The 72,089-nt window shown below is 42.4% G+C and overlaps 2 protein-coding genes and 1 long non-coding RNA gene across 4 annotated transcripts; 1 reads left to right on the plus strand and 2 right to left on the minus strand.

Moving 5' to 3' along the window:
• Positions 1-989: 989 nt before the first annotated feature.
• On the minus strand, positions 990-2,549 carry LOC124001238 (antimicrobial peptide NK-lysin-like). Its single transcript, XM_046307883.1, has 5 exons — positions 2,462-2,549; positions 2,202-2,281; positions 1,966-2,049; positions 1,687-1,844; positions 990-1,494 (listed from the first exon to the last, which is right to left on the minus strand). Exons 1-5 carry the CDS (start codon positions 2,508-2,510, stop codon positions 1,464-1,466), a joined length of 402 nt encoding a protein of 133 aa, XP_046163839.1. The 5' UTR covers positions 2,511-2,549; the 3' UTR covers positions 990-1,463.
• Positions 2,550-6,780: 4,231 nt separating this feature from the next.
• LOC124001241 lies at positions 6,781-14,363 on the minus strand. The gene is made up of 4 exons (XR_006832759.1): positions 14,249-14,363; positions 13,857-14,010; positions 12,892-13,010; positions 6,781-7,122 (listed from the first exon to the last, which is right to left on the minus strand). It is a non-coding gene; the product is annotated as an uncharacterized LOC124001241 (long non-coding RNA).
• A 10,679-nt stretch (positions 14,364-25,042) lies between these two features.
• LOC124001940 (gamma-aminobutyric acid receptor subunit rho-1-like) lies at positions 25,043-55,221 on the plus strand. 2 transcript variants are annotated; one of them, XM_046309109.1, is made up of 11 exons: positions 25,043-25,358; positions 29,931-29,987; positions 30,354-30,460; positions 39,107-39,174; positions 40,031-40,254; positions 49,138-49,220; positions 49,360-49,500; positions 49,715-49,867; positions 50,093-50,289; positions 51,079-51,273; positions 55,118-55,221. In XM_046309109.1, exons 1-11 carry the CDS (start codon positions 25,243-25,245, stop codon positions 55,121-55,123), a joined length of 1,347 nt encoding a protein of 448 aa, XP_046165065.1. In that variant the 5' UTR covers positions 25,043-25,242; the 3' UTR covers positions 55,124-55,221. The 2 variants fall into 2 exon arrangements, with proteins under 2 accessions (XP_046165065.1, XP_046165064.1); XM_046309108.1 differs by lacking the exon at positions 55,118-55,221 and having other exon boundaries at positions 51,079-52,070.
• Positions 55,222-72,089: the final 16,868 nt, after the last annotated feature.

Raw genomic sequence — 72,089 nt, forward strand, 5'->3', positions numbered from 1 at the left:
CCTTCAAAGAAAAGCTGCTTTTTAATATACTTAATTGCCATTTATTGGAAGGAAAATTATTTAACTCATATTGTAATTTAGTATAAGTAATATTTCACAGAAATCTTGAAACACTGGACAGTTACTTTAAGCCACCGACCAAATAATGAACATTATTTACCCAAAACTGAGATTCTGAATAAAAAAGGTAGCTAAAATGCCAACATGAGTGCCATCCTAAAAAATATAAAAAAATACAATTATATGTTAGTCAGTAAAAATATTAATTGGATACATTTTCAGAGTTATGTTAGAGGTGTTAAAGAAGGAGTTGTACTCTATCGATTGAGGTTTAAATTTTGCCTGTCCAAAAAGTTCACACAAACATACATTAAACATTTTGAAGAGTTCCTCTGTCCAGTGTCTGTGTTATTTTGCTCATCTTTATCTTTTCTTTTTATTGGCCAGTCTGAGATATGGATTTTTCTTTGCAACTCTGCCTAGAAGGCCAGCATCCTGGAGTCACCTCTTCACTGTTGACGTTGAGACTGGACAATGTAATTAAATGCTTTATCATAAAATAATATTACGATATGTTCATACGTAAAAATTCTAATTAAATACATTTCTAGAGTTTTGTTAGACGTGTCAAAGAAGAGTTGGAGTTGTATTCTCTGTCAATTGAGGTTTATTTTTTGCCCAAACAAAAAAGATCACACAAACATTTTCAAACTTTTGGACTAAAATGGCACATTTTTTACATTTGTACGTGATACAAAAAAAAGAGTGCAATTTAAAATTGACACATACATTATTATAATCATTTGATCCAGAAAGCTGTGGTATATTTAAGCAATAAGGCTCGAGGGGGTGTGGTATATGGCAAATATACCACGGCTATTTAAGCAATAAGGCTCGAGGGGGTGTGGTATATGGCAAATATACCACGGCTAAGGGCTGTTCTTAAGCACGACGCAACACAGAGTGCCTGGATACAGCCCTAGCCATGGTATATTGTCTATATATCACAAACCCCAGAGGTGCCTCATTGCTATTATAAACTGGTTACCAACGTAATTAGAGCAGCATTCCACGGCTGTCAGCCAATCAGCATTCATGGCTCGAACCACCCAGTTCATAAGAGACAGTATACCACGTGTATGACGCAAAACAACTTATTTACTTTTCTAATTACAATGGTAACCTGTTTATAATATCAACAAGGCAACTTGGGGGTTTGTGTAAAAGGGCCGTTACACCACAGCTAAGGGCTGTGTCCAGGCACTCTGCAGGCACTCTGGCCTTATTGCTTAATTATAAGACATTATTTCAGAACATAATCATTTCAATAACTTCATCATCCATTTATATGTTTGTGTTGTGAGTAGTTTGAAAAAGAAAGAGCAAGATCCTGGCAGCATAGCATTGTCTTGACACCTGAACATCCATCTTCTCACTTTGGAATCTGGATACTGGCTGCTTGGTCAGTAGCTCAGGTCCAAAACTTCCTTTGGTCTAAAAATAAACAGAAATACTAAATGAGTGGAAGATTGGAAGACATAACCGAAGATTGGAAGACATAAAATTTTCATATGAATTAATAGATTTGACTCTATACTGTTTCAATTAACAAGCACGGGTGATCATCGCAATACTCGTTAGTTGTCTGAACACTAAAGAGTATGTTGAACGGTTTCTTGTACTCACTTGCAGGCCTTAATGTTAACACAGATGGTCCTCACGTCATCGCTTGTGCTAAGCTCCTCAATCAGCACCCACAAGTGTCTTTTCACCAGGCCTTTACACCCAGATTTTAGGAAGCCAATATTATCGCAAACGGACAATAGCGTCTGCTTTAGCTCCTCCTGTTGACAAGAAATCATCATCAACAACAGTTGACATTTTCAGAGAAAAATCACAGTAAATAGTTAGTAGTGCAATTTCATGAAAGGACACTCTTATCAATTGTAATGCTATGGTAGCTACCGGGCTAGAGGAAGTGGAGATGGATTTCTTCACTTTGTTCAGTGCCCACTTACACACCCAGCAGGTCCCCTTTAGCTGTTGCTCCTTTAGAAATCACAAACAGACAAGGAGGACAAAACACACTTTAAAAAAATATAACCACCCCCCAAATTATTATTATGAATGAAATTATGGTGTGATGTATTCAGTGTTATGGTTTAAGTACATTTGAATATGTAATGTGAGAGTGAGATTACCATGCACTTTTCCGGCTTTGTTTCCAGTACTTCCTGGTCATCAAGGTCAACCTCTTGGCATTGCCCATGGATTTCCCAAACTGCAAAGACAAAATGACACAACAGTCACTCAAGTGATGGGTACTTCACTTATATTGTACTGAAACCAAAGGTGAACTTGGAGTTGATTTAGGCCCCCCACCCACAGTTCCCCCTGCACCCTGACCCAATGTATGTGCTGCATATACAGTAGTTACTATTTGAGTTAAATAAAATCTCACCTGAACAAGCCAGCAGACTGAAGGCAAGGAGGACCAGAGATGTCTTCATGATTTGTGGTGGTGGAGATGTGAAGAGTGAAGTCGTGTTGGAGTTTGGTAATGTGACTTAGGAATCAGACAAGCCCCTTTATATATAGAGGCCCCTCTATCCACAGCCCCCTGTACAAACCCCACCTACGTTCAATCTATTGATAGTACATCTCACATTAACCACAAGACACAAACCTTACAAATCAACAGGATGTTACTGTTTAGACCTACAGTACATATTGATGCGGAGCAATTTTCATAATCACCTTTTTCCATCTCTCCACTCTCTGATCTTCATTTTAATTAATCAATTACAGATTAAGCCATGTACTGTATGTCATGGAAAGAGCAGGTATTCTTAATGTTTTGTACACTCAGTGTATGTTTCCAGCAGAATACACCACACTGACATATTGATTAAAATGTGTTCAGCTAGCTTACAAGTGATACATTTAGGGTTACTAAGCTAAGATATGGGGTTAAGATAGTAATACAATTGACCATTTAGCTATTTTAATTTGTATTTTAGGAAACCTGCAGGTATATCATTTTTTTGTTTGTTTACAAATTACTTGATTAAGCATTACATTTGACCTTATTGCTATAGAAACCCATTGTTTAACAGAAAATTCATAGCAAAATAAATCAACATGAGGTATGTTTTGAAGTATCTTAAAAAAAATTTTTATTTTACCTTTATTTAACTAGGCAAGTCAGTTAAGAACAAATTCTTATTTTCAATGACGGCCTAGGAACAGTGGGTTAACTGCCTGTTCAGTGGCAGAAAGACAGATTTGTACCTTGTCAGCTCGGGGGTTTGAACTTGCAACCTTCAACCTGCATCTGAGAGTTATAGGAAAGCTCAAGGTAAATCAAATTATATATGAAAACAAATGTTATGTTAGTGTTTGTGCTTAACTCTATTTCAGAGTCCAATGGCGGCGAGCTTTACACCACTCCAGCCGACGCTTGGCATAGTGCATTTGGATTTTATGCTTGTGTGTGGCCTTAATGACATAACAGTTACAAAACATTACCCTGTACCACTCATCTCCTCAGTTTTCAAGCCTCTCCAGGGGGCGACAATCTTCTCAATGTTGGACCGCTGGAACGCCTACCATCTGGTTCGGATACGGGAAGGAGATGAATAGAAGACAGCTTTTAACACGGCTAGCGGGCACTATGTGTACCTTGTTATGCCATTTGGACTGACCAATGCTCCCGCAGTGCTCCAGGCCCTGGTCAACAATGTGCTTCATGACATGTTGAACTGGTTTGTGTTTGTCTCCCTTTACGACATCCTCGTTTTTTCCCGGTCAGCTCAAGAACATGTCCTTCACGTCCAACATGTCCTTCAGCATCTCCTGGAGAACCAGCTTTTTGTTAACTCAATGATACATTGTACATTGTATGCAAACTGATATGTGACACGTATTAATGCTCTGCCCCACCAGCCCTGAATGACGGGTCACCACTGCTCCTGAGACATGTGTTTGGAGTTTAAAAAATATTGTTATTTATCTTTTATTGTAGGTTTTATTTTACATTACAGTCAATTGGTACAGTAGGTGAAAAACATAGTCGCAGCAGGAAGATAAAAATGGCAAGGTCACACCCCCACACGTCATAGCATTGAAAATCCCAGAAAGTCCTCTCAAAGGTACAGTGGCTTGTATGGCCTCGGAGATACGGACCAAGAACTGATGTCTTTTAGAGAGGACAAAAATGAAATACTAGGAGGATATCAGCACATGCTTCTTAGCTTGACTACCAAAGGCAAAGTAGTGCAGCAGATAAGTGGATGACATACTCAACTTTCCTTTCAACCTGTGAATTGTTTTCACAGCTTCCAAGGCACCTGCCTCAGACCCGTGGTTTAGGTTTACTGGTTTAGCAAACCACAGATCACAATGACTTTACAGAGAAGCCAGAGTCATCACCAGAAACAGAACCAGTTGTTTTAAAAATGAAAAATGACATTGTATAAAGTTAATCTAAGTAAATAAAATGACCTATAATAAATAACCGGGAAAGAAAGTTGAGGATGCCCTTCCAAGGTATCGCTGCCGTCTTAAAAATGTCTTTTCATTTACAGATGTACTTATTATAATTGCAGTCTTCATTGTATACCTTCCTGGACACATTTCCTCTACTAAGTATCTACCTAGAAACTGATAGCCAAACAACCCACGTGAAAAAGACTACAGCTTACTATAGAATACTACCGTACTTTCCACAGAAAAGCATCACTTCTGAGTAATGCAACGGCACAGACAACACCTTAGCAAAATAAAAATATATATTACTGTCAAACCCTGATCAGTTTCACCTGTCCTTGTTATTGTCTCCACCCCCTTCAAGTGTCGCTTGTTTTCCCCAGTGTATTTATCCCTGTGTTTTGACCCTTGCCTGTTCTGGACTCTGTACCCACCTGCCTGACCATTCTGCCTGCCTTGACCACGAGCCTGTCTGCCACTCTGTACCTCCTGGACTCTGATATGGTTTTGACCTTTTGCCTGTCCACGACCATTCTCTTGCCTACTCCTTTTGGATTAATAAACATTGTAGACTCCAATCATCTGCCTCCTGTGTCTGCATCTGGGTCTTGCCTTGTGTCATGAAAATTACAATTGTAACATCAAAACTGATTCTAGGCCCATTAATGGGAAACAATAAAGAGTCAGATAAAGAACAATCAAAGTTTATTAAAACTTAGAGGATTACAGTAGGTTAGCTTGTTTGAAAGATAAATAACACACATTAACAAGAGTACACCAAAATGACTTCAATCTGTTACTTCCTCGAGATAGTTTTAAAAAATAAAACAGCAAAGCTTATCGAAACAAACCAACTGAACAAGGACATCATTGCAGTGATTTTACATAATGAACATCTTGAATATTGTCAAATGAATAAACTCATTGGATGGGTCAAACTCAACATGTAGCATTGAGAACAAAATGACCACACCCCATACATTTCTTCCAGAAAGCATGGTCAGATGAGGTTTATGCTGATGCCCATCTACTGTGGGACTTTAGTTTAAAGATCAGTCAGAGACAGAGATGCAGTTCAGTTTAAGAGACTTTCAGTGGTGGAAAAAGAACCCGATTTTTGTACTTGAGTAAAAGTATAGATACTGTAATAGAAGTGAAAGTCACCCAGTAAAATACTACTTAAGTAAAAGTCTAAAAGTATTTGGTTTTAAATATACTTAAGTATCAAAAGTTAAAGTATAATAATTTCAATGTGTTATATTAAGCAAACCAGATGGCATATATTAAGCACATCAGTGTAAAACCGCTGGATCGGTTAATGATTGTCTGACAAATAAAGTAAAAAAATCTCTGCCTTTAAAATGTATTCAACTTGTCTGAAAATAAATTACTTGAGTTGAACTTTTGATGGATAAGAACGTTACTGCCACATATTATTCAGAATTGACATGGATTTCAGTCAATATTTCTCAAATTACACAGACCACTAGAAGACAGCCTCACACACCAATCAGACCTATTTCCAACCACAAACACCTAGCCTGGCCTGTCGCACACCTACTGCTCCCTGCAGAAAGAGGGGGTGGTGTTGTGACCATCACTGAACAGAGGATACAAGGCCATATAGGGCCATAGCACAGCCAGAGTCTTACAAGTCAATTTCATATGTCAGTGTTTCCCACGGTGTTTGTCTTGGTGGGGTGCAGGTGCTTCTGAAACAACAATATGCATATTTCTGGTTATAAACCAGACCATTCTTGAAACGGTGCACACGTGAACGCGCGTAATAACTCCACCTGTAAAAAGCTCATCATTCACCTTTTATGGTGAAAATAATGCCCCTATTTTGCTGTATACTTTGGAAGTATTGGAATTAGGACAAGGAAGTTTCTAAAGATTATATTTGGTGAGCTTGATCAAATTTCTCTGGAGGTGTTGGCAGAATGTTTTTAACTTTTCCAGTGACATTTGCTGTAGGGCCTGTCTCTAGTGGGTCAGTTTCTTAAAGAAAGAAATCAATAGCAAATTGTTGAAAACCTGTAAACAGATCACTTGAATTCAATAATATTTAGCGTTTACTTTTTCCCAAACCTAAATATAATGAATGCACTCTGTCTGTCTACTCCACCCCAAAAATGTACATTTATAGTAGGCCCACTTACAGCGGTAGCCGGCACACTTTAATGCCAAATATCAACTGTCTGTTCATCTGTTCAACTCTACTGTATATTAAATCTGTGCTGCCTTTCAGATACATAGAGCAAAATACTTAATAGCAGCCTGATTAAATGAGAGATGCACATGGTAATTTGTTGTAGGCTAAAGCTACTTTGGGAATATGAACCCATCATGGCCAAAAAAAAAAATAAATGACACTAACTTTATACAAATTTAACTAAGTAAATACAAATGACCCATAATAAATAACCGGGAAAGAAAGTTGAGGATGCCCTTCCAAGGCATTCACTGTCGTCTTAAGACACTCCCACATTATGTGATTGGAGGACACTTTCAGGAGGTGGAGTCTGGGCATTGTAGGGGCATCCAGCTCTGGGAAGAGGTCGTCGTGGAGATGATTGCCAGACAGCTGGGTTAGTCTAGCCTGCAGTTTGAGGGCGAGGAGGAGAAGAGAGACTGCAGAACGAGAGAAAAAAACAGATTTTGGTCCATTTTTATCTTACGTAAATATTACTTACGCAGAAAACCACGTACAAGTAGTTATTTATAAAACCTTACTTTAAAGTGGAAATGATCTTATCTCTAAGTAAAGTCTAGACTTGACGTAAGTGATTGTCCTACTGGTTATATAGGGGTATTGCAGTTTGGAACGCATATACTTCCAAGTCTGTGGTGAACTTTGCACTAACTTAATGAACAATTTGTTAGGAATGATCATTTAAAGGTGTGAGGAATTATTTGCCAGACGCAAGGTGTCTGAATTAGAAACAGTATGCAATGTTCTATAAATAGTGTGTCAAATTAGAAAAAAGTAACCATGGCAGTTCTTGCGTTATTGGAAGACATTGTAAACTGTGCTATTAGAAGAGAGAGTTTTCAGAGACCGGAATTACTTTTTTGCGCATGATGATCCATGGCTTATACATCGCTATCGTTTCCCAAGAAATGTTCCGTTAGATTTGTGTGCAGATTTAGCCCCTAATCTGGAAAGGAAGACACGCTGTAATCATGCCATACCCATGTCCAAGTACTGTCCACTCTGGGATTCCTCACTACTGGGATATTCCAGAGGGAAATAAGTGACAGGTCAGGTATATCACAGCCATCATTCAGCCGCATCCTGTCACAAGTGATCGCGTCTTCCAAAAAGTTTGCTTTTCCCTTTTGGTCCATGGTTATTCCTGACTAAACACTAATTTGTGCTAGCATCCTATAATGGGAAATCACTGATTTTAAGGCACGTTCATGTGCCGTTAATTTTAAGTTAATGTGAGATTTATAGATCACAAGTCCGTAAGTTATAAATGGGCTTGTGGTGGTAAATAGAGAACTACAAAAAAATATAGATGAAAACTCTCTTGGTAAATTGCTTACTGCTTTTCATGAGATACTCTACCCCAGGTGAGCAAAACCTTGAGACTTCCTTAATATTAGATTTTGTGCACCAGCTGTTGTCCACAAATATAAACAGACCACCACCCATTTGTCTTACCAGAGGCAGCTGTTCTATCTTGCCGATGCAGCGTAAAACCCGCCAGCTGTATGTTATCCATGTTGTCGTTCAGCCACGACTCGGTGAAACATAAGATATTACAGTTTTTATTGTCCCGTTGGTAGGATATTCATGATCGTGGCTCATCTATTTTGTTATCCAATGGTTGTACGTTGGCTAATAGGACTAATAGTAGAGGCAGATTACCCACTCGCCACATTTACTAGGTATAAACATCAGTGAAACTAAATTTGACACATTAAAGATACAGCAGGGTTGGGATCAATTATATTTTAATTCCAGTCAATTGAGGAAGTATATTGAAACCTTTGGTCTGCTTTTACTATATGAACCAAATGGAAGGAAACAGATGAAATGGAATGAAACGGGAAGGGACCTAACTGTATCTGTCCAATAGAACCTGATGTTTTCGTTGCAAAACGTTATCCATTTGGAGTACATGGTTTCCATTGCAAAACGTTTTTCATCAGAATCCGAGAAATTAATACTCCCCTAGCAGACCAATTCTGGCAGCTAGTCCAACTCATTCATTAAAGGAGTGATAACAGGGGTGGGATTAGGTGTTGAGGGGGATCAGATTAAATGGAAGATTCCTGGTGTCTATGACACCAGCTGTTTGGTGTGATGCAGCGTGGTGAAACAGAGAAGACATTGCCTGTCCTGTTGAGTTTTGATGCAGAGTCTTTGAGAACAGAAGTTAGGATTGTCAGGATTTGGCCAGGGTTGTTCCGGTTTTGGTCACTAGATGCCCCCATTGTGCTTTTTGACCCTTTTGTCTTCCCTTGTTCCCAGTTATTATTTGCACCTGTGCCTCGTTTCCCTTTATTGTATTTAAACCCTTAGTTTTCCTCAGTTTGCTCTGTGTTTGTATGTTAGCACCCAGCCCCAGCCATGCTGTGAACTTGAGGTACTCTGGTTTTGTTCTTGTTTAGTTTTGATTATTCTTTTGAGGTTTGTTTTTTTCCCTGCTGTTCTTACCACTTTGTGGATTTTCCTTGTCTTTTGGAGGATATACATTTTTTCTCTTGGAATTACTTTTGAGGTTGTGGATTTATATTTTTGCCTGAAGATCTTTTCCTTTTTTCTTTATTAAATCACCGTATCTAGTACTGCTGTGTCTACCTTGTCTTCTGGGATCTGCCTACTATTAGTGGCTCAGTTTACTAAGGGACTGTTCATAACCGGGTCCTGACAGAAACACAGAGCCAACAAAATGAATCCAGAGGCAGCCAGTACCCAGGACATTTTTCCATGCTGTCCCACCACGAGGGGACTGTCCAACGCCACGAAGCTGCTCTGGTTCAGCAAGAGGCCTTAATGGCTAGACATTCTCGACTTCTGTCGGAGATGCTGACTTCCATAAAGCAGATATCTGATTGACTTTCCCCGGCAACCGCTCCTGCCCCAGTACATCAGATTCAAGTGCCCGTGGCAGTTAACCCCCTGGCTGAACCTTGTCTGCCGCCTTCCCAACGGTTCTCAGGTGATCCGAGTGCTTGTAAGGTTTTTTTTACCCAATGTTCTCTCTCCTTCGAGCGGAAACCCTCGTCGTTTCCCACCGACCGGTCCAAGATCGCATATATCATCACCCTGCTGTCGGAAAAAGCCCTAGCCTGGGCTACTGCTGTGTGGGATGCCCAAAGTCCCTGCTGTGCCAGCTACTCTACCCTTGCTGAAGAATTCAAGCGAGTATTTCAAGGTCCTACCAGCGGCCCTGACTCAGCCAAACAGCTCCTGACTCAAGGTCGGCGCAGCGTGAAGGACTATGCCATCCAGTTCCGCACGGTGGCAGCAGCGAGTAGCTGGAACGATGAGGAGCTCACAGTGTGCTTTTTGAAGGGTCTTTCTGACACCATCCAAAATGAACTGGCCACTCGGGAACCACCGGACAACCTCGAGTCCCTGATCAAGTTGGCCTTGCGCATAGACCAGCGTCTGAGAGAGAGAGAACTCAACCGTAGACCTCTCATCCTAGCTCCTATCGGTCCCAGCTCCGAGTCTCCACCTTTATCCTCGCTGGCTCCACTGGAACCCATGCAGATTGGACGCATCTCCCAGGCTGAGAGAGACCGCCGGATGAGGGAGCGATGCTGTCTATATTGCGGCAAACCGGGCCATTTCCACTCCACGTGTCTCGGGCTCCAGGGAAACGCACTGTCCCGTGCAGGCCTGGGAGGACTGTAACGGGAAACATAACCTCCTCCCATCCATCCAACACCCACCTGCTCATTCCAATCACCCTTTCCTGGGACAACCACGAGCTTCCCATTCAAGCCTTGGTAGACTCTGGAGCCGCAGGCAACTTCATGGATGGTGTCTGGGCGAAGGAGAATGGCGTTCCCTCTGAACCTCTAAGTGACCCCATGAGGGTTACTACATTGGATGGAAGCCCTTTGGTATCTGGACTTGTCACTCGTGTCACTACCTCCTTGCGACTTTCAGTTTCCCAACACCAGGAAGTGATGAACTTTCATCTGATCTCCTGTTCCGAGTTCCCTCTCGTCCTTGGATACCCCTGGCTTTACAGTCATAACCCTCACATCGACTGGTCTCTGGGCACTATCAAGCAGTGGGGTCCTACGTGCCAAGCCACTTGTATTCTTCCTGAGTTCCCCGAGTTCTCCTCCCGAGTCTCTAGAATCCATCGACCTGTCCTGATTTCCTGAGTGTTACCATGACCTCAAACCGGTATTTAGCAAACAGAGGGCCACCATGCTACCACCCCATAGACCTTACGATTGCCCCATTGACCTGTTTCCGGGCACCTGCCCCTAACCAGGGGTCGGATCTTTTCCCTTCTCATCCCGAACGAGCTGCTATGGATACCTACATCAAGGACGCTCTGGCAGCAGGCCTCATGCGTCAATCCACCTCGCCGGCGGGAGCAGGGTTTTTCTTTGTGGCCAAAAAAGACGGTGGATTACGCCCTTGCATCGACTACTGGGGACTCAATGCCATAACCGTCCGTAACCGCTACCCGCTACCCCTTATGACCACAGCCTTTGAGCTGCTCCAGGAAGCAGTTGTCTTCACTAAGCTTGACCTGCGGAACACATACCATCTTGTGCGGATCAGACCCGGTGACGAGTGGAAGACCGCTTTCAACACGCCTACTGGTCACTACGAATACTTGGTGATGCCCGTCGGCCTGACCAACGCCCCGGCTGTGTTCCAAGCGCTCATAAACGATGTGCTTAGGGATATGCTTAACATATTTGTGTTCGTTTACTTGGATGACATCCTCATCTTTTCGAGCTCCCTTCAAGAACACACAAAGCATGTCAGACAAGTACTCAAACGCCTCCTAGACAGCCATTTGTACGTTAAGCCGGAAAAATGTCTAAATACTGTAGTATTACTATATTTATATTCTCTTGTATTCACTGTAGTGTTTTTGCGAACATGACATTAGTATTCTGTTGTATTTACTGTTTTTTTACTTATTTTGTACATAATGTTGCCACTACTGTCTCTGACCGAAAATAACTTCTAGACATCAGGACTGCAATTACTTACCACAGACTAGCACAACCCTTTTTTCAGTTCACAACTCTGACGAGTCCGACGTGAAGGACATACTGCTTCCTTGGGAACAGGCCCCGATCCCTGTGATCTGCAGTAAAGAGGAGGCGGAGAAAGAGGGGCCGAAGGGCGGACTGCCTTCTGAGAATTTGTAGGCGATTGAATAAACCACCACTTCCCTTCATTCTCCTAGTGTAGCGTGGTTCGTTCTGCATTGTGTACTTTTAATTAGGACAATGCCACAACCTGAGGTCTGCTGGTTGAATTTTTTTTTTATTTGCTCTGCACACAAAGAGACAACACACAATATGTTAGCCCTTGGCGCAGTCATAGCTCTCAGGCACGTCAAAAGGAAATAACAGGTGCTGCGTGCACACATTCAGTGCACAACAGCACACTATACAATACAAGTAAGATGATACAGAACATAATTCGGACAAAATAAAAGACATACCTGCACACGAAGAAACAACACACAATATGCTAGCCCTTGGCGCAGTCATAGCTCTCAGGCACCTGTGCAAGCACATGGACACCTGTGCCAGCTCACCCAAACACTGTCCTAAGGTGTCATGCCCTGACCTAAGAGAGCCTTTTTATGTCTCTATTTGGTTTTGTCAGGGTGTGATTTGGGTGGGCATTCTATGTTCTGTTTTCTATGTTTTTGTATTTTTATGTTTTGGCCAGGTATGGTTCTCAATCAGGGACAGCTGTCATCATTGTCTTAGGCAGCCTTTTTCCCCTTTGTCATTGTGGGAAGTTGTCTTTGTTAGGGGCACTATAGCCCTTGTAAGCTTCTCGGTCGTTTTTGTTATTTCTTGTTTTGTTGGCGACATTTTACTAAATAAAGGAATATGTACGCTCACGACGCTGCACCTTGGTCTTCCTTGAACGACGCTCATGACAGAACTTCCCACCACAAACGGACCAAGCAGCGTGGTAAGGAGGAGCAGGACATGGGAGGAGATATTGGAGGGCAAGGGACCCTGGGCACAGGCTAGTGAATATTGTCGTCCTAAGGAGGAACTGGAAGCAGCTAAAACAGAGTGGCGAAGCTACGAGGAGTTAGCACAGCGGAGCAGGCACGAGAGGCAGCCCCCCCAAAAAAAATTGTTGGGGGGGTCTACCCATCAATTCGAGGTTGAACTTAGTATCGTTCACTGAAATTGTTAATACACTGCAAAATTCACCTGGTCTTCCATGTCTTTCTGACCCTTCTGGTACCCGTGTCATCATCTGATCATGCGAAGACATGATGAGCAGTGTTTTGTGCACTAGAGGGCTGTATTCCCACGGGTGCCTGCAGGACCTGCGGGTTCCAACAGAGATCATTGCAGCACGGTATGCACTGGGAATAAACCGTAGTTCATTTTTTTCTGTGAAGTTAAACAGCAGTTACCTTTCCAGCTACATCAGTCAACTAAATAATAGCCCGTTTCTGCTCTGCTTGCTTTTACAACTTGGTGAAAGAATGCAACACATACACACTGAACTAAGGTATGCTCAACTCTACCGTGCTGGTCTAGCCATTCTTCCAGAACCTTTGCTTTCACATAGCCTATCAGCCCACTCTTTGATGTCCGTGGGGTCCTCATTCAAGCAGGCTAAAACTGAAAACAGCCTACCCGACCACACAGAGGCGTTCGTATTGTCCTAAAGCACACCGTTGCTGCTTTTTGTGTCACATTGCAATGATAAAACTGTGTGGGGAACATGACCCCCCGATCCCCACTGAAAGTTGTGCCCCTGCTTAGCAGCACTTCAAACAAATGGGTATGCTTAAATCGTTAACAAGATGGCAGTAGCACCATCCACAAATTGCACAACAGAAATCATTTAGTAATTGCTTTTTATAAATTGGAAATGACTATAACAGGTGACTAAATTAGTTACCCTAAACATAATTGCCTTGGCCCAATCTCTGAGTGATAAAGTGATACACTGAGGTGACAACACTAATGTGTGACTAGGAACTTTCCCACAGTATCTTGAAGCCCACCCAACACCCTCCTTTGTGGAAATATTAAACAGCGAGAAGAAGGCCAGTCAGTGTGTTAAGAACAAGGAAACCACAGTGTGAAGCTGTGTGTCTTCAGACGCTCACACCAACTTGGGGGAGAACATTGTTTCACTTGCAAGACTCATGACACTCTACCTCGAGAGATGACTACTATAGGCCTGCTGTGCCTTGGAGGTTGAGATAGGTCAAAGGTCGCTAGGTGGAGAGGAGGCTTTGGAATACCACCTAGGTCACCGCCAGGTTCCCGGACAAGCTCACAGACACCATGGAGGGACAGACAGGCAGACACCTGGACAACAAGACTTACAGATCTCAGTATTGGACAGTCAGGTCACATGATCCAGAGGTAGTGTACAGGATAGACACTTTGAAAAGACCCAGAAAGCTCAAATAACTAAATATAGAAGTACAAGGGTTGATTTTTTTTTAACTAGGCAAGTCAGTTAAGATCAAATTCTTATTTACAATGAAGGCCTAGCAACAGTGAATTAACTGCCTTGTTCAGGGGCAGAACAACCGATATTTACCTTGTCAGCTTGGTTATTCAATCTAGAAACCTTTCGGTTACTGGCCCAACGCTCTAACCAATAGGCTACCTGCCGCCCCAGGGTTGATACACATAAAGAGAAACCACAAACCCACACGCCACGCTGCCGTCCGCCATTTCTTTCCAGGCTCAGGTGGGTCAGGAAGCAGTCATACATACTGTGGAACACACAAAGGACCAATCAGGACCATGATCTATGTCCCTCCTCCATTTTCAGCAAGGGACCAATCAAATCCCAGATCTCATGGTATTCCTTTAACCAGGCAGTTAATACTATATCAAAATAAAAATATATATTACAATTGTAACATCAAAACTGATTGTAGGCCCATTAAAGGGAAACAATAAAGAGGCAGATCAATCAAAGTTTATTAAAACTTAGAGGATTACAGTAGGTTAGCTTGTTTGAGAGAAATAACACACATTAACAAGAGTACACCAAAATTACTTCAATCTGTTTATTCCACTAGATAAAATACACAGAAATAAAATATTAAATACAACAGTGCTTTCATAAAGATACAGATGACCAAGATCACGAGAGGACCAAAAATAATGACTAACAATACCGTATTTCTGATGGTAGAAAATAAAAACAGTTAACCACTACATTTACATAAGCAACTTTTTTTTAAATGCAAATGATTACTTGAAGACACCTTTATGGAAGGAGCTGCCAAATAAACTGCCTGGATCTCAAACCAGCAAAGCTTGTCGAAACAAACCAACTGAAAACAAAAGGACATCATTGCAGTGATTTTACATAATGAACATCTTGAATATGGTCACAAACTCACTGATAGGTCAAACTCAACATGTAGCATTGAGAACAAAATGACCACACCCCAAACATTTCTTCCAGAAAGCATGGTCAGATGAGGTTTATGGTGATGCCCATCTACTGTGGGACTTTAGTTAAAGATCAGTCAGAGACAGAGATGCAGTTCAGTTTAAGAGCCTTTCAGTGGTGGAAAAAGAACCCGATTTTTGTACTTGAGTAAAAGTAAAGATACTGTAATGAGGTGCGTACTGTCGGCAGAGAAGTCAGGCACTAGAGAGTGAAAACTGATTTACAACGGTGTCGTTTAATAAACATAAACCACCATCAACAGAACAATACATGAAATGGGTCAAACAAAACCCGGTAATCACCAGCATACCGTGCACAAGCACTACACGAAACAATTACGGACAAGGACATGGAGGGGAACAAAGGGTTAAATACACAACATGTAATGGATGGAATAGGAACCAGGTGTGATGGAAGACAAGATAAAACCAATAGAAAATGAGAAGTGGATCGGCGATGGCTAAAAGGTCCGTGACGTCGACCGCTGAACGCCGCCCGAACAAGGAGAGAGACCAACTGCGACGGAAGTCGTGACAGATACCTTAATAGAAAATGACTCAAGTAGAAGTGAAAGTCACCCAGTAAAATACTACTTGAGTAAAAGTCTAAAAGTATTTGGTTTAAAATATACAGTGCCTTGCGAAAGTATTCGGCCCCTTGAACTTTGCGACCTTTTGCCACATTTCAGGCTTCAAACATAAAGATATAAAACTGTATTTATTTGTGAAGAATCAACAACAAGTGGGACACAATCATGAAGTGGAACGACATTTATTGGATATTTCAAACTTTTTTAACAAATCAAAAACTGATCAGTGCAGCAAACTCTCTCCAGAAGTTCGGTGAGGATCTCTGAATGATCCAATGTTGACCTAAATGACTAATGATGATAAATACAATCCACCTGTGTGTAATCAAGTCTCCGTATAAATGCACCTGCACTGTGATAGTGTCAGAGGTCCGTTAAAAGCGCAGAGAGCATCATGAAGAACAAGGAACACACCAGGCAGGTCCGAGATACTGTTGTGAAGAAGTTTAAAGCCGGATTTGGTTACAAAAAGATTTCCCAAGCTTTAAACATCCCAAGGAGCACTGTGCAAGCGATAATATTGAAATGGAAGGAGTATCAGACCACTGCAAATCTACCAAGACCTGTCCGTCCCTCTAAACTTTCAGCTCATACAAGGAGAAGACTGATCAGAGATGCAGCCAAGAGGCCCATGATCACTCTGGATGAACTGCAGAGATCTACAGCTGAGGTGGGAGACTCTGTCCATAGGACAACAATCTGTCGTATATTGCACAAATCTGGCCTTTATGGAAGAGTGGCAAGAAGAAAGCCATTTCTTAAAGATATCCATAAAAAGTGTTGTTTAAAGTTTGCCACAAGCCACCTGGGAGACACACCAAACATGTGGAAGAAGGTGCTTTGGTCAGATGAAACCAAAATTGAACTTTTTGGCAACAATGCAAAACGTTATGTTTGGCGTAAAAGCAACACAGCTCATCACCCTGAACACACCATGTGCAAAAGGTGGCGCTACAAAGTATTAACTTAAGGGGGTTGAATAATTTTGCACGCCCAATTTTCAGTTTTTGATTTGTTAAAAAATATGCACCATCTGTCTACTCCACCCCAAAAATGTACATTTATAGTAGGCCAACTTACAGTGGTAGCCTACACACTTCAATGCAAAATATCAACTGTCTGTTCATCTGTTCAACTCTACTGTATATTACAACCCTGCTGCGTTTCGGATGCATAGAGGAAAATACTTGAAATAATAGCCTATTAAATGATTAAATGAGAGATGCACATGGTAATTTGTAGTAGGCTAAAGCTACTTTGGGAATATGAACCTAACATCTCCAGAAAAGATTTGAATCACCAAGCGGGTAAGGTGGAAATGTCTGGCACTCTGCATTTGAGCAAGGCAGTAAACCCACCAAAAAACAACATTGATGAATACGCTGATTTCGTGAGCGAGTTTATTAGCAAGTGCATTGGCGATGTCATACCCACAGCAACTATTAAAACATTCCCAAACCAGAAACCGTGGACTGTTAAACAGCCACCACTAACATTGAGTGGCTGCTGCCAACGTACTGACTCAACTCTAGCCACTTTAATATTGGAAAAATTGATGAAATAAATGTATCACTAGCCACTTTAAACAATGCCACTTAATATAATGTTTACATACCCTAAATTACTAATTTCATACGTATATACTGTACTCGATACCATCTACTGCATCTTGCCTATGCCGTTCTGTACCATCACTCATTCATATATCTTTATGTACATACTCTTCATCCCTTTACACGTGTGTGTATAAGGTAGTTGTTGTGAAATTGTTAGGTTAGATTATTTGTTGGTTATTACTGCATTGTCAGAACTAGAAGCACAAGCATTTCGCTACACTCGCATTAACATCTGCTAACCATGTGTATGTGACAAATACATTTTGATTTGGAACAACTAGTCCTCCGGCACCGCAAACTAGGAATGACCCGACAGCTTCTGGATGGTTGAAGAGGAAGAGCGCTAGAGCGAAAGAGAAAGTAGCCTGCATGCCATGAGTTGAATCCCATCTGATGCAGATGTTCCAGCGACGGTGAGATTTACTGTTAAGGTTACATACCAAGACACAGTTAAGGCATGTGATATTTCCTTGTTTGTGTGGGAGATCGTCTTCTGGGTTAATTCCATTATCTGTCTGATAGTGATGTGCACTTCGCGAACGATTCATTATTTTATGTTTACTGACTCGACTGTCATGATTAGTTTTTCTGTGTGAGTCGTTCATTTTAATCATCGTTTGAGTGACTCGTTCATTTTAATCATCGTTTGACATGCTAGTGCGTAATACACGCTCCTCCGACTCAGCGGCACCAGAGATGTGCTCCGACAACCAACTGTCTATCATTTGCGCGCAGGAAAATAGATATTGAGCATAGAGCATAACAATACATGTTTAAGAACTGATAATTGATCTCATGGTGTAAGAATGACTGCAATTAATTGATTGTTTAATGGTATGATGCACACAACTGCTTTGAAGAACCAAAACAAACACAGCCTCTGCCATAGCAGCGGGAAGTAGGGGTGCTGAGGATGCCGCAGCAACTTGAAAATTCTCAATATAAAACTATATACTGACTAAAAAATATAATGGCAACATGCAACAATTTAAAAGGTTTTACTGAGTTATAGTTCATAGAAGGAAATCAGTCAATTAAAATAAATAAATTAGGCTATGGATTGCACATGACTGGGGAGGTATGCAACCATGGGTGGGCCTGTCATGCCCTGACCTTAGAGTCGTTTTATTTCTCTATTTGGTTAGGTCAGAGTGTGATGTGGGTGGGCATTCTATGTTTTGTTGTCTGTTTCTTTATTTCTATCTTTTGGACGGATATGGTTCTCAATCAGGGACAGCTGTCTATCGTTGCCTCTGATTGAGAATCATACTTAGGTAGCCCTTTTTCCCTTCTTTCAGTGTTGGTAGTTAACTTTGTTAGAGGCATTCATAGCCCTGTGTGACAAAACTGCACATTTTATAGCGGATGTTTATTGTCCCAATCGCGAGGCGCACCTGTATAATAATCATGCTGTTTAATCAGCTTCTTGATATGCCACACCTGTTAGAAGGATGGATTATTTTGGCAAAGGAGAGATGCTCACTAACAAGGATGTTAAAAAAAATGTATACAAAAACATTGAGAGAAATAAGCTTTTCGTGTGTATGGAATATGTCTGAGATGTTTTATTTCAGCTCATGAAACATGACAAACACTTTACATGTTGCGTTTATATATTTTTTCAGGATATATTTAACATTTTTCACAATAGTAGTGGGGTGGCAGGTGGTCTAGCGGTTAAGAGCATTGGGCCAGTAATCGAAAGGTTGCTGGTTTGAATTCCTGACCTGACTAGATGAAAAATCTGTCAATGTGTAGTAAGACCATTTCAGCTTCTCTGAGATGTGTACGCCGAGGAATTTGAAGTTATTCACCGTCTCCACAGCAACCCCATTGATGAGAATGGGGGCGAGTCCAGCCTGGTTCCTCCAGAGGTCCACAATCAGCTCCTTTGTTTTGCTAACATTGATGGAGAAGTTGTTTACCTTGCACCACGCCGTCAGACAGCCTACAGAGAAGAAGTAGGCAGCCTCGTTGTTGTTGGCGATCAGGCCTACTATTGTTGTGTCGTCAGCCAACTTGATGCATTTGGAACTGTGTAAGGCCATGCAGTCTTTGGTATACAGGAGAGGACTGCATCAATATGCAATATTATCTCATATGCAGATAACATCTATGCTGGCTGGTTAGCATACAGGTTTTTAGCAAATGTTCTAAAAAGGCCCCTTCACAAAAGATAGTGTCAAATCCAGTGCTCTTCAGATCTGCTTCCATGCATTCGTGAGGGTATTTACATGTCCTGTTTGAAATGTATAAAACCTGTCCATGCAGCATGCCTAGGTCTTTATGAAACACAACCTCTGTTTATGCTGAGTATAGGAGCTCTCAGCCATATTGAATGGCATCTTGACACAAAACAAATGTAACAAGGACACAAGTTTGAACATTACAGAAGACAGCAGTGTCGATTTCAAATCAGAAACTGAGAAGGCTTCTCCCATGAGAAGGGCCCACCCTTGTGGGCCCCCCATGATGAGGATCAGTGTTGAGGAGTTCATGTTGCCTAGCTTCATCAGCTCTGGGCAGCCTGTCAGGAAGTCCATGACCCAGTTGCATAGGGAAGAGTTCAGACCCTGGGCCGTGAGCTTTGTAATGAGCTCATAGGGCACTATGGAAGGCCGAGCTGTAGTCGATTTTAAGAATCCTCACATTCCTTTTTTCCAGGTGGGTAAGGGTAGTGTGCAGTGCAATGGTGATTGTGTCATCCATGGATCTGACAGGTCGTTGGCGAATTGTGTCAGGGAGGGAGGAGGTGATATGGTCTTTGTGTCATGTTTTGTCATAGATTGTCATGTCTTGTCCCTGTGCTTTCTCTTCTATTCGTTTCCCCCTGCTGGTCTTATTAGGTTCTTTCCCTCTCTCTATCTCTCGCTCTCTCTCTCTCTATCGTTCCATTCCTGCTCCCAGCTGTTCCTCATTCTCCTAACTACCTCGTTTACTCTTTCACACCTGTCCCCTATTTCTCCCTCTGTTTCCGCTTCTGTCCTTGTCGGATCCTTGTTTGCTGTACTGTGTTCTTGTTCCGTCCTGTCGTGTTTTGCCTTCATCAGATGCTGCGTGTGAGCAGGTGTCTCTGTCAGCTACGGCCTGCGCCTACCCGAAGCGACCTGCAGTCTGTGGCCGCTTCTCCTGTCCTTCCCCTCTACAGACTAGAGGATTTCTGTTATGGATTCAGGATTTGTCGTTTTCTGTTTTGGACTTGAATAAACTCTGTTTCTGTTAAGTCGCTTTTGGGTCCTCACTTCACCTGCATAACACTTTGACTAGCCTCTCAAAGTGCTTCATGATGACAGAAGTGAGTGCTACCGGTCGTCATTCAGTTCAGTAAATTTCCCTTTATTGGGCACAGGGATGATAGTTGACATCTTGAAGCAGATGGGAATAGAGGCCTGAGCTAGGGAGAGATGAAAAATGTCAGAACTCACAACAGCCAGCTGTTATGCACATGCTCTGAAGGCACGGGTAGAGATTTCGTCTGGGCTGACAGCCTTGTGAGGGTTAACACGTTTCAATGACTTATATAAGATCTCAGTGTCATTGTGCTCGGATCTTGAGAAAAAGCTGTTTAGCTCCTCTGTCATCCTGCCCCCTACTGGGCAGCTTCTCTCTGCATTCTCACAGCCCTGCTGCCTGTAGCAACACCGCCTCCTACTGGCCAGAAACCTGGCAGGTAAACAGCACCACTGCCTCTTACTGGCCAGTGACCTGGCAAGTGAACAGGCTCATTAATACCTTTTTTAACTGATATGACAAATATTATTAGCATCAGATCATTTATATAAATGGTGCAATTACAGGAGCCAGAATGGAACCTTGGGGGACACCAATTTTCAACTCTATGTGGATAAATTGAGATCTGTTTGTGAGGTGGTCTAAGAATCAGAATCATCTCATCGTCCTACAGGTACAGAACACCTGTCCCTTAATGCCCTGAGCTTTTATATAGTGTCCACACTAGAACAACCAGGTTCTCACAAACACACATGTACACATGTGCACACACAATTGCACACACATACACGCACAAATTAAAATAAAGTTATTCTATAGAGTACTCTGAAATTTAATCAAGCATTGTCTAAAAAAACTGTCCAGGAAGGTCCATGAGAAAGACCATGTATCATGTATCATTTGATTTACACAACATGCCTACCACTTTGAAGATGCAAAATATTTTTTTCTTGTGAGACAAACAAGAAATACAAGAAAACAGAACTTGAGTGTGCATAACTATTCACCCCCCCCCCCAAAAAAAAAAAGTCAGTACTTTGTAGAGCCACCTTTTGCAGAAATTACAGCTACAAGTCTCTTGGGGTATGTCTCTATAACCTTGGCACATCATGCCACTGGGATTGTTACCCATTCTTCAAGGAAAAACTGCTCCAGCTCCTTCAAGTTGGATGGGTTCCGCTGGTGTACAGAAATCCTCATCATAACACAGATTTGCAATTGGATTGAGGTCTGGGCTTTGACTAGGCCATTCCAAGAAATGTAAATGTTTCCCCTTAAACCACTTATGTTGCTTTAGCAGTATGCTTAGGGTCATTGTCCTGCTGGAAGGTGAACCTCCATCCCAGTCTCACATCTCTGGAAGACTGAAACAGGTTTCCCTCAAGAATGTCCCTGTATTTAGCGCCATCCATCATTCCTTCAATTCTGACCAGTTTCCCAGTCCCTGCTGTTGAAAAACATGGAATGGAATGGATGGAATTCTCAGGGTGATGAGAGGTGTTGGGTTTGTGCCAGACATACCATTTTCCTTGATGTCCAAAATGCTAAATTTTAGTCTCATCTGACCAGAGTACCTTCTTCCATATGTTTGGGGAGTCTCCCACATGCCTTTTGGCAAACACCAAACGTGTTTGCTTATTTTTTTCTTTAAGCAATGGCGTTTTTCTGGCCACTCTTCTGTAAAGCCCAGCTCTGTGGAGTGTACAGCTTAAAGTGCTCCTATGGACAGATACTCCAATCTCCGCTGTGGAGCTTTGCAGCTCCTTCGGGCTTTTCTTTGGTCTCATTGTTGCCTCTCTGATTAATGCCCTCCTTGCCTGGTCTATGAGTTTTGGTGGGCGGCCCTCTTTTGGCAGGTTTGTTGTAGTGCCATATTCTTTCCATTTTTTTACAATGGATTTAATGATGCTCTATGGGATGTTAGAGTTTCTGATATTTTTTTATAACCCAACACTGATCTGTACTTCTCCACAACTTTGTTCATGGCCTGTTTGGAGAGCTCCTTGGTCTTCATGGTGGTACCCCTTGCTTAGTGATGTTGCAGACTCTAGGGCCTTTCAGAACAGGTGTATATTTATAATAATAATATATGCCATTTAGCAGACGCTTTTATCCAAAGCGACTTACAGTCATGTGTGCATACATTCTACGTATGGGTGGTCCCGGGAATCGAACCCACTACCCTGGCGTTACAAGCGCCATGCTCTACCAACTGAGCTACAGATCATGTGACACATAGATTGCACACAGGTGGACTTTATTTAACTAATTATGTGACTTCTGAAGGTAATTGGTTGTGCCAGATCTTATTTAGGGGCTTCATTGCAAAGGGGGTGAATAAATATGCACACGCCACTTTTCCATGTTTTATTTTTCAGAATTCTTTGAAACAAGTGTTGTTTTTTTTTTTCCCTTCACCAATTTGGACTGTGTTGTGTATGTCCATTACATGAAATCCAAATAAAAATCCATTTAAATTACAGGTTGCAATGCAACAAATTAGAAAAAACGCCAAGGGGCTTTTGCAAGGCACTATACTTTATAGAAAGTGCAGCAAGTGCATGTCAGTGGTCACATAGTCTCTTCCCACAGCTGCTGTGTCTAACCTATGAGTTTGAGGCCAGTCATACTAAGACATGCATGTGGTTGTGGTCTAGTCTAGCTAGAAGTTTCAAGTTTTCATGTCACATGCAGAAGTACAGTGAAATGACTCACTTGCAATCAACAATGCAATAATCAATAGCAATGTATTCAGTAGAGGAACAGATGTAGTGATGGTCCCCCTGTAAGTAGGTTTCATGTCAACTAGTAATGTTTAAGCTGGAGGCCACGTTGAGAACTCAACACTGACATATTGGTTGATAGATATAAACTCAGCAAAAAAAGGAAAGTCCTCTCGCTGTCAACTTAATTTATTTTAATTAATCTAACATGTGTAAATATTTTCATTAACATAACAAGATTCACCAACTGAGACATGCACTGAACAAGTTCCACAGACATGTGACTAACAGAAATGGAATAATGGGTCCCTGAACAAAGGGGAGTGAGGAAGTAATATGGTCTTTCCCTAGCCTCTCTAAGCGCTTCATGATGACAGAAGTGAGTGCTACTGATCGGTAGTCATTCAGTTCAGTTAATTTCCCTTTCTTGGGCACATATGGTGAAATTGAGCATGTTTGGGATGCTCTGGATCAACGTGTACTACAGCGTGTTTCAGTTCCCTCCAATATCCAGCAACTTTGCACAGCCATTGAAGAGGAGTGGGACAACATTCCACGGGCCGTAATCAACAGCCTGATAAACTCTATGCGAAGGAGATGTGTCATGCTGCATGAGGCAAATGGTGATCACATCAGAAATTGACTGGTTTTCTGATCCAAGTGCCTATCTTTGTTTTACAGTTTGTGACCAACAGGTGCATATCTGTATTGCCAGCCTTGTGAAATCCATAGATTAGGGCCTCATGAATTTACTTAAATTGACTGATTTCCATATATGAACAATAACTCAGTAAAATTGTTGAAATTGGTCTGATTATTTTCAGTCTTCAGATAACATTCTAATGTTATATTGATAATTTACAGTAGCAGTGGGGGCTGGTGGGATGAACTATAGGAGGACAGGCTCATTGTAATGGCTGGAATAGAGTAAATGCAACAGTATCATACACATCAAACATATGGAAACCACATTTTTGACTGTGTTCCATGAATTTTATTGCAGCCATAACAATGACCCCGTCCTCCTATAGATCCTCCCACCAGCTTCCACTGTACAGTAGGCAGTCATCATATGTTGGGATCAGTCAGAGTAATGAGCTGTGTGATTGTTTTGCTATTGCTGGCCGTTCTCTTCAAATAGGTCGCCAAGAATACAACAAAATATAAAACATAAAAGATGCCTTACACCAATGCTCAAATTGACCTCCCATGGAACTATCCCAAATTCATGATCTTTCAAACATTCAAGATGACTTTATTTACAAGGCTGGATTGATGTGCTGCTGATTATCAACAACAACACAGAAAGAACGCGGTCTTTATAAAAGAATGGATGACATCAGCATAGGCTAGTATACTCTCTATATGATTCATTCATATTATCAAGGCTACTATTTGTTGAAATAGGTTAATCCTATCTAATAGTGACCAATCTCTTTGTGTATGTAGGCTAATCCCACATATCTATGTTTGTGAAACTCAGGCTGAAGCCGTATTTTAGCAGCCCTTGAAGATGTCTCAGCAAAATAGCACTGATAGGCACACAGCTGAGGGACTTCATAGTCTTCCACACCAGGGACTCTGTGTCTGACTGTGTGAACCAGATCCTGTATCTATCTCCCACCATTTACCTCCCAAACGATCACGCTGCATCATTATGAGAATTGGTCTGGGCGGTACAGAGCAGAGTAGAGCAACAGGGCAGAGCGAATGAGCCACATCCGCCACTGGAGGGAACAAATCTGTGCCATCTGATGCTCAGGGATTTATAGGTTTAGTCAAAATTGCTTTTGCCCACTGTGGAGATTAAGCACCGTGGGATGTTTGTTGGTCAGGCCAGAGCTGCTGCTTCTTCCCCGGCCCCGATGCTGTTCTGCTGAAGACAATGTCCCAGGACCCACGAAGAGAGGTTTTAGCCCTGGTAGGGTGTGGAATTTGACTGGAGTTTGAGTGGTCTACTGGGGTATGTGCACCATGCAGGTGGATACTGTGTTGGTGCTGTTCTGTGTCTGCCTCATGGGGGTTTCTGGGAGATCAGCTCATCAAAGAGGTGACAAGCTGGAGACCTACAAACAGAGCAGGTAAATGCAAATTCCATCCTAGGATCTATACAGAACATAGACTGGATGTATGGCATTGAATTTATCCTTTGATTGACATTTTATATCTAGACATGGGTTAAAATGTGAATCTGTATTGGTGATGGTAATGTTCTGTTGTCCTCACCTGTTCTGCTCCCCCACCAGGTGATTTCAGACTTATTCAGAAAGGGGATGTTCTATTGTTGGATGTTGTGGCTGTTGCTCCATGGGTGGCTGGACTGGATGTGGCGCTATTGGATGGAATGAATATCATTCTGATCAGTTTATGATACATATTTATGGAGCCCTACCTCAACCTAGCCTGGTCCTATCTGTTTTTGACATGTCAGCAACCACAGGAGGTGGCAAGACCGCACAAACAGACCTGGGACCAGGCTAGGGTCAACCAATACTTTGAATGCATACAGTTAACAACATATATAACCAATTATGTGGAACTGATAGATTAAGTGGCAATGAGGCATACCGTATATTACATACAGTATGTTACAGATTAATGGCAAATCTACTACAATGGTTGATTTTAACCTCTACAGGATCAATGTCTCTATACCGGGACGGTTGTGCTAATGTGATTAATATGACAGTTGTAAATAGCAGCAAACTTTATATGGGCAGAAAGCTTAAATTATTTTTAATTTAACTGCACGGTCCAATTTACAGTAGCAATTACAGTGGAAAAATACCATGCTATTTTTTGAGGAGATTGCACAACAACAAAACACTTTTATCACGGCAATTTGGTTTGATACATTCACCTCTGAAGGTAAATAATGTACTACATTCAGTAATCTTGCTCTGATTTGTCATCCTGAGGGTCCCAGAGATAAAATGTAGCATAGTTTTGTTTGATAAAAATCTATTTTTATATTCAAATGTAGGAACTGGGTTCTCCAGTTTGAACCGCTGCTGTCTCTGGCTCCACACCCACGCCGCCCGGCCATCTAGATGTGTGATAGTTTGTGTATAAGCTAATGATCCATCATGTATGACATTCCTGGGAATGTGTAGACTTTTTGTATGTTCTCTATAGTTATGTACTTGAAAATGTATAAATTGACCAATTCGACACATTTGGGCAGACTTCATACAAAATACTGTCCAGTATTGCCATGCTTCACTGTATCAATCTGAACCTTTGCACACCCACTGCTTCCACCTAGTGGCCAAGATCTAAATTGCGCCTAAACTGCAATAATACATTATGGCCTTTTTCTTGCATTTCAAAGATGAAACTACAAGCGCATGTTTTTTTCTTTGTTATCTTTTACCAGATGTGTTATATTCTCCTACATTAATTAAAAATTTCCACAAGTTTCAAAGTGTTTCCTCTCAAATGGTATTAATAATATGCTTCAGATCCTGAGCTACAGGCAGTTAGATTTGGGTAAGTCATTTTAGGTGAATGAAATTTTTTAAAGAGTACGATCCATAAGACCGACGATGTTGTCTCAATGTTAAATCTTTAGGACAGTACATTTTCTAGTCGAGATATAATTAATCGCAAATACCATAACATGTTGTCTGGCCATATTGCCTACGGATTCATTAAAAATTTAAGATAGATAACCTTTATTTTGTCAGGGAGTCAATGCTGAGACCAAGGTCTCTTTTTCAAATGAGCCCTCTATAGCACCACAGTACACATACAATAAATACATCAAACTACACATTCATATAGGCCTACACATTAAAATGCACGTTATTATACACAACAATAATAACCTGCAAAATATGAAATATTCCTCAAATGTAAGAGCTCTCGAGTCCTACAGTACAATGCTAAAAACAGAACGGTGCACCTGTTAATCTCTAGTGAAGATGATAATGATTTTTCCCATCCAAACTGCAGGGTGCCTTTGGACTACGATCTGCTTTGAGTGATTTATACCCACTTAGTGCATTCCAAAGGCCCTTTCATTTCCTAATCCCACAAACCATGTCTCCATTAGACACAATGTCACTCTCATGTGATCATGGCTCTTTGATCTATTCTTACAATCGCTAGCGAAAGTCTACACACCCCCTGCACAGTCTTAAAATGTATTCTAAAAAGGAATTCAAACAGGATGTTCCTCTACCAATCTACACAACCTACTCCAGATGTTCAAAGTGAAAGAAAAATTATAGAACATTTTAAAAATAAAAAAAACAATGAGGTCTTGAATGATTGCATATGTCTTCAAACCTGAGTTAATATTTGGTGGAAGCACCTTTGGTAGCCATTATAGCTGTGAATAATTCCGAATAAGATTCTACCAACTTTGCACAACTCTTAGGGCAACATACATGTGCTGTATATCCATCGTTTTTTGTCAAAATTGCTTACGCTCATTGAATTTGTTTGGGAGTCATTAATGGACACCAATAGAATTAATCATTGTCTCTGATTTTCAATCAAATGTAAGTCTGGACTGAGACTTGAACACTCAACACCTCTTGGAACACCATTCTGGTGTGTCTTTGGCATTAACATTTGTTGCATTGTGTTGATGAAAAATAAACCTCTATCCAATGGGTTAGGTTTTGAGAAGACTGAGGTGGGTTTTCCTTTAACAAAAAAACGTAATAAAAATAGAATATTGTGTTAAGATATTCAATCACAATTATATTTTCAAGGAAAATTAAAAGTCCTTTATTTCAAAGTTACACATATTGTTGTAGATCACTACTTTTTCTCTCATGTAGATTGGAAATGTTACGGTCATGAACAGATGCCACACATTTTATAACATTGGAACACAGTATATTGCTGTGAGTGAAACCAAAATGTTAGCGATACAACTTGAAACAGGCCCATAAACATATAGGGCCACGGACTTGAACATGTGTTTATTTTCTCTCTTCAAAAAACAACAGGAGAACACAGTACATCAAAGCAGTATCAGACAGTCTTAGCTTAACAAGACACTGATGGAAAACTAAACCCGACTTCTCACCCCACAGTTGTTTCTCTAAAGTGCATATGAAAAGCATTCTCTGTCCTCTTGAATGGCATGAAAATAACAACAACAGTCAGTAGTACAATCAGCTTCTGAGAAACGCAACGTTTGGTTATGACTGGACTGCTGTGAATCCAGTCACGGAACTGGAGCAAACCGATATCCGGACAGAGCAATTTAAAAAAATAATTGAGTTTAAATTGGCACCAGTGAACTGCGATGCACTTTCAACTGAGCTCTTCCTTGTTATGTGCACTTAACAGGAGTTGATTAATGACCCTGTTGTTGACTCTGTTAGGCCAGAAAAGGCAGACAACTGTATAGCAACAGCAAAGCTATAGGAAGCCCCAAGGCAGTGTTCTGCAGATAGACACACACACACACACACACACACACACACACACACACACACACACACACACACACACACACACACACACACAGACAGACTTTTCTAGACTCTGGCCCTTGGAGGGGATTGGAGAGACATTTGTGCCAAGCGGATTATCAACCAGCTGCTGGGGAGGACAGAGAGGAATATCACCCATTACCCATCAGCCCACACCGGTTAGCGCCCAGCAGCGCTCTCTCTTGCTCTCTGTCTGATTGTCACGGTAGATAATATTGCTGTCTGCTGTTCTCCTCTCTCCATGCACGCCTGTGGTGCACTGTCACATCATGCACTCGCCCGCAGGCCACCCATTAATCCAGTTGAGGGTTTTAGGGGAAAATCTATTTTTTAAATTATTTTTTATGTTTCTGCCGTGACCTGGATAACGCTATAAAAGCGACAAGCGTTCAGATGTAGGATCCCTTTGAGCGTTGACAAGAGACGTTCTCTTGAAATAGTGTTTTTCTGAATGCCCTCATGTCCTTCTTGTGTTTTTGGGAATGAAAATGGCAACGAATCAGCCTGATTTGGCTCCTTGAGTCAAGTTGGGAGTAAAAGACACATTTCTGCTTTATAAAAAAAAACATGATAATGATAATAACAATTTCTACTGTCTTACAGTGGTTGTTGCTTCTTTTAATTATTTATTTGTTGTTGTTGCTAAACTGCACAAAACTTGCTTTGTATTTCAGCCTGACAATGGTCTCAGTTTGATTAAAGGCTATCATTACAAGGTTACTTTATACTTATGTCGATGCTGTTTTGCAGAGCAATGTACAGTTGTGAGTGCATGCATTTGAATTCATACTGGCCCCTTGTGGGATTTGAACCATCAACTCTGGCATTGCAAGTGCCATGCGCTACCAACTGAGCCACTCCTGTGTCATTTATTGTATATCTATTACCTATACTGGAGTTCATCTTGCCATTTTGACCAGAAGCTGTTTGAAATCATTTTGTGATCTTTTCATTATGCCCAGGTTAATGTCACTATTCCTTTCCTAAAAACAATTTACAACGTTACAGGGCCTTTTTATTAAATAATGTGTTTGTTTTTTCATATGATTGTGTTTTTCTCTTCGTGTTTTATGTTTTCTTTTGATGTATAGTGTAATAATGTGTACTGTATATAGCTATGTATTGTGTAATTGATGTGTATATAGATATGTATAGTTTACTAGCTGTTGATTGATGTGTTCAAATATTTTTCATCAACAGATCCAGGAGAGAAACATCAAGAATGGATGATGGAGGAGCTCACAGCAAGACCGCAAGGTTAGAGTTCAATGTCATTGTACAAAACACTGATCTGCAAAAGTGGTTTGCCAACTTGAAGCATGACAGGAAAGGTTTTATCAATACATTTGATATTGTAAATATATATAATATAATAATAATAATATATGCCATTTAGCAGACGCTTTTATCCAAAGCGACTTACAGTCATGTGTGCATACATTCTACGTATGGGTGGTCCCGGGAATTGAACCCACTACCCTGGCGTTACAAGCGTATATCAAAGCTGATATTGTAAAATGCTACCGTACTTGACAGTGTGCAACATGTCTTTGCCCATTGAAAAAAAGAGATCCTCAACTTACAGCCTAACCCTAAAAAGACAACCTCTTTTCCTCACTACAGCCCAATCCTAAAACGAGGTCCAGACATGACAAAATCTCCCATGACAAAATCTGAGCAGCTCTTAAGAATAGATGACCATGACTTTACCATGAGACCAGCATTTGGAGGTAAGACTTTACAGGAGTCATATAATGTATATATTTCTACCTATTAAAATCATCAGGTGAAAAACATGCTCCACATAAGCTTTGTACCTACCCTGCATCAACACGAATGACTTTGATGGTAATGCACAAATGGTTTTTTGACTCCCTTTAGTTGTGTTTGCTGTTTTGATGTTGCTTAGAGCACCAACACAAACTCCTTTTTTCCTTTAAACCATCTATCCAATGGTCTTATCAGCTCAGCCCTCTAGAAGCCCTAATGACACCAATAACATGGCAAGCTGTATATTGTCATGCTAGTACAGATGTTGGATCTTAATTTGACCCTAACCCTTAACCCTAACCCTCACTCTTTTGTTGCTAAGAATTTTCATGAACCCCTACAAAAAATGTCCATTCATTATAATCCACATAATAATTCACATTTCCTGTTGCTGCAGGACTATTTTCCTGCTGTAGCAAACTGTCTCAAATGAAGATCCTATATTTGAACTCTTTCTTTTAACACGGATGTTGACAGAGTGTTTGTGGTTTCATGGTCATCGTACAGGGGATTTACTGTTGTGGGATTACGGGACATATCCCACCTGGCACACACTGGTTGAATCAAAGTTGTTTCAACATAATTTGTCAACATATTTTGATGTGGAACCAGTGTAAAAAATACATTGGATTTTTAAAAGTAATCAACCAGTACTGTTTTCATTTCAACCAGCGTTTTAAACATTGAAATTAGGGTAAAACTTAAATTTAAATACATTGATTTAGATCAATCTTCTGTAATTTCAACATAATAATTGGATCTATGCATTTGTTGAAATTTCACATGGAAACGTTCAAAATCTTTTCATCCTATATTCAATATACACTGATTATACAAAACATGCTCTTTCCATGACATAGACTGACCAGTTGAATCCAGGTGAAAGCTATGATCCCTTATTGACGTCAATTGTTAAATCCATTTCAATCAGTGTAGATGAAGGGGAGGAGACAGTTAAAGAATCATTTTAAAGCCTTGAGACAGTTGAGACATGGATTGTGTATGTATGCCATTCAGAGGGTGAATGGGCGAGACACAAAATATAAGTGCCTTCAAACAGGGTATGGTAGTAGTTGCCAGATGCACCAGTTTGTGTCAAGAACTGCAACGCTGCTGGGTTTTTCATGGGGGGTATACTCTATGTATATTGCGGGGTTGAACTTATGTAACATTTTATATTTGATTAGACATAGTTGATTTTACCTTGTTTCAATGTTGATAGTAATATAATGTTTGAATCAACGTAATTGTTTCAACGTAATGCCATCAACCTAAATAAAGAGGTAGATATGCTGAATCGCATCTCCGAGCTGACAAGGTAAAAATCTGTTTTTCTGCCCCCGGGCAAGGCAATTAACCCACTGTTCCCTCGGCGCCCGGAGACACGGAAGACACATTTCAGTTGAATGCATTCAGTTGTACAACTGACTAGGTATCCCCCCTTTGAAATAAAATATGAAGCCAAAATTACTGCCTGAACAGTGACTCCTACTGGTATATGAGTGGTAATGCACTTCTGTGAGAACAAATCACATTCCAGATACCTACCTCTACATACCCTGCTTGGCTTTGGAAGTAAGCTGTGAACATTTCTGCCAAGCTATCTCGTCAACACACTAGATACATCAGCTTCCATACTCATTCGCGTGAATCACATTGAATAGTTGAAAGTAACTCTTCTAACTTTTCTTACTTCACAAGCTGTATGTGAAAGGAGATTTGGAGTGAGGTTGGGTTTATGTAGGCTACATTGAAATCTGATTTGCCCAACAGAGGACACCATCATTTCAACGTGTAGTTAGGTACTGTATATTATCATTCATCCATGGTTGATTGGATCCTAGTTACCATTAGCCCTATAAATAGGATGAATTCATAATATAAATAGAAAATGTTTACCTTAGGATATTGTCTTGTATGTGAAGGATGGTTGGCTGATTTCACATTTCGTCTACAAGTCATTAATATGTTGGATTCATGTCTCCATCTCAACCAAAAATCTAAGTTGAAGAATAGGACTAAATCAAATCAAACTTCATTTGAAGTGCATATAAAGTTTAATTTGATTTGTGTTTGATATGGAGGTGTGAATCCAACAACATTAATAATTATTTTGTAGTCTAACTGGATATTGAATTGTCATTGTTCAGGCAGGAAGCGTTGGACTGTGGTTTGACATTTTATTTCAATTTACGTCTTTATTTAGGTTGATGGCATGACATACCATTTTACTATCATCATTGAAACACGGTTAAATAACATACAATATGTCTAATCAAATATGAAATTCAAAATAGTTTAAATATACAGTATATTAAATACAGGATAAAAAATATGTTTTTTAATGTTTCTACGTATGCATGATGATTATGTTGAAATTAGATTGATGTAACAACCTGTCAGTCCGGTTAAGTCAATGTATTTAAGTACAAGTTCTACCCTAATTTCAATGTTTACAATGCTGATTGAAATGAGATGAAATCAGTACTGGTTGATTGCTTTTCTGCAATCCAATGTATTTTCCATGTTGATTCCACATCACAATACGTTAACAAATTACATTGAAACAACGTTGATTCAACTAATGTGTGCCCAGTGGTCTCATGTTAAGGTTAAATGTACTTTTTGAGTTATTTACATGTTGGCAATCCATAATACCTTTAGGATGACCTTCTTAGTTCAAACATGGAGATACAATAATATTCAAGGCCAAATGACAAAATGTGTTTCAGAGCACCCACACAAGCACATGGATCAAACAAAATGTGCATTGCTGTAGAATGCATGTGATATTCATTAACTAGGACAAGGGCCAAATATGTCTTGTTTTATGAATACATAAAAATAAACAGCTGTAAATGCAATCTGAGTCTAAAAAACATCACACTATGAATGACCCCTCTGGGCCTCCTTTAAAATGTATCCTATTAAGAAAGAAAATAGATCTAGGAAAGAGAGATTGGAAAGGCATCCAGATGTGTGCGGCTGCAACAACTGTGATCCATTGTGACCTAATTGTGTTCCTGTACTAAGGCGGATGATGGAGAGTGAAGGTTAAAATAGTTTAAAAAAAATACAATCCAGCCCGTCATGGCACAAGCAAATCCAGTTTATTGGCTGACAATGCAGCGCTGAATTTATTGTGGTGTATTTTTTGCATTAGGCTTACACTGACTGAATGAAACTACTGTATATTGTATTACACATAGTATAGTCACAATACATGACGTTATTTGTGATAGAATCAATGGTTATTGAAGCACTTGGCCAATGCTTTTGATGCGGTAGACCATTCCATTCTTGTGGGCCGGCTAAGGAGTATTGGTGTCTCTAAGGGGTCTTTGGCCTGGTTTGATAATTACCTCTCTCAAAGAGTGCAGTGTATCAACTCAGAAAATCTGCTGTCTTAGCCACTGCCTGTCACCAAATCAAATCAAATGTTATTTGTCACATGCTCCGAACCTTACAGTGAAATGCTTACTTGCAAGCCCTTAACCAACCATGCAGTTTAAAGTTCCTTGGTGTCCACATCACCAACAAACTAACATGGTCCAAGCACTCCATAGATCCCTAAAATGGTAAGAGAAAAGAATAACAAATAATTAAAGACCAGCAGTAAATAACAATAGCGGGGCTATATACAGGGGGTACCGGTACAGAGTCAATGTGTCAATGTGTGGGGGGCACCGGTGTCGAGGTAATTGAGGTAATTATGCACATGTAGGTAGAGTTATTAAAGTGGCTGTGCATAGATAATATCAGAGAGTAGCAGCAGCGTGGGGGAAGGGGGGCAATGCAAATACTCTGGGTAGTCATATGGCTTGGGGGTAGAAGCTGTATAGAAGCTTCTTGGATCTTGACTTGGAGCTCCGCTTGCCGTGCGGTAGCAGAGAGAACAGTCCATGACTAGGATGGCTGACACCGCCTGGTATAGAGGTCCTGGATGGCAGGAAGCTTGGCCCCAGTGATTTACTGGGCCGTACGCACTACCTTCTGTAGTGCCTTGGGGTCGGAGAACGAGCAGTTGCCATATCAGGCAGTGATGCAACCCGTCAGGATTGCAACTGTAAAATATTGCCAAATCTTTTCCGTCTCCTGAGGGGGAATAGGTTTTGTCGTGCCCTCTTCATGACTGTCTTGGTGTGCTTGGACCATGTTAGTGTCTTGGTGATGTGGAAGCCAAGGAACTTGAAGCTCTCAACCTGCTCTATTACAGCCCTGTCAATGAGAATGGGGGCGTGCTCAGTCCTCCTTTTCCTGTAGTCCACAATCATCTGCTTTGCCTTGATCACATTGAGGGAGAGGTTGTTGTCCTTGCACCACACAGTCAGTTCTCTGACCTCCTCCCTATAGGCTGTCTCGTTGTTGTCGGTGATCAGCAAACTTAATGATGGTGTTGGAGTCGTGCCTGGCTGTGCAGTCATGAGTGAACAGGGAGTACAGGAGGGGACTGAGCACGCACCCCTGAGGGGACCCTGTGTTGAGGATCAGCGTGGCGGATGTGTTGTTTCCTACCCTTACCACCTGGGGGCGGTCAGTCAGGAAGTCAAGGATCCAGTTGCAGAGGGGGGGTGTTTAGTCCCAGGGTCCATAGCTTAGTGATGAGCTGTGAGGGCACTATGGTGTTGAACGCTGAGCTGTGGTCAATGAATAGCATTCTTATATAGGTGTTCCTTTTGTCCAGGTGGGAAAGGGCAGTGTGAAGTGCAATATAGATTGCATCATCTGTAGATCTGTTGGTGCGGTATGCAAATTGGAGTGTGTCCAGGGTTTTGGGATAATGGTGTTTATGTGAGCCATGACCAGCCTTTCAAAGCATTTCATGGCTACAGACGTGAGTGCTACGGGTCAGTAGTCATTTAGGGAGGTTACTTTAATGTTTTTGGGCACAGGGACTATGGTGCTCTGCTTGAAACCTGTTGGTATTACAGACTCAGACAGGGAGAAGTAGTGCTTCCCTTTGTAGTCTAATAGTTTGCAAGCCCTGCCACAGCCGGCGAGCGTCGGAGCCGGTGTAGTATGATTTAACCTTAGTCCTGTATTGACGCTTTGCCTGTTTTGATGGTTCATCGGAGGGCATAGCGGGATTTATTATCAGCTTCCTGGTTAGAGTCCCGCTCCTTGAAAGCGGCAGCTCTACCCGTAAGATCAGTGCGAATGTTGCCTATAATCCATGGCTTCTGGTTGGGGTATGTATGTATAGTCACTGTGGGGATGACATCCTCAATGCACTTATTGATAAAGCCAGTGACTGATTTGGTGTACTCCTCAATGCCATCGGAAGAATCCCGGAACATATTCCAGTCTGTGTTAGCATAGCAGTCATTGGGAGTACCCCAAGGCTCAATCTTAGGCCTCACGCTCTTCACACTTTACATAAGCAACATAGCTCAGGCAGTAGGAAGCTCTCGCATCCATTTATATGCAGATGATACAGTCTTATACTCAGCTGGCCCCTCCCCGGATTTTGTGTTAAATGCTCTACAACAAAGCTTTCTTAGTGTCCAACAAGCTTTCTCTACCCTTAACCTTGTTCTGAACACCTCCAAAACAAAGGTCATGTGGTTTGGTAAGAAGAATGCCCCTCTCCCCACAGGTGTGATTACTACCTCCGAGGGCTTAGAGCTTGAGGTCGTCACCTCATACAAGTACTTCGGAGTATGGCTAGATGGTACGCTGTCCTTCTCTCAGCACATATCAAAGCTGCAGGCCAAAGTTAAATCTAGACTTGGTTTCCTCTTTCGTAATCGCTCCTCTTTCACCCTAGCTGCCAAACTAACCCTAATTCAGATGACCATCCTACCAATGCTAGATTACGGAGACATCATTTATAGATTGGCAGGTAAGGTTGCTCTCGAGCGACTAGATGTTCTTTACCATTCAGCCATCAGATTTGCCTTCAATGCTCCTTATAGGACACATCACTGCACTCTATACTCCTCTGTAAACTGGTCATCTCTGTATACCTGTCGCAAGACCCACTGGTTGATGCTTGTATGTAAAACCCTCTTAGACTTCACTCCCCCCTATCAGAGATATCTACTGCAGCCCTCATCCTCCACATACAATACCCGTTCTGCCAGTAACATTCTGTTCAAGGTCCACAGCGCAAAGTGGTGGTGGGAGTGGTGGTGGTGGGGGTGGTGGTGGGAGTGGTGGTCCATTTATATGCAGATGATATAGTCTTATACTCAGCTGGCCCCTCCCTGTATTTTGTGTTAAATGCTCTACAACAAAGCTTTCTTAGTGTCCAACAAGTTTTCTCTACGCTTAATCTTGTTCTGAACACCTCCAAAACAAAGGTCATGTGGTTTGTTAAGAAGAATGCCCCTCTCCCACAGGTGTGATTACTACCTCTGAGGGCTTAGAGCTTGAGGTAGTCACCTCATACAAGTACTTCGGAGTATGGCTAGATGGTACGCTGTCCTTCTCTCAGCACATATCAAAGCTGCAGGCTAAAGTTAAATCTAGACTTGGTTTCCTCTTTCGTAATCGCTCCTCTTTCACCCCAACTGCCAAACTAACCCTGATTCAGACGACCATCCTACCCATGTTAGATTACGGAGACATAATTTATAGATTGCCAGGTGTGGTTGCTCTTGAGCGGCTAGATGTTCTTTACCATTCGGCCATCAGATTTACCTACAATGCTCCTTATAGGACAAATCACATTTATTTTTAAAGCCCTTCTTACATCAGCTGATATCTCAAAGTGCTGTACAGAAACCCAGCCTAAAACCCCAAACAGCAAGCAATGCAGATGTAGAAGCACGGTGACTAGGAAAAACTCCCTAGAAAGGCCAGAACCTAGGAAGAAATCTGGAGAGGAACCAGGCTAATAGGGGTGGCCGGGTGGAGACTATAACAGAACATGGCCAAGATGTTCAAATGCTCATAGATGACCAGCAGGGTCAAATAATAATAATCAGTGGTTGTCGAGTGTGCAACCGGTCAGCACCTCAGGAGTAAATGTCAGTTAGCTTTTCATAGCCGATCATTCAGAGTATCTCTACCACTCCCGCTGTCTCTAGAGAGTTGAAAACAGCAGGTCTGGGACAGGTAGCACGTCCAGGGAACAGGTCAGGATGTTACCCCCGGACAGGGACACACAGGCAGGATATAACCACACCCACATTGCCAAAGCACAGCCTTCACAACACTAGAGGGATATCTTCAACCACCAATTTACCATCCTGAGACAAGGCCGAGTATAGCCCACAAAGATCTCTGCCACAGCACAACCCAAGGGTGCGCCAACCCAGACAGGAAGATCATGTCAGTGACTCAACCCACTCAAGTGACGCACCACTCCAAGGGACGGCATGGAAGAGCACCAGTAAGCCAGTTACTCAGGCCCTGTAATAGGTTTAGAGGCAGATAATCCCAGTGGAGAGAGGGGAACAGGCCAGCCTGAGACAACAAGGGCGGTTCTTTGCTCCAGTGCCTTTCCGTTCACCTTCACACTCCTGGGCCAGACTATACTCAATCATATGACCCACTGAAGAGATTAGTCTTCAGTAAAGACTTAAAGGTTGAGACCGAGTCTGCCTCTCTCACATGGGTAGGCAGACCATTCCATAAAAATTGAGCTCTATAGGAGAAAGCCCTGCCTCCAGCTGTTGGCTTAGAAATTCTAGGGACAGTTAGGAGGCCTGCGTCTTGTGACCGTAGTGTACGTCAAAATTCTAGCAGCCGTGTTTAGCACTAACTGAAGTTTATTTAGTGCTTTATCCGGGTAGCCAGAAAGTAGAGCATTCCACCCCCACCATCACTGATTCACTGCACTCTATTTATCACTGCTCTACTTTCTGGCTCTGTAAACTGTTCATCTCTGTATACCTGTCGCAAGATCCACTGGTTGATGCTAATTTATAAAGCCTCTTAGGCCTCACTCCCACCTATCTGAGATATCTACTGCAGCCCTCATCCTCCAAGTACAACATCCGTTCTGCCAGTCACATTCTGTTAAAGGTCCCCAAAGCACACACATCCCTGGGTCGCTCGTCTTTTCATTTCGCTGCAGCTAGCAACTGGAACGAGCTGCAACAAACACTCAAACTGGACAGTTTTATCTCAATCTCTTCATTCACTCAATCATGGGCACTCTTAATGACAGTTGTGGCTGCTTTGCATGATGTACTGTTGTCTCGACCTTCTTACCCTTTGAGCTGTAGTCTGTGCCCAATAATGTTTGTATCCTGTTTTGTGCTGATACCATGATGTGTTGCTACCATGGAGTGTTGTCGTGTGTTGCTGACTTGCTATGTTGTTGTCTTAGGTCTCTCATTATGTAGTGTTGTGTTGTCTGTCTTGTCGTGATGTGTGTTTTGTCCTATATTTAAATCCCCGCAGGAGGCCTTTTGCCTTTTTTGCCATCACTAAATAATCATTTGTTCTTAACTGACTTGCCTAGTTAAATAAAGGTTAAATAAAATGCATTTAATTAAATTAAAGTATCCATTATAGCAATGAAGGAAATTAAGGATAAATGGTACTGCACTTATAATTACATTTTATTTTTGAACAGAGGTCCAGGATAGTCAATTAATTCTGAAAATCTAACCTCTCATTGAAATTTCTAGCAATGCAATTTTATTTAATTACAGGACCCCCTATTCCAGTTGGGGTAGATGTTCAGGTTGAAAGTCTGGACACAATCTCTGAAGTGGATATGGTGAGTGGGATTTCAGTATCTTTACACAGTGAAGGGTAATCTTTCCTAACCTGGTGGAACGAGACTGATCACGCGATAGCTCACATTCTGTTTGTGAAACAGAAACGTGAGCACAGCCATCAGTCTGCTTGACCAGGCAAAATCTTTTCCCCAAACTTTAGAAAAAGTATTCCACCATCTAGATAAATGCTTTCAACCAGAGAAGCCTTTCATTAATATTACGTAATGACAAAAGATGAAGTATACTCAACTCAGATACTGTACCTCACATGTAGAATCCTCCAAACACATACAGTACCTATGTTGCATCCAAATAGCATATTCATCAATAGGCGTGATTGTCCTACAGCACTCCCACCACCGCTACCACTACCACCAACACCACCACCACCACTACCAACACCACCAACACCACTACCACCACTCCCACCACCACCACTCCCACCACCACCACTCCCACCACCACCACTCCCACCACCACCACCACCACCACCACCACCACCACCACCACCACCACTACTGCTACCAACACCGCCACCAACACAGCCACCACCGCCACTCCCACCACCACCACCACCACCACTACTGCCACCAACACAGCCACCACAGCCACTCCCTCCACCACCAACACCACCAATACAGCCACCACCGCCACTCCCAACACCACCACCCCCAGCATAATCACTCCCATCACCAACACCCCCACCCACACCAACACAGCCACCGCCACCACCGCCACCACCACCACCACCACAGCCACCACCGCCACTCCCAACACCACCACCCCCAGCATAATCACTCCCATCACCAACACCCCCACTCCCACCACCCCCACCAACCTGCTGTGTTGTTTCAGGACTTCACCATGACCCTGTACCTGAGGCACTACTGGAAGGACGAGCGCCTGTCCTTCACCAGTACCAATAACCAGAGCATGACCTTTGACAGCAGGCTGGCCAAGAAGATCTGGGTTCCTGACATGTTCTTCGTCCACTCCAAGAGGTCCTTCATCCATGACACCACCACGGACAACGTCATGCTGAGGGTGTACCCTGACGGCAACGTGCTTTACAGTCTGAGGTAGCTCCACAGTGTTACGGCCCTGCTACACTATATCCATCGGGCATCCAGCATTGCCAGGAGCCATCAGCCATTGAGGAAATACTTCCTTTGAAATCAATGAAAGCTGCTGTACTGCCTGTGTTGTGCACAAATTGCATCACGTCCAAAGGGGGCATCCAAGCTTAAGAATTGCAGAGGTTCAATTTTTGCATGTTCATTCTTTCTCGTGAATTGAAATAATGAGAAATAAAAACATGCTCTGATATTTACTTCGCGAAGAAAGTTAATCTGTGTCGTTTACAGTGGGTGCAAATAACGCATTGTGTGCAGAACAAGCAAGGAGGTAGGAAAAGCCAAGCACAAGCTAGCGAGATCCTATTGGTATGTTGTAGCATGTGTTCTTAATGGAGCTCTCTCTGCACCACTAATTGTACAACCACTGACCATTATTTTTTACTTGACTATTGTTTCTGGCGTTATCCCTAAGATCTGGAAAGCGGCGCAGGTCCTCACCTTACATAAAGGTGGAGATCCTTCTGACTTAGATAACTACGGTCCCATTTCCAAATTCTTGCCTTTCCAAAGTTTTAGAATCTCTGAATAACTTTCCCCTAAGAACTTTTTTAACTTCTCACTCTGTTCTTCATGTGCACAAACCCGGTTTTTGACCTGGACATAGCACGGTTTCAGCGGCTACACTTGTTTTAGATGATGTGTTAAACTGCTTGGATCATAAAAATCATTGTACTGCCTTATTTATAGACCTTTCCAAGTCCTTCAATACCAATGACCATCACGTTCTTATTCAGAGGTTGACTGAAATAGGCCTGGATCAGGCTTCTTGCCTGGTTTGAAAAGTATCTGTCAGACAGGACTAAATGTGTGATCTTTGATAGCGTTAAGTCTAGTTTCCTGGTTATCACAAAAAGTGTACCACTGTCATGTTTGTCATTTATTATCATGTCTTGTCCCTGTGCTCCCCATTCTGTTCGTTTCCCTCTGCTGGTCTTATTGGGTTCTTTCCCTCTTTCTATCCCTCTCTCTCCCCCTCCCCCTCTCACTCTCTCGCTCTCTCTTCTCTCTATCGTTCCGTTCCTGCTCCCAGCTGTTCCTATTCCCCTAATCATCATTTAGTCTTCCCACACCTGTTCCCGATCCTTTCCCCTGATTAGAGTCCCTATTTATTCCTTTGTGTTCCGTTCCTGTCCCGTCGGTTCCTTGTTTAGTATTCACCATGCTGTGATTGCGTTTCGCCCTGTCCTGTCGTGTTTTTGCTGTGATTGTGTATCGCCCTGTCCTGTCGTGTTTTTGCCTTCATCAGATGCTGCGTGTGAGCAGGTGTCTCTATCAACTACGGCCTGCGCCTACCCGGACCTGCAGTCTGTGGCCGCTTCTCCAGTTATTCCCCTCTACAGACTAGAGGATTTTTGTTATTCCCTGTTTGGACTTAAATAAACTCTGTTTCTGTTAAGTCGCTTTTGGGTCCTCTTTCACCTGCATGACAGAAGGAACCGACCTTTTCGTTCCTGTTTCCACTCGTCTGGCTGTTCTTCAGTGGGCTCACTCTGCCAAGTTAGCTGGTCATCCCGGTGTTCGAGGCACTCTTGCGTCTATTCGCCAGCGCTTTTGGTGGCCGACTCAGGAGCGTGACACGCGCCGTTTCGTGGCTGCTTGTTCGGACTGTAAGTCGGGTAACTCTCCTCCTGCCGGTCGTCTCAGACCGCTCCCCATTCCTTCTCGACCATGGTCTCACATTGCCTTAGACTTCATTACCGGTCTGCCTTTGTCTGCGGGGAAGACTGTGATTCTGACGGTTGTCGATAGGTTCTCTAAGGCGGCACATTTCATTCCCTCGCTAAACTTCCTTCCGCTAAGGAGACGGCACAAATCATTATTGAGAATGTATTCAGAATTCATGGCCTCCCGTTAGACGCCGTTTCAGACAGAGGCCCGCAATTCACGTCACAGTTTTGGAGGGAGTTCTGTCGTTTGATTGGTGCGTCCGTCAGTCTCTCTTCCGGGTTTCATCCCCAGTCTAACGGTCAAGAATCAGACGATTGGTGGCAGCCTTTCAGAAACCCTGCGTCTTGGGCAGAACAGCTCCCTGGGCAGAATACGCTCACAATTCGCTTCCTTCGTCTGCTACCGGGTTATTAGTCTGGGTTACCAGCCTCCTCTGTTCTCATCCCAGCTTGCCGAGTCCAGCGTTCCCTCCGCTCAGAACGTTGTGAGCGCACCTGGAGGAGGGTGAGGTCTGCACTTTGCCGTTACAGGGCACAGACGGTGAAGCCGCCAATAAACGCAGGATTAAGAGTCCAAGGTATTGTTGCGGCCAGAGAGTGTGGCTTTCCACTCGCAACCTTCCTCTTACGACAGCTTCTCGTAAGTTGACTCCGCGGTTCATTGGTCCGTTCCGTGTCTCCCAGGTCGTCAATCCTGTCGCTTTTCTTCCGCGACATCTTCGTCGCGTCCATCCTGTCTTCCATGTCTCCTGTGTTAAGCCCTTTCTTCGCACCCCCGTTCGTCTTCCCTCCCCCCCTCCCGTCCTTGTCGAGGGCGCACCTATTTACAAGGTACATAAGATCATGGACATGCGTTCTCGGGGACGGGGTCACCAATACTTAGTGGATTGGGAGGGTTACGGTCCTGAGGAGAGGAGTTGGGTTCCGTCTCGGGACGTGCTGGACCGTTCACTCATCGATGATTTCCTCCGTTGCCGCCAGGATTCCTCCTCGAGTGCGCCAGGAGGCGCTCGGTGAGTGGGGGGGTACTGTCATGTGTCATTTATTATCATGTCTTGTCCCTGTGCTCCCCATTCTGTTCGTTTCCCTCTGCTGGTCTTATTGGGTTCTTTCCCTCTTTCTATCCCTCTCTCTCCCCCTCCCCCTCTCACTCTCTCGCTCTCTCTTCTCTCTATCGTTCCGTTCCTGCTCCCAGCTGTTCCTATTCCCCTAATCATCATTTAGTCTTCCCACACCTGTTCCCGATCCTTTCCCCTGATTAGAGTCCCTATTTATTCCTTTGTGTTCCGTTCCTGTCCCGTCGGTTCCTTGTTTAGTATTCACCATGCTGTGATTGCGTTTCGCCCTGTCCTGTCGTGTTTTTGCTGTGATTGTGTATCCCCTGTCCTGTCGTGTTTTTTGCCTTCATCAGATGCTGCGTGTGAGCAGGTGTCTCTATCAACTGACCCGATGCAGTCTGTGGCCGCTTCTCCAGTTATTCCCCTCTACAGACTAGAGGATTTTTGTTATTCCCTGTTTGGACTTAAATAAACTCTGTTTCTGTTAAGTCGCTTTTGGGTCCTCTTTCACCTGCATGACAGAAAACAAAAATCCTCTAGTCTGTAGAGGGGAATAACTGGAGAAGCGGCCACAGACTGCAGGTCGCTTCGGGTAGGCGCAGGCCGTAGTTGATAGAGACACCTGCTCACACGCAGCATCTGATGAAGGCAAAAAACACGACAGGACAGGGCGATACACAATCACAGCAAAAACACGACAGGACAGGGCGAAACGCAATCACAGCATGGTGAATACTAAACAAGGAACCGACGGGACAGGAACGGAACACAAAGGAATAAATAGGGACTCTAATCAGGGGAAAGGATCGGGAACAGGTGTGGGAAGACTAAATGATGATTAGGGGAATAGGAACAGCTGGGAGCAGGAACGGAACGATAGAGAGAAGAGAGAGCGAGAGAGTGAGAGGGGGAGGGGGAGAGAGAGGGATAGAAAGAGGGAAAGAACCCAATAAGACCAGCAGAGGGAAACGAACAGAATGGGGAGCACAGGGACAAGACATGATAATAAATGACAAACATGACAACCACAGGGGTCAGTACTCTTTACCATTGATATAAATTGATATAAATAATATTGGTCTATCTGTTAAAACTTGTAATATTAATCTGAATGCAGACGACACTGTTATATATGCCATTGACCCAACTGCTGACCAGGCTATGTTAGAGCTGCAATCTGGTCTTCTTACTTTACAGAAAGCCCTGGTAGTTTAAAACTTGGACTTAATTCAGGCAAAACTAAATATATGTTTTTCTGTAGTCCTTCAATGTTTCAGATGGACTACATATGTATTCTATCAAGGCACAAGGTGAGACCCAGGTGCAGACACAGGAGGCAGATGGTTGGAGTCTTACAATGTTTATTCATCCAAAAAGGGGCAAGTAGGCAAGAATGGTCGTATACAGGCAAAAGGTTGCAACCAGATCAGAGTCCAATAGGTACCGAAAAGCAGGCAGATTCAAGGTCAGGGCAGGCAGGATGATCAGGCAGGTGGGAAAGTAGTCCAGAGTCAGGCAGGGGTTAAAACCGAGAAGACTAGCAAAAGAGAATAGAAAAGGAGTATGGGGAAAAACATGCTAGTTGACTTGACTAAAGATACAAGACAAACTAGCACAGAGAGACAGGTAACACAGGGATAAATACACTGGGGAAAATAAGCGATACCTAGAGGGGGTGGAGACTATCACAGGGACAGGTGAAACAGATCAGGGCATGACATATTCATTGGATGGTTCTCCCATTGATCGGGTTCCCGCCTACAAATATCTGAGCATTTGGATTGACAAAGACTTAATGTTTAAAAAACATACTTTTGAACTAGTTAAAAAGCTCAGATTTAAAGTGAGCTTGTTTTTCCCCTAAGTAGCAGAAAGCAGATTGCAGTCAACTTTCCTGCCAGTTCTTGATTAGGATGACACCGTTTACCAGATTGCAGCAGCCACTACACGTAAACCTTTGGATGCTCTAGTGCCATATGTTTTATCACTGGTGACAGGCTTAATACTCACCACTGCATTCTGTATCAAAAGGTTGGCTGATCCCCCATTAAAGTCCCATAGATCAATGAATTACTCCCTTTATGTTTACAAAGCCCTACTATACAAGCTTACAACTTACCTAACTTCGTTGCTAACGTATAAAAGAATGAGCAACCAAACCCGCTGGCAGGATTTAACTCTTGAGGTCCCTCTGGTCTTGACCAATTTAGGTAAATCCTCTTTTAGTTTTAGTACCCTCCAGTGTTGGAATAACCTACAAAATTCCTTTCAAATTGATTCCTTGGTGCTACTAGGGCAGTTTAGTTGTTTCGATTGATTGTAGTGGTTTATTTGTTAAAATAGTTGTGTTGAGGTTGTGCCTTGTGGTTATTTGTATTAATCATGTTTTAATTGTAATGTGAATTGTTTTTCCTGTTATGAGAAAATGTTTGTACTCAGGGCACCATTGGGAATGCGACCATGGTCTCAATTGGGCTACCCTAAACAAATAAAAGTTTATAAAAATGTGAATATTTCTGTTATGGAACACCTCTGTGAATTGTGCGTGTGCACAAATTCAATTTGGCATTGCACTCCTTTTAAACAACGCCTTTTAAAAAAAACTTTGGCAAAGCGTCAAGTGTATAAAACTATGTGCACTGGATTCGTAATATATTCTGGTTTTGGAAACAGAAATATTTATTGAGATCAGATGTTTCATCGATGAGAAAATGTGCTAAATGTCGGGCCAGTTTTACCTACTTCCATCCTCTCCCACTGCCCATGACTGGTCTTCCTCTCACTACCATATTTGGTGGTGAGAAAACGTCTCTGTGTAGCATGTAGAATGTCACATTGACGCAACACTAATGGCAACGCAACGCAACGCGTACAATGGAGCTGCAGTGTTGCCACAGACAGAAGGGTAAACCCAGACACATTACAGGGGCTATAAAGCTGAAGTATCTATGCTTGTGTTGCCCAACAGTCCCCCACCCACTTCGCTTCCCTTCATTGAAAATGAATGGGGCTCAGTTGTTTCATCGCCCCCCCAATACACCGCTGATTCAAATAACCAACTCAAGCTTTGATCATTTGAATCAGCCGTGTAATGCTAAGCTGGGGGGAAAAAACTAAATGTGCACCCAGGGGGGTCCCAGGACTGAGTTTGGTAAATCCTGCTTAAAGGGTAACAAGGTTTTGCAACGGAACACGGAAACAAGCGTTTCTTATTGGACAGGTACCGATAGCACACCGTTTCGGAACGTTTTTGTGCTAGCTGAACACCACCTTGGTTTGATAACTAACCCTCAAGGGTGTTGGATTTAGTGCTGAAATCCTTTTCCAGTTGACTTATCGAGGCATATGAAGGAGGCCTATTTGTTGGACAGCAAAACAAAGCTATTGAACATGCTACTTAGTAATTATAAATGTCAGATCCTGTGTGTGCAACCCTCCTTGGTTGTTAAATTGGACAATGAGTTCATTGAATGGATGATATAAAGATAGATTTATTTTTTTATTTTTTATTTCACCTTTATTTAACCAGGTAGGCTAGTTGAGAACAAGTTCTCATTTGCAACTGCGACCTGGCCAAAATAAAGCATAGCAGTGTGAACAGACAACACAGAGTTACACATGGAGTAAACAATTAACAAGTCAATAACACAGTAGAAAAAATTGGGCAGTCTATATACAATGTGTGCAAAAGGTATGAGGAGGTAGGCGAATAATACAATTTTGCAGATTAACACTGGAGTGATAAATGATCAGATGGTCATGTACAGGTAGAGATATTGGTGTGCAAAAGAGCAGAAAAGTAAATAAATAAAAAACAGTATAAAAACAGTATGGGAATGAGGTAGGTGAAAATGGGTGGGCTATTTACCAATAGACTATGTACAGCTGCAGCGATCGGTTAGTAATATATGTATAGCTGATGTTTGTAGTTGGTGAGGGAGATAAAAGTCTCCAACTTCAGCGATTTTTGCAGTTCGTTCCAGTCACAGGCAGCAGAGTACTGGAACGAAAGGCGGCCAAATGAGGTGTTGGCTTTATGGATGATCAGTGAGATACACCTGCTGGAGCGCGTGCTATGGATGGGTGTTGCCATCGTGACCAGTGAACTGAGATAAGGCGGAGATTTACCTAGCATGGACTTGTAGATGACCTGGAGCCAGTGGGTCTGGCGACGAATATGTAGTGAGGGCCAGCCGACTAGAGCATACAAGTCGCAGTGGTCGGTGGTATAAGGTGCTTTAGTGACAAAACGGATGGCACTGTGATAGACTGCATCCAGTTTGCTGAGTAGAGTGTTGGAAGCCATTTTGTAGATGACATCGCCAAAGTCGAGGATCGGTAGGATAGTCAGTTTTACTAGGGTAAGCTTGGCGGCGTCAGTGAAGGAGGCTTTGTTGCGGAATAGAAAGCCGACTCTTGATTTGATTTTCGATTGGAGATGTTTGATGTGAGTCTGGAAGGAGAGTTTGCAGTCTAGCCAGACACCTAGGTACTTATAGATGTCCACATATTCAAGGTCGGAACCATCCAGGGTGGCGATGCTAGTCGGGCATGCGGGTGCAGGCAGCGATCGGTTGAAAAGCATGCATTTGGTTTTACTCGCGTTTAAGAGCAGTTGGAGGCCACGGAAGGAGTGCTATGGCATTGAAGCTCGTTTGGAGGTTAGATAGCACAGTGTCCAATGACGGGCCAAAAGTATATAGAATGGTGTCGTCTGCGTAGAGGTGGATCAGGGAATCGCCCGCAGCAAGAGCAACATCATTGATATATACAGAGAAAAGAGTCGGCCCGAGAATTGAACCCTGTGGCACCCCCATAGAGACTGCCAGAGGACCGGACAGCATGCCCTCCGATTTGACACACTGAACTCTGTCTGCAAAGTAATTGGTGAACCAGGCAAGGCAGTCATCCGAAAAACCGAGGCTATTGAGTCTGCCGATAAGAATATGGTGATTGACAGAGTTGAAAGCCTTGTCGAGGTCGATGAAGACGGCTGCACAGTACTGTCTTTTATCGATGGCGGTTATGATATCGTTTAGTACCTTGAGTGTAGCTGAGGTGCACCCGTGACATAATTTGTCTGACAAAGTTAGGACCTTTTAGTGACAGCCATTTAATGAGACAGGTGGACAACACAGTTGTAATCAGGACTGTATGACAAACATTTTCCCTTCCCTTGCCAGTGTTCTTCATTGAACAGATTTAATCAACACCAGTCCAATTGTAAACAAGACAGCCGCCAAATAGAGACCTCCTGTAACCTTCAGAGACATCGGATATAACATTCTGTAGACTCCTAGCATTTAGACCTAGATCACCTAAATGGAGTTGACATTGGAAAAGCAGTCTCAATCCCCAACAACAATGTTTTGTTAAATTATTTTAACTACAAATTTTTTTTTTAAAGGCCCGGTAGATTCAAAATTCTGTTTTCCCGTGTTTTGTACCATATTTGTACACCAGCTGATGAAACTAACACTTTCAAAGGATGAAAAATGTAATCAGTGTTATTTCTACATAGGACATTCTAATCAGCAGGTTTTGCATGGGTGGAGTTTTGGCTTGCTTGGTGATAAATCATCAAGCGGCATAAATTAATAGACCAATAACAAAGAGTTCCAAACTTCTCTCCCAATAAAAGCTAGTTTTCAGGTTACATATCACTCCCATCAGGCTCCTCCACTCTGGTGAATTGATCTCTGCACCACAATCCTAACTGTGGTTAATGCACTGCTTTGGTGCCCTTTCCCGCTCTGCTCAGACCTAGCAAAAGTATAGCTTAATAAGAAAAAAACATTTTTGCGCAAAAGCTATTTTCTTTCTTTTTACCATTATTATGAAGAACCTTTACAATAAGGTACTTAATTGTTGCCCAGAAATTATTTGATATTGAGATAAAAACTTCTGATACCTGGCATTTTCTGTTTCATACCCTATTCAAGTGAGCTTATGATCGTCATACTGATCCATTTCAGCTACAGCTCAGCATAAAGGCAACAAAAACAATCAAAGCAATTCACAATTATAATCATCACTTTTGTATCCATATTCAATTCTGGTCAGGCATAAGTCAGGCTCTGATGCCACTTTTGTTCTCACAGAATCACTGTCACGGCCATGTGCAACATGGACCTGAGTCGCTTCCCTCTAGACACACAGACCTGCTCGCTGGAAATAGAGAGCTGTGAGTGCACCTCTCAACTTGACTATTTACCTACACATCTCTGATGACATTTGATTATGTTTTTTAATCACATGATCAAAGATAAGCAATCATGTTTATATGAGGTATTCATTGGGGTTTTTGAACATTCTCTCGTCAGATGCATACACGGACGATGATCTCATGCTGTACTGGAAGAAAGGCAACGAGTCACTGAACACAGACGAGAGGATATCTTTATCCCAGTTCCTCATCCAGAAGTTTCACACCACTACAAAACTGGCCTTCTATAGCAGTACAGGTAACCCTGAAGTCACAGATTGAGTAGATATTACAAAGACACGTTATAGCCCATAGTTGTATTTACAAAGACGACCGTGGGCCACATTAAATTGCCTTGCTGGCCACATTTGGCCCGCTGGTCGTGAGTTTCAGACCCCTGCACTATGGGAATGGAAACAGGTGAAAAGGACTGGATCTGTGTAGAATATTAGCTGTTTCTTTTTTCTTCTCAGGCTGGTACAACCGTCTGTACATCCACTTCACCCTGCGACGTCACGTCTTCTTCTTCCTGCTCCAGACCTACTTCCCAGCCACCCTCATGGTCATGCTGTCCTGGGTCTCCTTCTGGATTGACCGCCGGGCCGTCCCCGCTAGGGTCCCTTTGGGTAGGAAAGGCCTTTGCCAGAAGGACCAGGATGTTTTATTGGCTCTAGGCTAAATTGATATTTCCATGTTTTATTTGAGATATAGTACAGTTTTGGTGTCTTTCCAACAGTGATTGTAAAGATTGACATCAACTGTAAAAGATCAAGCCATGATCTGGAATAAAAAGCTATTTCAATGGAGATCTGTCTGGGTAACTGTCTCTAATGTCTTTTGACTCTGTCCAGGTATCACCACAGTGCTCACCATGTCCACCATCATCACTGGAGTCAACGCCTCCATGCCCAGAGTGTCCTACATCAAAGCGGTGGACATCTACCTGTGGGTCAGTTTCGTGTTTGTCTTCCTCTCGGTCATAGAGTATGCCGCGGTCAACTACCTCTCTACCGTGCAAGAAAGGAAAGAGAGGAAACTAAGACAGAGGGTACACTTCATTTAATTTCATTTACATAAAATGTTGTTCTGCTTTTCTGTGTACTTTTATTTTTAGGACTACCTCTGGTGAACAACTTTGCATGCTGTATATTTCACTATTTGCCAAATGTTGTGGCATGTGGAAATGAAACTGCATAAGATGCCTCAGGAGGAAATCAAATCAAATCAAATTGTATTTGTCATATACACGTGGTTAGCAGATGTTAATGCGAGTGTAGCGAAATGCTTGTGCTTCTAGTTCCGACCATGCAGTAATATCTAACAAGTAATCTAACCTAACAATTTCACAACAACTACCTTACACACACAAGTGTAAAGGAAGGAATAAGAATATGTACATAAAGATATATGAATGAGTGATGGCTGAACGGCATAGGCAAGATGCAGTAGATGGTATAGAGTACAGTATATACATATGAGATGAGTAATGTGGGGTATGAGAACATTATATAAAGTGGCATTGTTTAAAGTGTTAAAGTGGTTAGGGATACATTTATTACATCAATTGTTCCATTATTAAAGTGGCTAGAGTTGAGTCAGTATGTTGACAGCAGCCACTCAATGTTAGTGATGGCTGTTTAACAGTCTGATGGCCTATTTTAACTCACACAGCCCCTGAAAACTTTTCCTGCCACGAACAACCTTGTTGAGAAGCCCTAAGCTCGAAAATTACTAAATACATTAGACATCAGTAGATTTAAAGCCACTTAAGTTTTGCCGTTTCAAAGTATTGTCCTTTAATTCAACCTTTTTCTTTTTTACACCCCGCTATCTGCAGTTGCCGTGTACATGTGGCATCGGAAACCCTGACGATGCCATGTGCGACCCCCAGATCACTGGTTACACCACCATGGACGTCAACAGCATAGGGAACTATGGCACCGCAAGGAACTATGGGATGCCGGAGAACGGAGGCAGGCAGGAGAGGATGTTTGCCCAGGTGGTTCTGGGGGATCCCCAGCTCACGGGCCAGGTAAAGAGGCCAGGCTATGTGAACATTTGGATAGACACCCATGCCATAGACAAGTACTCACGGATGGTCTTCCCTGGTTCCTACGTCCTGTTCAACATCATCTACTGGTCCATCTACTCCTAACGCCTGGCAAATGGGGAAGGACCATACTACCCTAACACATCCACATGCTGCAGTTAGAGCACAACATGTTCAATTTCATTAGGCACCAAACGGCACAAAATTGACTGAAACAGGGATCGACTACCTGAACTTGTCCAATAACAAACACGAGTTTTCGTTTTTCAGGGCAAAACGTTTGCTACATTTTGCAACAGTATACCCTCATGAATATGAAACAGGACACCACTGTAACTCCATTAACAGGGATAGCGGCAACGCAGAGAGAAAACATGTCATTGTTTCTGTTTTCAAGACAACAGACTGAGATATGGATTATAAATTGTGAGGTGAACATTGCCTTCTTGACCCAGCCTCTTAAATGGACCTATTCATGTACAGTACAGTGCATTTGGAAAGTATTCAGACGCCTTGACTTTTTCCACATTTAGTTACATTACAGCCTCATTCTAAAATGAATTAAACATAGATTTTTTTCTTTCTCAATCTACACACAATACCCCATAATGATAAAGCAAAAGCTGGTTTGTAGAAAATGTTGCAAATTGAAAACCTTTGACACCTTTGACAGCGATTACAGCCTCTATTTGGGAGTTTCTCCCATTCTACTCTGCAGATCCTCTCAAGCTCTGTCAGATTGGATGGGGAGCGTCACGGCACAGCTATTTTCAGGTTTCTCCAGAGATGTTCAATCGGGTTCAAGTTCGGGCTCCGTCTGGGTCACTCAAGGACATTCAAAGACTTATCCTGGAGCCACTCCTGTGTTGTCTTGACTGTGTGCTTAGGGTCATTGTCCTGTTGCAAGGTGAACCTTCATTCACCCCATTCTGAGGTCCTGAGCACACGTGAGCAGGTTTTTCCCTCGATCCTGACAAGTCTCCCAGTACCCGCTGCTGAAAAACACCCCTCCAGCATGATGCTACCACCACATTCCTTCACAGTAGGGATGATGCAAGGTTTCTTCCAGAAGTGATGCTGGCATTCAGGCCAAAGAGTTGAATCTTGGTTTCATCAGACCAGAGAATCTTGTTTCTCATGTTGTGATAGTCCTTTAGTGCCTATTGGCAAATTCCAAGTGGGCTGTCATGTGCCTTTTACTGACGAGTGGCTTCCGTCTGGCCACTCTACCATAAAGGCCTGATTGGTAGAGTGCTGCAGAGATGGTTGTCCTTCTGGAATGTTCTCCCATCTCCACAGAGGAACTCTGGAGCTCTGTCAGGGTGACCATCGAGTTCTTGGTCACCTGCCTGACCAAGGCCCTTCTCCCCCGATTGTTTGGCCGGGTGGCCAGCTCTAGGAAGTCTTGGTGGTTCCTAACTTCTTCTATTTCAGAATGATGTAGGCCACTGTGTTCTTGGGGACCTTCAATGCTGCAGACATTTTTTGTTACCCTTCCCTAGATCTGTGCCTCGACACAATCCTGTCTTGGAGCTCTACGGACAATTCCTTCGACCTCATGGCTTGGTTTTTGCTCTGAAATGCCTTGTCAACTGTGGGACCTAATATAGACAGGCGTGTGCCTCTCCAAATCATGTCCAATCAATTGAATTTACCACAGGTGGAGTCCAATGAAGTTGTCGAAACATCTCGAGAATCATCAATGGAAACAGGATGCACCTGAGCTCAATTTTGAGTCTCACAGCAAAGGGTCTGAATACTTATGTAAATAAGGTATTTCTGTTTTTTCTGATTTCATAAAGTTGAAGGAAAAAAATGTAAACCTGTTTTCGCTTTGTCATTATGGGGTGTAGATTGATGAGGAAAATGTTTAATTTAATCCATTTTAGAATAAGGTTGTAACATAACAAAATGTGGAAAATGGGAAGGGGTCTGAATACTTTCCTAATATGTACTCTTTCCATGTGTATTCAAGAAAAACGTTATAAGGGTTTCTCATCATTTCCACTGAGCCACCGGGTCAAGTTAATTTGTAGATACTGTGGTTAGCTAGACGGTAAGGGTTTAGGATTGTGTACAATATTATCAATGACTCAGATGGACTAAAGGTAGACTGAGGTATTTATCCTCCTGGCTTGGAAACACTATATAAATTGGGTGCAGTATTTTTCTGTGAACATCCTCTGAGATATTTCAGTTGCACTATGATTGCTCAAACATTATGCATCAGATTAATTAGCAATGATAATTTGTTGCTTGGGGGCTGAAAAACCATTTGAGATAGCACAATGTTTTGGGAATGTCAAATTTTGAAATACAATGTTGTTTATACATGATAATATTCTCTGAGACAGTTGTTTGACATTGCGACTTCTATGACTAGGACTATTAGTTAACTTGGCATGACTATGACCATTAGTTAACTTGGCATGACTATGACTATTAATGAACTTGGCATGACTATGACTAGAGCTAGTGCCCAGGAGAATGCTAGCCTCTGTTAAACTCTAAATCTGGAATTTCCAGTGATATCAAGAATTTTATTTTCATACTTGCAATTTTGTAATATCATATGAACACACTATTTGGATGTTTTGTAATGTTGCTTCTACTAGTTTGTTGCTAAGCAACTTTGTCACTTTTTCATTGTGCACTTGACAATAGCACAACTACATGTTACAGTAATAAATGAGCAATGTGATTCACTACTAGTGACTACTACAGTACTACATTTATGTTATTTGATGCCAAATCACAATCTTTTTCACTAATTTGATACTGTTGTCACGGTGAAACATACGAGATGTGAGGTGATCAAAAGACATAATTTTGAAGCTCATATTGTCTATTATATACTGAGGCTTTGAGATTCACTGTAGTAGTAGTAGTTTTAGGTTTGAGTATTTTTCCACTTTGATGCATTTGAATAAATAACCTATTAGATAACCTCTCATATGGCTACTGGATATTATTGTCTCCAAACAGGATGGATATATTATTGTCTTACTAGGAGAGATCGTGTCCCAAAGCACCCCTTCTTTTTACAAGTAATATCAGTATGATGCCCCTCCATACTATCATACTGATAGGTCACACATTTGGAAAGATATGTTATGAATGATCTGTTAAAAACATTTAGCTAATTTCATGTTTTCTGAGAAAGAGAAAGTCATTGAATCTGAAATGGAAGAACATATGTTGAACCAGGCTCCTGCATAGTTAACACATTTAATTGCAATGGTGTAGTGTCTCATTAGAAACTTCGCTTGAAGTTTATAGCTTTAGTGTCCGTGCATGGTTCAGTGCATCAAAGCCAATGTAAAAGAAAGGGTGGATCCCAAGGCATAGATTTTATAGACAAGACTACGTAGACAAGACTACGTAGACAAGACTAGGTAGACAAGACGACATAGTTTCATGCCGTCCCTAGGAGGGGTGCGTCACTTGAGTGGGTTGTGTCACTGATGTGATCTTCCTGTCTGGGTTGGCGCCCCCCCTTGGGTTGTGCCGTGGTGGAGATCTTTGTGGGCTATACTCGGCCTTGTCTCAGGATGGTAAGTTGGTGGTTGAAGATATCCCTCTAGTGGTGTGGGGGCTGTGCTTTGGCAAAGTGGGTGGGGTTATGTCCTTCCTGTTTGGCCCTGTCCGGGGGTATCATCAGATGGGGCCACAGTGTCTCCTGACCCCTCCTGTCGCCGCCTCCAGTATTTATGCTGCAGTAGTTTATGTGTCAGGGGCTAGGGTCAGTTTGTTATATCTGGAGTACTTCTCCTGTCTTATGTCCTGTGTGAATTTAAGTATGAGCTCTCTAATTCTCTCTTTCTAGCCCTAGGACCATGCCTCAGGACTACCTGGGATGATGACCCTTTGCTGTCCCCAGACCACCTGGCCGTGCAGCTGCTCCAGTTTCAACTGTTCTGGCTATGGACTCCTGACCTGTTCACCGGACGTGCTACATGTCCCAGACCTATTATTTATTTATTATTTATTTATAATCTCCACCCGGCACAGCCAGAAGAGGACTGGCCACCCCTCATAGCTTGGTTCCTTTCTAGGTTTCTTCCTAGGTTTTGCCCTTTCTAGGGACATTTTCCTAGCCAACGTGCTTCAACACCTGCATTGCTTGCTGTTTGGAGTTTCAGGCTGGGTTTCTGTACAGCACTTTGAGATATCAGCTGATGTTCGAAGGGCTATATAAATAGATTTGATTTGATTTGATACATAGACAAGACCAAATAGACAAGATTACATGGACAAGACTATGTAGACAGTTGTCGTGACGTTGGCCTGGGGGGTAGGTTTATGACCGTCATAAATACCCCCCCCCCCTTTTTCCTCTCTCTACCCTACTGATGTTACATTTGCAAAACCCTTGGTTAACATAGAGATTCTGAGAACATCAGAAGGTGGGGGAAATAAACTATATTATGGTAATCCGTCCAATGGAACTTATGCGGTGATACCTAATTAATATGATGTCAGTTCGGTTGTCATCTGAGACATTCTCATCAATGATCAGATGATGTAAACTCTACAGTTGGGATGGGATGAAATGTGATTTTAGCTTCTAAAATGAGAGATTTGGTTTTTCATAAGATAGGGCTGCTCAATCAGTGGCCCGCCCCTGTGAAGGGACATGGGTTATAAAACTTTTCAAACACGCCCACCTCTCCCTTCCTATATAAGCCCTTGACGACAATATAACCTCCTGTTCCGAAGATGTGAGAACAACGGTCCTATGACAGAATGGTTCAGATAATAACTACAGAACGAAGTCAACATCAGCGTGAGGATTGGTGGTGAATGGTATGAACTTTGAACTCTTATTCACTACAGAAGTGATACCTCCTAGCCATTGAGTTAGCAACAGCAGATGCAAATGCAGGTTAGGAAGGAACAGACAGAGTATCCCGTCTACAAAGGACTTGGTTGGGCAACACGGCCTTCCATCTACCACCAACCTACTGAAGCACAGCTCAGAGTAAATATTTATTGCATTTTCCTTTCCCAAATGGGCGGTAATTTAGAATGCATAAGATACTGTATTTACGATAGCACAGCTTCAGCCTTTGTTCCTCAGTCTTCCCGCACTTTCCCTCAAACCCAGCCCTTTTCCTTTGTGTAACAAGCTGTCATATCTGTTCCGCCCGCAAGGGACGTTTTCCTTTGTGACGTAATTTGTAATCAAGTATTGATTTAAATATGTGTATGTGTAATTCTGTGTGATTAGTTAGGTATTTAGTAAATAAATAATTAAAGCCCATTTTGTATTGCTGATTCAACTTGTTAGCCAGGATTTGTGCAGATTACTAAGAATTCACAACTTTCAGATGAGACTGAATAAAGGTGACGATTAATGTTGACTGCTATTGATGTAAAATATTACTTGGTCTTTAAGAGTTTATTCGGAAGATAACAGCTATATAAATATTATTTTGTGGTGCCCGACTCTCTAGTTAATTCCATTTACATGATTAGCTCAATCCGGTGATATTAATTACTGATAAATTATTTTATAGAATAGCATGTCATATCACTTAATCCGGCATAGCCAAAGACACAACACAGTACTACATAGACAAGACTATGTTACGTAGACAAGACTACATAGACAAGACTATGTAGACAAGACTACGTAGACACGACTACATAGACAAGACTACAAAGACAAGACTATGTTACGTAGACAAGACTACATAGATAAGACTACTTAGACAAGACTACTTAGACAAGACTACATAGACAAGACTACGTAGACAAGACTCCATAGACAAGACCACATAGACAAGACTACATAGACTAGACTATGTTACGTAGACAAGACTACATAGACAAGACTACGTAGACAACACTATGTGGACAAGACTTCATAGACAAGACTACATAGACAAGATTACGTAGACAAGTGCTTATTGCCAGTAATATCATGACTACTCTATTATCTATCACTTTACATCTCTACAATTATTATTATTTAATTTTTGCTACCTAAGAAAGGGCTGGGCACCTCCTCAAACTCAATCCCTGGGGCTCTGCCATTCTCTTGATAGAGGTGTGCAAGGGCGGTTCTGGGAAGGATATTGGAGTATGTACGGTTTTGGATAGAATCTATCTGGATGAAAAATATTACACCAGTAACCCACCAATGTATTTCCGTTGATCTTCATAGCTGTCCTTTAATAACGGAAACTGTCCTTAAATAACGGGACTATTTTGAGCATGCTTACTTGACAACCATGGCATCTGACCTGAAGCCAGCCTCGGCCTTGGCTTAGAGGTCAGACAGGTCCCTGGCCAGTGGAGTGTGCAGATAGTACTCCAGCTCAGTGTAGGCTGAGATGATGTTGGGCTTCACTCCATCATGTCTGATGATGCCTGTAGAAGAAGACAGATAAGAAACCAACTGCATGTTTGAGAATGGTAAGGAAGAGGTGTACACAGAGACTGTGAATCAGTCAGGTCTGGTAGTGTGTTCCACAAGCTTGTTGCAGTACATGGAACCATCAATATCATCAACATCAACACAATGCCAAACTATAAAAGTACTAGCCTAATCAATGCAGATGTAGGGGTGAATGACATTTTACATTACATTTTAGTAATTTACCAGAAGCACTTATCCTTACAATGACTTACAATGAGTGTATTTATCTTAAGATAATCTATTTACACAGTACAATTAACTCAGTATCTAATGTCCATGAACCTCTTATTTAGTACTTACCATGGAATCTCCAGTCTGGCTTCATCTGCTGCCTCAAAACAGACAGGTTGTAGTACGCCAGTACGGCTGCATCCCGTCCCAGGGGTAGGCTGCAGCATGAGACGCCTTCCTATGGTACTTCACTGTCACACTGAGAATAGATTAACCAAAAGTGAACCAAAATTGATACATATTACAGTAAATTACAAAGTTGTTGACCTGAATTGGATACAGACGGTAACTGTGTCTTACTCTGTTATGGATACACAGGGCATGAATAAAACATCCTGTTGAACGGGGTGAGGCATGGAGACAACATCCTGTTGAGCGGAGTGAGCCATGAAGACAACATCATGTTGAGCGGAGTGAGCCATGGAGACAATATCCTGTTGAGCAAATTGAGCCATGGAGACAACATCCTGTTGAGCGGAGTGAGCCATGGAGACAACATCCTGTTGAGCGAGGTGAGCCATGAAGACAACATCATGTTGAGCGGAGGCAACATCCTGTGAGCCATGAAGACAACATCCTGTTGAGCAAGGTGAGCCATGAAGACAACATCCTGTTGAGCAAGGTGAGCCATGAAGACAACATCCTGTTGAGCAAGTGAGCCATGAAGACAACATCCTGTTGAGCAAAGTGAGTCATGAAGACAACATCATGTTGAGCAAGGTGAGCCATGAAGACAACATCCTGTTGAGCAGAGTGAGCCATGAAGATAACATCCTGTTGAGCAGAGTGAGCCATGAAGACAACATCCTGTTGAGCAGAGTGAGCCATGAAGATAACATCCTGTTGAGCAAAGTGAGTCATGAAGACAACATCATGTTGAGCAAGGTGAGCCATGAAGACAACATCCTGTTGAGCGGAGTGAGCCATGAAGATAACATCCTGTTGAGCGGAGTGAGCCATGAAGATAACATCCTGTTGAGCAAAGTGAGCCATGAAGATAACATCCTGTTGAGCAAAGTGAGCCATGAAGATAACATCCTGTTGAGCAAGTGAGCCATGAAGATAACATCCTGTTGAGCGGAGTGAGCCATGAAGACAACACCCATGTCTTCAAATGGCCCAGTCAGGATGAGGTTGACCTTCACTCCTCAATCCTCTTCTACAGGGTCCCAAGTACTGTAACCTACATGGTATTGATAAATGGTTTTGTTTATATATTTATTCAAATGACAAAGAGTGACATTATCCATGCATGATAATTTAGTAAGTGGACAAATAGAGACATAGAGACCTGGCTATATTATATGGGAAAGGGGAAAGAGGAAACCTAGTCAGTTGCACAGCTGAATGCATTAAACCGAAATGTGTCTTCTGCATTTAACCCAACCCCTTTGAATCAGATCTTATGTTGTGACACAATATGCTTTAAAACTGCCCAGTCTGCACTCAATGCGGGCAGAATGCAGGCTACCTTTACACAGAGAGGTAGCCTGCAGCTCTCTTCCATAGCGATACAGGACTCACCTTTGTATCTGTGCCATTATAGCTTCTATGACAGAATGGGCAGCGCCATTTTATTTTATTTTATTGAACCTTTATTTAACTATGCAAGTCAGTTAATAACCAATTACTATTTACAATGATGGCCTACCCCGGCCAAACCTTAACCCGGATGACTCTGGGCCAACTGTGTGCCTATAGGAATACAAATCATGGCCGGTTGTGATACAGCCTGGAATCAAACCAGGTTCTGTATTGACGCCTCTAGCACTGAGATACAGAGGCTTAGACCACTGCACCACTCGGGAGCCCAAAAGGCTCCCATTGAGGCTATCTCAATTTTAAAGTAGTACATTTTCTTCTTCTTCATTGGCTGATTTCTCCCAACTCATAGGAATCCCCACCCAGTTGACTACTTTAAAATGGTGTCAGAACAAGTGCAGCAGCCACACCGACTTTGTATATGAGGGTAGGTCAACATGCATGGTCAATACCTGACGGCAACGCATCATACTTGCATAATTAAGAAGCCCACATTCTGTAACCAAAAATGCGGTAGGCAGTTTGACTTTTAATGTCCCATAAGTTATCATCAGAAAAAAACTCATGTGGATGTTTTTCTCCATATGCAAACTCTGGGCAGACCCATATGGCTTAGATTTGAAAGGCCTAAACACCTCGCCCTGCAACTGGATCCTAGACTTCCTGACGGGCCGTCCCCAGCTGGTGAGGGTAGGTAGCAACACATCTGCCACGCTGATCCTCAACACTGGAGCCCCCCAGGTGTGCCTGCTCAGTCCCTTCCTGTACTCCCTGTTCACCGACGACTGCGTGGCCAGGCACGACTCCATCACCATCATTAAGTTTGCAGACGACACAACAGTGGTAGGCCTGATCACCGACAATGACGAGACAACCTACAGGGAGGAGGTCAGAGACCTGGCTGTGTGGTGCCAGAATAACAACCTATCCCTCAACGTAAACAAGACTAAGGAGATGACTGTGGACTATAGGAAAAGGAGGACTGAGCATGCAGGTTGAGAGCTTCAAGTTCCTTGTTGTCCACATCACCAACAAACTAGAATGGTCCAAATACACCAAGACAGTCATGAAGAGGGCATGACAAAGCCTATCCCCCCTTAGGAAACTAAAAATATTTTGCATGGGTCCTCAGATACTCAAAAGGTTCTACAGCTGCAACATCAAGAGCATCCTGACCGGTTGTGTCACTGCCTGGTACGGCAATTGCTCGGCCTCCGACCGCAAGGCACTACAGAGGGTAGTGCGTTTGGCCCAGTACATCACTGGGACAAAGCTGCCTGCCATCCAGGACCTCTACACCAGGCGGTGTCAGAGGAAGGCCCTAAAAATTGTCAAAGACCCCAGCCACCCCAGTCATAGACTGTTCTCTCTGCTACCGCATGGCAAGCGGTACCGGAGTGCCAAGTCTAGGACAAAAAGGCTTCTCAACAGTTTTTACCCCCAAGCCATCAGATTCCTCAACAGGTAATCAAATGGCTACCTGGACTATTTGCATTAGCCTCGCTACTGTTATTTTTCACTGTCTTTTTATTGTTGTTTTATTTCTTTACTTATCTATTGTTCACCTAATACCTTTTTTGCACTGTTGGTTAGAGCCTTTAAGTAAGAATTTCACTGTAAAGTCTACACCTGTTGTATTCAGTGTGACAAATAAACTTTGATTTGATTTAAATAGAATGAACAGCTTGTCTTGAATTTTGTTTATGCAGAGTTCAATATTGTGTTTCAACTGCCTTCATTGTTCAAGGGATTGAGAGCCTAGTGTCATCCTCTATTTAGCTAGCAGTCCAGCAAGCTAGTATTTTTGTGCTGGCAAAAATACCAGTTTTCAATGTGAGTTATTTGAGGAAGGCAATATTTGTGAAATGGACTTGATTAGAATAAATAATTGAAGCCTGAAAAGCATTTGTCTTAGACTATATTTAGTCTTAAGCAAAGTTTAGACTGTTTTGAATGGCTTTATTGCAATTTCACATATCTAGGCTAAACGGGATCAAGTGAAGTTCATCAACTTCAAAAATCAAAAATAACGAAAGCAAATCATATCTTGCTTTTTCACTCTCACTACACTAGAGGGACCCAAAGGAACATGTTTGTGTCAATGCAACAAGCTCCACCATCGTCATTACATTCTCAATGCCCACATGCACTTAAAATCCTATTATTTTATAGATTTAAGGTTTTGAAGCAATTATTACAGAATCCATTTTGTAAAAAAGACAGTACAGCATTTGTCTCTCCCCTTGAATTAATAATGACATTCAAACGGACAATATTAGTGTTAATAAAAGGAAGGAATAAATTATTGCCTCCTCTTGTCAAATGTCGAGATACTTATTTCATGGCCACTCGAATACTACAACACTCAAGCAGCAAACAATGGGTTACCTTGGGATAGGGCGAGACAACTGCGAGCAATGTCTGAACCAGCGGAACGAGCTCAATTTCGTGCCAAATTAATAAAGACACGGCCCTACAGCTGTCACGCTACTACACAGGACTCAAGAGTGTGTGTGTGTGTGTGTGTGTGTGTGTGTGTGTGTGTGTGTGTGTGTGTGTGTGTGTGTGTGTGTGTGTGTGTGTGTGTGTGTGTGTGTGTGTGTGTGTGTGTGTGTGTGTGTGTGTGTGTGTGTGTGTGTGTGTGTGTGTGTGTGTGTGTGTGTGTGTGCGTGTGTGTGTTTGAGAGTGTTTGAGAGAGTTTGAATCAGTGCGCTGTGTATGCATGCGCACACTCTGCGCACACTCTGCGTGTGTGAGTGCGCGTGTATAGAGAGGGTGACTTGTAGGAATTGGGGGGGTTAATTGCATCTTTGTCCACCACAGGAGGAGATGTTGCTGGACAGTGCAGAGCAAGCTGTCACCAGAACTTCTCTCTGACATAGTCTGTCACTCAGCTTACTTTACACACCACAGCTATCCCTCTCTATTGTGTGTAAATTAAGTAACATGGTAGAAATGACCCTTTTGCCTATCGTCTAAATCACTGATTTAGTTTGTGCTGTTTCATTTCACATGATTTCCTAGTTAGTACTTCATACCCTTTCATGTCTGCCCTGAGAGGATCAAGAGTGTCATACAGTTGGTGTTGTTCTGTCCTTGAGATGTTCTTGTCAATTCATGTTCTGTACTATGTCACGTTTCATGCTCTGTGTGGACCTCAGGAAGAGTAGCTGCTGCTTTCACAACAGCTAATGGAGATCCTAATAAAAAATATAAAAAATGCCAAACAGTTTCTGTATATGAATGTCAGTCTGAATGATGGCCAAATAAAATCCTTGCCAAATCCCAAAAGTTTTGCAGAAACATAGAGACATTTTCTCTCGCAGAAAATGTTTCTCTCGCAGTTTCTCTCGCAGAAACATAGCGACATTTCCTATGTTCAATATTTCAAGTAACCTTTGGCATGATGACTCAATCATTGTAGTCCTTCAGTAACGGGCATCAATCCCTTTACTGATGTGTGTGCCTGCGAGCATGCGTGTGCGTGCGGGAGCGTCTGTGTGTGTGCACAACCTCAGCCAGGACAGTGATGTCCTCAGTGACATACACAGACAATAGTGGTCAGCCCGTTTTAAAACATGAGGCTCCAGTCGGCTGAGGTGAACTGTCATTCAGCCATGATTTCTGGAGAGATGGGATATCATTAGCACTATGAAACAAAGAGCACACCCCAGCGTGCACTGCTCCTCAGGCCCTGCAGCCCACAGCAAGAGCTCTGTTAATTGGAGGAGAGGCCTCAGGGCCTCTTGAGTGTATCTGTTTGCATGCAGCTTGTCAGCCCTTCCTTACAATTATGTCACACCACTGCACACACAATCACAGCATTCCCATAGTGGTGAAAACATCAACGCCTTGGATACGAACATTTTCTTCCCTGTAGATCTAGGAGGGTGCGATTCTCTCATTGTCCTGGTTTTATGTAACACTTTTACAAAATATTGTCCACTTCTTTGTTTATAAGAGATATTTTTAATACATTAGACACTATATAAATGCTAGCTAGAACACACATTTTCCTTCCAAAAGCTCCTTGGCACCATTGTTATACGAAACAATATCATAATGCATTTCTCTCCTCAATTAAAATGATGCAAGGGGGTCTTATTCTTCTGCCTTCTTTAGTTCTGTCAGGCAGTGGATTGTGGTTCTCAGGCTTCACACAGGGAGCCCATACAACTGCCCAGCTACTCCCGATATACCACTGTTAGGGCAGACGGTTTCTTTGTGACTGCTGCCAGTCTCAATAATGTCAGCCTTTGTTGAGAGTCTCGCTGAACAGAAAAGTGTAAGCTCTCCCTCCTACAGCAGAGTAGCCTATCAGCAGGGTGGGTGGAGAAGTCCAGATAATCATACTAGAAATGCTTACCACAATGTGTTGAACCGCATGATGTGCTTAAGTCTGATGAGAGGGTAACGGGACATTGTAGTGTTACGATCATAGTTTGAGTGCAATGCAGGCACAACTGCATCCTGATCATGAGGAGAGAAAAAATCCAGAGGAGGAAAGGTTGACGTTTCTCAAACAGATGCATCCAATGCTACAAAAATACCAGCAATAAGAATGGAACTGGTCTAGATTGTCCGTCTGTCCGCATGTCTGTCAGTCCGTCTGTCTGTCCCCAGAATCAAACCTCCAGTCCACAAAACAAAGTGTCAGTGTTGTTGGAGGTCACACAGTTCAATGCCGTCTATACAAACACCTACAGGATCTACAGTGCCTCTCAGTGAGAGCGTATTACCACTAGAACGTCTTCACCTGGCTTGAAAGTTCAAACACTGTCTGAACCCTGTATGTGTATTCACAAAGACGTCACAGTTACATGCGCTACGGTTGCAGTGTATTCCCCAATGGAAACGTCTTGGTTGGATAAGTCCTCCTCTTGGTAAAAGGTGAGGAGAAAGGTGTTCAGATCTACTACTTTTCTCTCATATCTGTTCTCTTCCCTCCGTTGCTATTTTCATCATGATGATGCCCTTGCCACATAACTTTATCATTATTCACCAGTTGACATGGTACTTTGCCATGACCTTTGAATTACAGCAGTTGACTTATTCCTATGTAAGGAGGAGAGATCATTTTACCTCACAGATACAGATATATTCATCATCACAGGGCTTCTCAGGTGCATTCCTTGTTGAGATGATGGCTCATAATAGTTTTTTGAAAAGCGGTATAAATTTAACATGGTCTGGTGATGAGGGAAGGACTGGAGTGCACCTGTCATGTATAAAGACACATATCGGTATCACAAATATCAGTATCACAAATACTGAGAAGCCTGGTGTATTCCTCCTCACAGTCGTGGATAAAAAATTGCTATGAAATGGATCCACCCGTGGTTTAGTGTAGCAGGCATGAGCTGGAGGATAAAGGAGGGGACGTGGATCAGATGGTACTACCACTGTCCTCCGGTGAACTCTATCACGTTTATTGTCATGAGTTGTGTCCTAGGGACAGAACTGAGCGATTTCCCCTTAGATAGGCCAGCTGCACTTAATGTTAGGGTTAGGCATAAGGTTAGCAGTGTGGTTAAGGTTAGGGTTAGGTTTAAAATGTGATTTTATGACTTTGTGCCTGTGCCAGCTGCCTCCAGAACAATATTCATAATGAAAAAACCCTAACCTGCTAACGTTAGTGTCACAAACAGTATCATCCACTCCCTCAGTGATGACTGGTCACAGCCACTTTGAGGATACAAGCATAAACAGGCTCTCTGGCCCACAGATGACATGAGGATTCATTTCAGAATCTTAGTAGTATGTTGAAAATGTTGTCTGATTTATAAAAAAGAATTGCTTCAGACCATCTGGGGATTTCTAACTTCACAGAGTCACAAACACGCAGTCACTCAGTCAAGCAGTAACTCCGTCACTCAGTCACTCAGTCACGCAGTCACGCAAACACACATTCACTCAGTCACGCAGTCAAGCATTTACACACCCACTCCCTCACTCACCACAACACATCAGCTAGAGTGATAATTGGTAACTCTCCCATGGGAACTGTGAGGCTTCTTCCTTGCCCTTGGTGTTGATGAGCTAATGTGATTGGCCACAGCTTCCTTCGATTCAATCCCCTTGAATAATGCACATAGTTAGTATTCTTTCCTCAAAGAAAGGGTTTCATCATGACCTGTTGTGTATTTAAATCAAGTCCTGACAAATTTGAATATGGGAATTCCACAATAATGGAATAATGCTGAGTATGCCAAACAAAAATCAATGATTGCAAAGTTAAACAAACCATACTACTCCATACACAAGGAATACTTTCAACAATGTCCACTGAAAAACATTACACAAACACATTTACTTGAAGAACAGTGCAGATGCAATGTTTGGTAACAGAATGATGTTATGTGCTGTTTGTTCTGTCATTCTGTTATTAAACTTGCATCTACACTGTTCTTCAAGTAAATGTGTTTTTGTAACATTTTCTGTGGAAATTGATATAAGTAGTCCTTGTGCATGGAGTTGTATTCAATAATTGATTTTTGTTTGACGTACATTTTAAATAATAAAATAATGTAAATAATATTTTTTTAAATAATAAAATAAGTATCTGAGTCTCAGTATCACTCTGTTATGGTTGAATTGCCCATATCTGTTGTTGTAATACACCAGAGACCATTTCCACAAGGTTACTTGTGTTCACTGGACCTTTCGTCTGCCTTCCTTGTCTGGTAGTTTGATACGATTTTGTAATGCTTCTACACTATGAAAAATTATGAGTATCCTACAAATATTTACTTTGATTCAATTACTATGTATGCTACTGAAATGTCCCACAGAGCAATTTCAATTTATGATTTTCAAGTTCTTTGATAATTTTCATTTAAACCTCTGGTAATGAGGCGCATATTTTTCTGACTGAACAATAATGTTGTTTTTGTCTCTACATTGATTTGTCTTCTGCTCATGGACACAGTCATAAAAGAAGGAAACCATTATTTAACATTTTATCATGAATATAAAATTAAGAGGAACAACTCAATATTAATAGCAGTTGACCCAATCATGACCCCCTTTCCTGCAGTCAAATTTCAAAATCGTCCTCTAGTGGCCTCATGGGTGGAATGTTATTCATATTTTTCATGATTTCATAGATAATAAACATTATTTCAACAACAAAACACACTGAAAATCCAGTGTTTATATATAAAATTGTTTTGTTATATTTCAGTCTTCTTTGATGTAATGTATAGTACCAGTCAAAAGTTTGGACATACCTACTCATTCCAGGGTTTTTCTTTATTTGTACTATTTTCTACAATGTAGAATAAGAGTGAAGACATCAAAACTATGAAATAACACATATGGAATCATGTAGTAACCAAAAACGTGTTAACTTCTTGGATATAGGGGGCGCTCTTTTAATTTATGGATAAAAAACGTTCCCATTTTAAACAAGATATTTTGTCACGAAAAGATGCTCGACTATGCATATAATTGACAGCTTTGGAAAGAAAACACTCTGACTTTTCCAAAACTGCAAAGATATTGTCTGTGAGTGCCACAGAACTAAGGCTACAGGCGAAACCAAGATGAAATTTCATACAGGAAGTGCCCCATATTTTGAATTCGCTGTGTTCCAATGTCTCCTTATATGGCTGTGTATGGGTCACGAATGAGCTTAGACTTTCTGTCGTTTCCCCAAGGTGTCGACAGCATTGTGACGTATTTGAAGGCAAATCATTGGAAGATTGACCTTAAGAGACTACATCTACCAGGTGGCCGCTTGGTGTCCTCCGTTGCAATTATTGCGTAATCTCCAGCTGCGTGTATTTTTTTTGTTTGCTTCGAGGAGAAACACAGCTGCCACAAATTATTTATCATCGAATAGATATGTGAAAAACACCTTGAGGATTGATTCTAAACAACATTTGCCATGTTTCTGTCGATATTATGGAGTTAATTTGGTAAAAAGTTTGGCGTTGTAGAGACTGCATTTTCAGATTTTTTTTCTTAGCCAAACATGATGAACAAAACGGAGCGATTTCTCCTACACAAATAATATTTGGGAAAAAATTAACATTTGCTATTTAACTGAGAGTCTCCTCATTCAAAACATCCGAAGTTCTTTAAAGGTAAATGATTTTATTTGAATGCTTTTCTTGTTTTTGTGAAAATGTTGCCTGCTGAATGCTAGGCTTATTGCTATGCTAGCTATCAATAATCTTACACAAATGCTTGTGTAGCTATGGTTGAAAAGCATATTTTGAAAATCTGAGATGACAGTGTTGTTAACAAAAGGCTAAGCTTGTGAGTGAATATATTTCTTTCATTTCATTTGCGATTTTCATGAATAGTTAACGTTGCGTTATGGTAATGAGCTTGAGGCTATAATTACGCTCCCGGATATGGGATTGCTTGACGCTAGAGGTTAAACAAATCTAAATATAGTTTAGAATTAGATTCTTCAAAGTAGTCTTGATGACAACTTTGCACACTTGACATTTGCTCAACCCGCTTCATGAGTGCCTTGTTAAAAGTTAATTTGTGGAATTTCTTTCCTTCTTAATGCGTTTGAGCAAATCAGTTGTGTTGTGAAAAGGTAGAGGTGGTATTTTTTATTTATTTTTTATTTCAACTTTATTTAACCAGGTAGGCAAGTTGAGAACAAGTTCTCATTTACAATTGCGACCTGGCCAAGATAAAGCAAAGCAGTTCGACAGATACAACGACACAGAGTTACACATGGAGTAAAACAAACATACAGTCATATAGGTATACAGAAGATAGCCCTATTTGGTAAAATACCAAGTCCATATTATGGCAAGAACAGCTCAAATAAACAAATTGAAATGACAAAATAAACCAAGGTCAGAATGTGACAGTACCCCCCCCCCCCCAAAGGTGCGGACTCCGGCCCCAAACCTGAACCTATAGGGGAGGGTCTGGGTGGCGGCTCTGGCGCGGAATGTGGACCCCACTCCATCATAGTCTTTGCCCGCTTAAGTGGCGCCTTTGGAGCGCCGCCCACCTCGGACTGGGGACCCTTGCAGCGGGTCCCGAATAGATGGGAGATTCCGGCAACAGCGGACAGGGGGGAGACTCCGGCAGTGCTTGGCTGACGGGCGGCTCTGGCAGCTCCTGGCTGACGGGCTGTGGGCGGCTCTGGCAGCTCCTGGCTGATGGGCGACTCTGGCAGCTCAGGACAGATGGGGGGCTCTGGCAGCTCAGGACAGACGGGTGGCTCTGGCAGCTCAGGACAGACGGGTGGCTCTGGCAGCTCAGGACAGACGGGTGGCTCTGGCAGCTCAGGACAGACTGGTGGACATGGAGGGAAGAGACGGAGAGACAGCCTGGTGCGTGGGGCTGCCACAGGACCCACCAGGCTGGGGAGACCTACAGGAGGCCTGGTGACTGGAGGAGGCACCGGATGGACCGGACTGTGGAGGAGCACTAGAGCTCTGGGGCGCAGCCTTGGCACCACTCCTCCAGGCTGGATGACCACTTTAGCCTGGACCCTCCAGAGTGCAGGCACAGGTTGAACCGGGCTGTGGGTGAGGACTGGAGATCTGGTGCATACCACTCGCACCTCTCCCTTAGGCTCAACACTCACATTTGCCCGGGCATGGGCGGAGCGCAGGCATAGGATGCACTGCACCCTCCCAGCACCCCGGCGACACAGCACAAAGCTCCGACGCAGGATACCCTGGGCAGAAACGGCGTACTGGAGACCAAACACGCTGGGCTGGCACAACACGCCCTGGCTGGATGCCCACTCTCGCTTGGCACTTGCAGGGGGCTGGCCTATAGCCCACAGGGCTATGAGCGCATACTGGCGACACCGTGAGCTTGACCGCATAACACGGTGCCTGACCAGTACTGCGCATCTTACGGTGAGCACGAGGAGTGGGCTCAGGTCTCCAAACTCACTCTGCCACACTCCCCGTGTGCCCACCCAAACATTTTGGGGGGCTGCCACTCGTGCCTGTCGCACTGCCGTGCTTCCTCCTCATATCACCGCCAATCAGCTTTCGCTGCCTCCAGCTCTGCCTTGGGGCGGCGTTATTCCCCAGCCTGTGCCCAGCATCCTTTTCCATCCAAAATCTCCTCCCAAGTCCATGAGTACGGAGATCGCTGCTGCCCGATACCACGCTGCTTGGTCCTTGGTTGGTGGGTGATTCTGTAAAGATCGTCGTTGGAATGAGACCAAAGCGCAGCGTGGAAATTGTTCATATTTAATGTTCACAAAAAACACTCAAACAAAATGACAAACGGAGAAAACGAAAGCACACAGTTCTGTCAGGGAAACAACCTAAACAGAAGACTATCACCCACAAAACACAGGTGGGAAAAGGCTACCTAAGTATGATTCTCAATCAGAGACAATGAACGACACCTGCCTCTGATTGAGAACCATACTAGGCCAAACACGTAGAAAATATAACATAGAAAAAGGAACATAGACAACCCACCCCAACTCACGCCCTGACAAACCTAACACAAAGACATAAAAAATAAACTAAGGTCAGAACGTGACAAGGTGTATACACTGGTTTTAAAGTAGATTTGTTTAAGACTACCAAGAAAGACTCTGTGTGACCCTGATTCAGCCCAATGTAGTAAATTAAATTACTGCAGTGGGCTTAAAATAATTAATCAGCCAAGCATCATTGTTCACGTTACAAAATTAACATATATTTTGGAGGATTTCATGCACAATGCATCATACCCATTGGGTTACATGTGGTCCTTCAAAAGTAAAATATTTACATAATAAGTAGGGTGTGATTAAATTTTTATCTTCCCATATGGAACGACAGAACAAATGATGAAACGACTACATATTCACTTGATCCTGGTATCAGTAATACAATGTGTTCTCACAGTATTGTTCATGAAGTATTGATAGAGGAGAATTTCTGAATATGAAGATTTTTTGGGATGGAGAAAATCTAAATATCTGCATTTATTGCTTTACAGAGACTCCACAAATATGCTCCGATTTGATTACTATCGCAAAATCTGATAATAATTTCAGACGAAATGACCACGACTATCTTCTGCTCGGGCCTGTATTCACAGACTGATGAAAATAGCAGCGTTTCAAATTGAGCCTATTGTGCTTTGTGCATCCTGCAGTCAGTGATTGCTGAAAAAAATAGCTTAATAATAACTTAATTAAGTATTGAACTATAGTCCCAGTCAGTAGTCACATAATAATAAGGAATTCCCCTCGAACACTCCCACAAATTGGGGAACACCAATATTTACATTTCACACATGCTCTTATCCAGAGCGACTTACAGGAGCAGTTGGAATTAAGTGCCTTGCTTATTGACAGATTTCACCTAGTCAGCTCGGGATTCAAACTAGCATCCTTCTGGTTACTGACCCAATCCACTAGACCCAACATTATTTCCTATTGACCCACATTGTAAAAGAGGCATATATATTTTTTGTTTTACAGAAATAATAAAACATGCCGAAAAGCTGCTGTTATATTTTTATATATATTTTGCTGTGTTGTACATGTAACCAGGTTTTTAAAATCCTGACCTACGGTTCGCAATGCTCCTACGTAGGGACTGCTATAAGAGCCCTGTGTTGTGGCTTCAGGCTATTTGATGTGGGAAGTGGGAAATGTGGGGACCCCGTGTCCAATAGGCGACATACAAAAATAATGTGGACACCTGCTCGTCGAGAATCTCATTCCAAAATCATGGGCATTAATATGGAGTTGGTCCTTCCTTTGCTGATATAACAGCCTACACTCTTCTGCGAAAGCTTTCCACTAGATGTTGGAACATTGATGCGGGGACTTGCTTCCATTCAGCCATAAGAGCATTAGTGAGGTCGGCACTGATGCTAGGCGATTAGGCCTGGCTCACAGCCGGCGTTCCAATTCATCCCAAAGGTGTTGGGTGGAGTTGAGGTACAGGCCAGTCAAGTTCTTCCACACCGATCTCGACAAATAACTTCTGTATGGACTGTCAGGACACGGTTACGAACCCGGGTCTCCGGAGTGAGAAACAGTCACTAAACCAACTGAGCCACGAATAGTCGGCAGAACCCAGAAGATGAGGCAGACACAGCAGTACTTGAGACGGTGTATTGAATGAAGTAAAAAGTGAAGTTCTTCAGGAAAACATGAAACTCCACAACCTCAAAAGGAATTCCACAAGAACAAAGGTAATCCTCCAAGATAAAAAGGTAAATCCACAAGGTGGAAGGTAAAGCACAAAAAGCCTCAAAAGATACTCAAAAACAAACAAACAAGAACCAAAAAAAAACAGAATTCCACAAGAGTCCACCGGGATCAACAAGAGTTCACAGAGTACTAGGGCTGGGTGCTAACATACAAACACAGAGCAAAGAACTGAGGAAAACAAAGGGTTTAAATACAATCATTGGAAACAAGGCACAGGTGCAAATAATAATGGGGATCAAGGGAAAACAAAAGGTCAAAAGGCACAATGGGGGCATCTAGTGACCAAAAACCGGAACAACCCTGGTCAAATCCTGACATGGACCTCACTTTGTGCACAGGGGCATTGTCATGCTGAAACAGGAATGGGCCTTCCCAAACTGTTGCCTCAAAGTTGGAAGCACAGAATTGTGTAGAATGTTGGAAGCACAGGAAACCTAGATT

Source organism: Oncorhynchus gorbuscha, linkage group LG17 (assembly GCF_021184085.1).
Source record: "Oncorhynchus gorbuscha isolate QuinsamMale2020 ecotype Even-year linkage group LG17, OgorEven_v1.0, whole genome shotgun sequence".
NCBI classification, from domain to species: Eukaryota; Metazoa; Chordata; class Actinopteri; order Salmoniformes; family Salmonidae; genus Oncorhynchus; species Oncorhynchus gorbuscha.

Bases quoted from the DNA above. Each gene is read 5' to 3' on its own strand.
- LOC124001238 (XM_046307883.1), bottom strand. From the start codon at position 2,510: ATGAAGACATCTCTGGTCCTCCTTGCCTTCAGTCTGCTGGCTTGTTCA. The intron at 2,050-2,201 runs GTAATCTCACTC...TGATTTCTAAAG, and splicing joins CAAAGCCGGAAAAGTGCATG to GAGCAACAGCTAAAGGGGAC. The intron at 1,495-1,686 runs GTGAGTACAAGA...GTTTATTTTTAG, and splicing joins GTTAACATTAAGGCCTGCAA to ACCAAAGGAAGTTTTGGACC.
- LOC124001940 (XM_046309108.1), top strand. From the start codon at position 25,243: ATGTGCACCATGCAGGTGGATACTGTGTTGGTGCTGTTCTGTGTCTGC. The intron at 29,988-30,353 runs GTTAGAGTTCAA...TCCTCACTACAG, and splicing joins GCTCACAGCAAGACCGCAAG to CCCAATCCTAAAACGAGGTC. The intron at 49,221-49,359 runs GTGAGTGCACCT...TTCTCTCGTCAG, and splicing joins CTCGCTGGAAATAGAGAGCT to ATGCATACACGGACGATGAT.